This window comes from Salarias fasciatus, chromosome 4 (assembly GCF_902148845.1).
Source record: "Salarias fasciatus chromosome 4, fSalaFa1.1, whole genome shotgun sequence".
NCBI classification, from domain to species: domain Eukaryota; kingdom Metazoa; phylum Chordata; class Actinopteri; order Blenniiformes; family Blenniidae; genus Salarias; species Salarias fasciatus.
The window spans coordinates 26,937,949-26,999,109 of record NC_043748.1 but is presented as its reverse complement, the minus strand read 5'-3'; the positions used below and the strand labels follow the sequence as shown (position 1 = coordinate 26,999,109).

Below are 61,161 nucleotides of genomic sequence, written 5' to 3'. Positions count from 1 at the left end.
AGAAAACACTCTGGACCGCACAGTCATTCCAGTCGCTTCCGGCAGCCAGGGTCTGGAACTCAATGGCTTACTCAGCTACGCTGCGTATCCCCTGTTGGATGAAGGTGAGTTGGTCTCCAGCGTCTCTTCCCTTCACAGGAAGGTCAAAACAGTTGGTAGGACTGGCAGAGCGGTGACTGGCTCTCCCACATGGCTGTTCCCCAGGCTTTCGCCGGTCCAGACAGTAGTCTAATAAGATAAGCGATTCGTGATCTGTCAGAAACATATGCTTGAGGCTGCAACTCAAAAACTTGACCGACTTGTATCAGAAAAGCCCGGCAGGAACCCAGATCACCACTGTATCTCTCTGGAGTGGGTGCAGCGGGTTCGGAGGGACAGACGAGAACTTGAGGGACCGGGTTCTGAGCGGCAGCAGACAGTTGGAATACCTGGTTCAGTAGAACCTGACTTCTCTCCATCAAACTCCTCAGCTGGGCATCATGTTGTTCTAACTTGACGTCTCAACTGGCGAGTATGTGCTGGAAAACAGATCCAGACTCTGCCCCGGGCATGCAGTCCACTGAGCTCATAGTGGCTGGATCGTACTGTTATGATGCAGTTCATAGGCTCAGGAGCGGACAGCAAAAGGCAGAGACGGAGGTGAAGTGAAGAACAGGTTTATTTCCTCTGAAGCTTTAAGGACGGAGATCGAGTCCAAAAGGCGTGAGTCCTGACTGGTGGTGGAGAACTCCAGGAAAGTGCATGCAAGAATCCTCCCTCTGAGGTAGGAAAGCCGTCCAGAGTCAGAGCAGAGCATAGCAGGCAGGCAGGCGGCTGGGAAGGCAGGTCAGAACAGCAGGCTGAGTGGGTCTGAAGATGTTGGTGTGTTACGATCCAGCACTGATTGAAGACTGAGCCCCACTTAAATAGAGGAGCCTCAGATGACGCAGCTGAATCTCATTCAGTGATGAGCGGACCCACACTTCAGGAAACAGTCTTCCCAGCATCGCCCACCTGAGAAAGCAACCAGAACAAACAACAGCGCCCCTAACGGGACGCAGATGTGCAGGAAGTAACAAATAAACATTAAAACTGTCTTCTAAAGGGGTTTAGATCGGAAACTGTGGGCAGGGATGTGGGCTCCACCTGGCGACGGGGTTGTAAGGAGATGGAGCTTTGCGTGAATGAATGAAAGAATGAATGAACAAAGGATAAGATTCATAAGGCCCGCCCACAATGGAGGTCTCACCAATAGTACAGTAGTTTCCGGTGGGTTGTGTGAATACAGCTGAAGAAGAGGTGTGTAACGATCTGTTACACTGTAAGAACGAGGTAAATTGAAGACATGATCTCAGTTGTGGATTTCATTATTATTTTGAACAGCATAGAGAAGGACAGAGAAAATAATAAATAAAAAAGTTATTGTAAGACAGTTCTAGGTTAAGTTAAAAAGGTGAAACAGTTCATGGGGGAATAAGTTAGTTTAAAAAGAAGTTCACTTATTGTAAATACCTTTTTTGTAAATTGTTCTTTACTGGATGTATTGTTGTATGATTATATGCTTGTAATTTGAGTGTTCTTGATTTAGATAAGTTTTACATAGTGAAAGCAGAAGCCGGCCGGTCAGCAGCACAGAAACGTTACTGTTACTGTGTCCTGGGCCTTGGGCCAGCTCCTGCTGGTCTTGGTCCCCAGGGGCCCGGATCCTGTGGCCGCCAGAGATCCCAGCCTGGGGGGGCTTTGATCTGGTCTCTGGGATGGCCGCTGGTTGCCTGGGCCCTGAGGGCCTCTCTGGCCTGCTTCTGGTCTTCTCAGGGGTCAGAGGTCATATGTGCACGACATCTGCGTGATCACGCTGATCTTTCATCACGCTTCACATTCTACATTTGGACTCAGTTACCTTTTGGCGCGTTTCCACCTCCCCTGCTCTACTCGGCTCGACTCGGCTCGACTCGGCTCTACCCCGCTTGCGGGCGTTTCCACCAGCCTGCTTTCACGCAACCCGGGTAGGTTTTCGGCCCTGCTCGACAGCAGGGTCTATTCGGGCTGAGTCGGGCTGGAAATGTGACGTCAACACATACTGGTCGCTGATTGGTCAATCACTGACCAATCAGCGACTAGCTGTGGCTGAAGCGAAACCTGAGTTCTGCCATGTTGCTTTGCTCCGATGCAGAGGAGAAAGAGAAGAGCAATGAACGGTAAATGAACAAAATAACAGTAATTAAAACAATTTCAGCGCAGCGGACAGTAACTCCATGGCCTGTTGGGAGGATTCAGATGCTCGTTTGTTTAGTCGGGGATGAAAAGATCCAGCCGGAGCTTGGTACCGCCCGACGTTTTTTCAAGACCACCTGGAGTTGGTGGCGGACCACGGAGCCCACCGAACCACAACCCAGTGCCAAGAAAAACTGAAACAAGGACCAGAACTCAAAGAGCGGGGCTGAAAAGACCTGGGGATAGTTCCAACAGATGGACAATCTACAGCCACCGACTTGTAAACACCGGGACGGGACCACGACTCTGCCACGGCGCTGCTGGAGTGCTGATGGAGGATAATGGTGAGTTTCTGGTGATCAGAGTTTGTTATAAGGTAGAAAAATGAGTTATCTGGATTTACAGTTTGTGAAAGGATGTGTTCAGACGCTGCTACTCTCAGGAGTTTACAGTCATTGTCCTCGAAGTCACGTAATCACACTCAGAAAGCCAGCAGTAAAGCTGCTGATAGCAGCTTGATATTTAACATAACCACCGGACAAAGTTTTATTTTCTGAGGCACTTTCAATTTCAGCATATGCATAAAGACTCTCTATCTTATTCTTTTCCTTCATGTAGTGAAATGAAACGTGTTTTTCCCTTCATTATTATGTAAAAAACGACTTGAGACAGTCAATATTAAAGCCCTCATGTCGACTGAAAGCTCACACATTTTTTTGAATAGTTTTTTGACAGCATTGCTCTACTAAAGTTATCACACACATTTTAAAGCCCCTCCTAAGGAGGAAGGTGGACTTTCGAAATGAGTAGAACATGTTAGGGCTGAGTTTGAACCACACTGACTTGACTTTATTGTTCTTTGTGTGTGTGTATTCTATTTCATTCAGTGAGGACAGTTTGGTCTCCCCATCCGAACTCCCAGACTCCCTGCCATGACAGCAGCTCCATCTCCTCCTCCTGCACAGGGACCGTCTCCTCCACCTGCTGCTCTGCACCGTAGGTTTCCTTCCAACTGTTTCTACATACATCTTTATAAATACACGGACATATATTTTCTAAATTGCACAGGGGGGAAATCCAGTTGCTGTTCAGCAACAAACACTGATATCAAGACAAAAGCCTCAATCAAAATATGAAGGCTCATCTGAATCTCTCTTTATATTTATATATTTTTTAAGTCACACACCCGTATAAATGCAGTAATGGGAAGTGTAGAAGAGTGTGCAATTTTAAGTAGTTACACAAAACCATCACAACTACAAGATGATGAGGGATTGAACAACATTTAATATCAGTTTCCATCACTCTGTTTAGGCCAGAGAACCAGGACCCTGTTCCAGCCAGACGTCTCTGCTGTCCTGACAGAATCCTTTCTGAGGATCTGGAGCATCAGAGGCAGAACCGGATCCAGCGAGACGAACATCTGAACTGGTCCTCAGCGAGGCTGGAGAATCCAGGGAGCAGGAGGGAAGAGAGTGACGCCAGGCTGCTTTCAGTCCAGCTGTTCTGGGTTCTGACAGGACCTGCTCACCACGGAGGAGGCCGGGAACCATGAGAACCATTAATAACACAACTGCATTTGCTTTTGTTGTGGAGTTGTAATTGATATTAACGATCAATAAAGTTTTTATTTAAGCTCGGTTTACTCTCTGCTGTTGTAAACAATATGACAAAATTGTTACGTGAAATATTTTGAATCATGTATGGAAACAACCGATCTGCAGAAGCACAACAAATTTATTGAACGACAGGTTGAAAAAACACAAAGGGCAATATTGAGTGAACTTAGATCAGCAATCATTATTTTCAACATACTTTTATGCTGCAGTAAAAAGCAGTTTTTATGTCTTTACAATTGATCAACGCTGGTTTAACTGATTACAGTAACAATCTGTTCAAAACTCAGTCGTCCTTAATAGTGATTGATCAGATGGAGCATCAGAACATTCTGGATCCCATTTCCTGCTTCTACATCTTTACCACTCCACCTGTGGGCTCCGGCGCTGCTGAACCAGGAACATCCCTCCACCGCTCAGCTGAGAAGCTGGAACCTTTTCATCCACCACTGCAGCTCAGATGTGGGTCCAGAGACAGGCCTGGTCCAGCCGGTCCTGATAGGACAGAACCTCTGGAAGAAACACAGTATATGCAATGAAATTACATAAAAATAAAGATGTCATTTTGACTTTTCAATAGATATTAATATGAGTTATCATGACTACTGCTGGTACTATTAATAATACAACTAACTTCCATAAAGATCATCTATAATAATTACATTTATAATTATAATCGCCTTAACACCTTAAAACATCACCAGGCAAGACATGACCATTCACCCCAGTGGTTAATTTTTCTCATTTCTTTTTAAATATCTATCGTTACAAAGCTGTTTGTTCCAGCCTGCTTATAGTTTCATGAGGACTTGATGTAGGGAACGGTGTTGAGAACCTGGATCCTCTAATGTCACAGCAACGCTAATCATTGAAGAGGGGCTATTAATTTAATTGTTGAATTCTTATTACTTTTCCTGGGTTTGTTGTGTGCACTAAATGCATGTTCAACCATGCATCTGAAATTTCATCTTAGCATTTAAAAGACTCCTCTGAGCTGCTGACAACAGAACAGAAATGCTCTTTAATTGCTGAAGCTACTGCTAATTGCTAATAAGCTAATGCTAAACGTGACCTGGTGTTAGAATATTGCAAATAATTTAAAGCACAAACTTCTTGATGAGTGTAGTTACATTAGTAACTCACCTGGAGCTGTCGTCTCCTCCCGGCTCCTCACGTCTCATCTTGGGCTTGATTCGACTGCAGGGCCTCCAGACTCTTCCCTACTTATCTTACACATTATTTCTTGCTGTTTGTAACATTTTATGACTCTCTTCTTACAACGAAAAAACGGAAGAAAAAAAAAACAGCCAAAAGAAACATGACGGCCTCTCTGTCCTGCGTTCAGCGTGTTTACATCCACTGAGGGGCGGAGTCTTCACCGTCTGATTTCCCCGCCCACTGGCGGGTTTCCAGGGAGACAAACAGGGCCGGTGGAGACTCAACCAGACCGAGTAGAGTCGAGTCGAGTAGAGTGGGGCGGAGTCGAGCCGAGTACAGTAGGGGAGGTGGAAACGCGCCATAATAACCCCACTTCACAAGAGCGGAGACAAACTGGATCAAATCCTCTGCATGATGATAAACCAGCGGCTGCTCCACCTCCTGACACTAAATAATGCCCTGAGGAAATCCCAAATTGGCTTTTTACCAAATTACCGCACAACGGATCACATTTTTACCCTCAGCACCCTGATAGAAAAACAAACCAGTAAAAAGAAAGGCAAACTATTCTCCTGCTTCGTAGACTTCAAAAATAGCACTTAATTCAATTTGGCACCAGGTTCTGCTGTACAGATTACTACAAAGTGGAACAGGAGGGAAAACTCATGACACTATAAAGTACATGTACACACACAACAAGTGTGCCATCAAGATCGGAAACACACACACAGACTTCTTCCCTCAGAGAAGGGGGGTCAGACAGGGATGCAGTCTGAGCCAGACCCTCTTCAACATCTACACACCAATGAACTGGCAGAAGCTCTGGAACAGTCTGCAGCACTGGGTATCACCCTGGCAGACACAGAGGTCAAAGGGCATCACCCTGGCAGACACAGAGGTCAAAGGGCATCACACTGGCAGACACAGAGGTCAAAAGGCATCACACTGGCAGACACAGAGGTCAAAAGGCATCACACTGGCAGACAGAGGTCAAAGGGCATCACACTGGCAGACACAGGCCATTTCTCAATTCTTAGTCTGCGAGTGCGCACTCGTGGACTTGGAGAGTACACACCTGTTAGTCGGACTTCGAGTCCAGACTTTCGACGAGGCGAGAACACATCGAAGTTAATGCACAATTGGAACATGTGGACTTGATGACTTCGTGTATCTACAGCCAATATCTGATAGTTTTCATTCATTCATACATTAAAACATTGATCAAAGAGCAACATAAGATGAGAGTTTATAGTGGCCAGTGATCAGAAAGTATTAGAGGAAGAGAGGAGTTGTGGAACAAGTTTATAAAGCAAGTCGCTGCATTAAATATTGGAAAAAAGTTAAAATGACAATACAGGATGATGTACACAGAAAAATGTGGCAAAACTGCTTGTGCCTATTCTGTCTCATAAATGCTGTGTGTAATACAGTTACTCTTACTTCTAGCCTCCTGCCCTCCTGAACAGCTTTTCAATTAGTGTTTAACTACTTGGAGCTGAGCTCAGAAGAAAAGCAGCTGATCAGACGTTTCTACAGACACAATTATTTCACTTTGTTTTGCTGCCTGTCATCCCTGTGTGCCTTCTGTCCTCCGTCTGCTCTGGTCTTCATGATGCACTGATTTACATGAGTCTAATATACATTATACAGCTGAACACATCATGATCACCATTCAGTTCTCTCTTCAGTAAAAACACCGATGTGTTGCAAAGACAGATATTAATCATAAACAGATGTCTAACAAATAAAGTCAGGAGTTCAAGGAAAATGTATTAAACTTCAACAGAACCTTCAAGAATAAAAGCAAAAATAAGTGGAAAGATCAGGAAAGTTTAAAAAATTACATGTTTTTAAAAGTTCTACAGTTCTTTCTTTTATTTACCAGGAACAACAACAACATGAACAGGTCAATGATCAGGAGGTCATGTGACTCCAGTCTTCAGGGGTTCCTGGGAGAACAGATTCTACAGATTCTGCTCCAGGAAAAAGCTCCTGGATGGAATCAGGAGCTCCGGTCTGGTTCTGCAGGGTTCTGCTGGAGCGTCCTCAGTGTTGTGGATCAGCTGATGAACCTCATCTCAGTGATCCACTTCCAGACTGGAGCAGGTGGAGGAACCTGGAGCTTTGCTGTCCTGGTCTTCAGGCATTTCTCCATCCTGGTGGAGTCTGTTGATGGAGCCAGATCAAAATTCTTCCTCCTGCAGAACCACAGAAACATCTGTTACATAAACATAGTTTGCCCCTCTATGGTACTGCAGGGTGTTTGTGACGCCAAAGGGAGCTTTACTGATGTCTATATTGACAACCTGGGATGCGATGAGGCCCTGGTCCTGCTCAGATCCACCATGAACCAGCTGGTCCTGTCTCCACCAGCTGGGTTTCTGCTGGGTGGAGGTTCAGACTCAGACCTGCTGCACCCAGGAGCCTTCATGACACCAGACTGACGACCTGCTGGAAGGAAGAAGCTTTATCTCAATAACCAGAAACACAAACATGAACACAGTGAATTCTTACTATAAGATCACAACAGATCAGTCACAGGAAGCCTCTCTGGTGTCATTCAAAGTACAGAACCAGGTCTGACACCTTGGATCAGGCCTTCAGATTATGCCTTTTATATTTATAGCTTGTTTGGCATCACAGCCAACCCTGCAGACGTCCCAAAGTCTCTGAGGAGGACAAAAAAGAAAAGAAAAAAGAATCACACTCTACCAACTCAATATATGATTCATACGTGCATTAATTGAAGCATGGAAAAATAAACCTCCCTCCATCCACATCTGGCTGCAGACCACCTCTGGACCAGGTTCTGGTTCCTCAGTGGTCCCTTGATTGAAACAGTTCATGGTTTTAGTCTGAATGCACAACATTCACCAATATAACGAGTAGAAGACATTTACACACTGAGACTGAACTTTATAGTCAATATTAACATTCACCTCTCATTTATACATTAAAGTTAAATTAAACAGCTTTAAACGTGAACTTTTCCTTCAGCTGAGCAGATTTACTTTTTACTTTTTATTTTTTTCTTTTGGTATCTTTCAGTGTCAATGCTTGTATTATATCATTACTGCTCCTTTTCTTTGTTCTTATTTATTCTTACTGTGAAATGTTGCACTGTCTTGATATGTTTTTATGTAAATGGGACTACGGAGGGAAATTAGCATCAAGCTACAATCCGGCATGTTTACATGTTTCAGCATTTTCATTGATGTGCACTGTCTCATTCAAATAAACAAATAAAATTAAATAAAATTAATAAAATTTACTCTGAAACAGATTAAACTGGACCAAGACACCGTTGGATTCACACAAAACGATCAATATCTCCTGTTTAACCACAGCGGAGAGTCGCAGCCTGCTGCAGCCGACACGCAGCAGCTGAGCGCCGGGTGGCCTCCTGAAGCCGTCCGGTCCCCAGACGTCCGAAATCGTTGGAAAAAAAATTCAGATAAGCTTGATGTGAAAAGACTGACTCCATTTCAACATTCTAAACAGCTACATTCTCGCCTGAAACACCGTTAAAACTACATTCTGCTAAACAATAACAATAATATTTCAGAGTTTTTTTTACTCACCGCTGTGTGTTTACACCTCTGGCATGTCTTGCGAAACGCATTCTGGGTAATTTCGCTTCTCAAGTCTGCACAAGTCTGGTCCGATGCAGACTCGGTAAAGTGGGCGGAGTTAGTCACATCTGGGTATTTTATGCGGACTTGGTGAGATGCGAACTTTGGCTGTGTTCGAAACCGCATACTGCCTACTACATCCTTCCATACTCATACTATCCATCCTGCATCCTGCATACTCAGTCCATCAGACAGTATGCAAAGTGTTTACACTACAGCATACTACATAATAACCCACAATGCATTGCACTCCTCCCCGAGCCGAAATCGACCTGCTAAAGCTGATTTCACTTTAGCTCTAAACTCTTTAAATGTAGAACTTCATCCAGATTTTTTTTTAAATTAGGCGACAAAGTGGTGGTTTAGAGGCTGACTGTGTCGTTTATTTGTCCAAATTCCAGCCGTTTATGATTTTGTTCGGACGAATTCGGCGAAATGTGAGCCAGGCTCCAGCAGGAGGAGTCAGAGAAGCAGAGAAGCAGCAGAGAAGCAGGAGAGAAGCAGAGCACACAGGAACCCCGACCCGCCCCGGGCCCCCCGCCCAGCAGGCACGGCGCTCGGCACCGTGGCAGTCGGGTCCCCCGACCCGGTGGCCCAGCCTCCAGGCCCGGTCGCGCTTTAGTGGCGGGCGACCATGGATCACGCCGCCGGCCGCCCCCGCCCCCGCCACTCCGACCGGCTCCCCGCCGACCCGCTCGGCAGCGGGACTGAGACGGGTGGTCCTACGGAGCGGGCCCGCCCCGGGCGTCGCACCGATTTGGTTCCGGAGGTCCGGTGGCGGACCCCCGGGCCCCCCGGTGCGGCGCGGCACCCCAGCGGTGGCCCGCCGGCGAGCTCAGAGTTTCTCACACCTTCCGGGGCTGGACCCCCCACCACACCCGCCGGCCGCCAGGCGGCACAAGCTCTGTCTGGCGCAACCGCTGTCCGTCGCGTTGCATCTTGGGCAATTTCAGTATGAGTAGTGAACACACGATGTCTACTCAACATTTCTGGCGAATGCAGTATGCATCTGGGAACTTCTCGCATACTCAGAATCGCATACTGCCAGTGTAAACACACTGCATACTCAAGTTAGTATGAGTAGTAGGTAAGTATGCGGTTTCGAACACAGCCGATGAATTGGAACAGTACTTGGTCTCTGGCTGATGACGTTTCACGAGTCTGAGTTCACAAGTACAGAGAAGTACGCGTATTGAGAAATAGCCACAGAGGTCAAAGGGCATCACACTGGCAGACACAGAGGTCAAAGGGCATCACCCTGCAGACACAGAGGTAAAATGCCTGCTGAACCACTGAACAGAATCCATTCATCACCAGAGCAAACTGGAAACATATTTAGGCCTAAACAGAGAATACCTGGCGGCAGAATACCTGAGCACTGAGACCGACCCGCAGCTCAGGAGATCCTGGACCAGGTCCAGGCTCAGCAAGCACAACCTGGCCACCAGACAGACCTGGACCCCCCCAGAGAACAGGCTGTGCCCCCACTACACACAGGGTCAGGTGGAGACCGAGCTACACTTCCTGACCGCCTGCCCTCTATACTAGGACCTCAGGGACCCCGACTTCCCCCTCTTCACTCACACACACACACACACACACACACACAGTCTCATATTTCTATCCTTGTGGGGACCTTCCATTGACTCCCATTCATGTCTAGCCCCTAACCCTGACCCTTACCCTAACCCTAACCCACACCACAACAAAGCCTAACCCTAAAGAAATGTTTTTTGCACTTTTACTTTTTTCAGTAACAACAACATGGTCAAGAAAACACTGTTTCTCCTACTTAGGACCAGAAAAAGGTCCCACAAGGCACGTCGTTCCACGTTTTGCTATCCTTGTGGGGACATTTGGCCCCAACAAGGATAGAAATACGAGAACACACACACACACACACACACACACACACACACACACACACACACACACACACACACACACACTGACTTTCAGAGCAGGCCTGACATGCTCAAACTGCCATACCTGCTGGGGAAGTACAGCAGTGTGAAACACAGCAGCCAGGTTTGTGCACAGCTGTGACAGGAAAAGAACTGAAAAACCAGACCAGACCAGACCAGGACCAGGACCAGAACAAGAACCAAGACCATTTTGATTCTGTGAATGAGGTGATGTGATGTGTAAGCACATGGAACTGGTCCTGCGTTTGTATATAAAAATAATAACACTGTGAACACTTTACAGCCATATTGCACACTGGGACTTTCAGTACGCAGAAAGTACAAAAGAGACAATACGTTTTTATTCTTTTAATTTTATTCTTGTTTTGTGGTATTTGCACTGACTTGCACTGTTTTCACTTCAGTGAAGTATGTAAACTGTTTATATCGTGTGCTTTTTTATGTAACGCTTTGGCAATGTGAATGTGTGTTTGTCATGCCAATAAAGCTTCTTTGAATTGAACTGAATTGAATTGAATTGAACCGAGAGAGAGAGAGAGAGAGAGAGAGAAAGAGAGAGAGAGACAGAGAGACTCTACAACTAGTATTTTGTAGTTCTCTTCTTCCGTATTACTTCTTTCCAGTCCTCTGATTGGCTGCCTCTCTTGAAACTCCTCCCCCTCCACCGTGTAGCGTTGCCCGTCTCTCTCCAAACACAGATGGCTGCTGGACCCGCGTAAACTGGAGATCCCGAAGAGGTATAGCCGTTTTTTCATATAAAGATGCTCTCCCTGTCCTCCGACTGTTTCTATGTGACCCGTGTGTGCTCTCCGGTGGAAGCACCGCCACGAGCGGATCCGATGATTGGTTCGTGACCCCATTCTGGCCCACTGTGGACGACCGCGGCCTAGCACGTATTCACAGCCCCGGTTTTTCCTGAATGCGGTCACCGGCCGGTTGAGGAGCTGCTCGGTGGAAGGGACGGAGGTGGCGCAGCTGATCGATGGAGGGGGTGTGTTCGTGTGTTTTGAGGAGAGGCGGAGAGAGTGTCTGCCTCTTATTTTATCTGTGATCACACTTTGAAAACCCCAAAGAGATCCTACCTGGAAATACTGCTAATATGTCCAGTTATTCAGACAACAAAGTAACTTTATCAACCATGAATTTATTTAAATCTTTACTTTACTGTCAGAAGTGAAAATTCTCAATGAATTTAAATTTAAAGAAAACCAAACAAACAAAACATGAAAGAGAGTTAGCCCAATGTCCTCAGAAATATTTATCTTGGCAAAAATGTAATTAATGGATCAAAATCTAAAACAAATTGTAAAATAGGGGTATTCTTACTTATTTTTGTAATGAACAAAAAAAAGACATCCATTGTTTTTATATTTGGGTTAATTTTATAAATATTGGCTTAAAGAGAAAGAAAATGTTATCAGCATATTCCTCTTTTTTCCTTCAGTCCTCTTAGTCTGTCCATCCGTACTTTGCTCAAGAGCTGATCTTTCCCACTTTTATTAGCCACTGACACATGAGTGGCAGAAGGCACACATTGCTTCCCACAGGTCACCAACACGATGGGAAAAAAAAGTATTATTCCTGAAGTTTGTCTGTAAGAATGCATTTACGCTCCAATATGCAGAGTTGGGAAGACCACGTGACCTACACGCAATGCATGATGGACAGGGGAGGCCGGAAAATGTAAACAATGAAATCAAACTCGATTACCTGCAAGCAGACTACGATGTACTTACAGCGTGCTACTCAATTCAGTGATTTAAAAAACAGAAGGACGTCTGGATGGTAGAAGAAAAAATGTACAAAGTGAGAGAGCACCGCAGGACCCTACGGAGAAACACTATGCGCGTTTATATGACCAGAAATTCAGGTTAGAAAAGGAGTAACCCAGGGGTAATATTCAGGTTTTTAAAAACCGGAATATGAGCATATTCAGGTTTTTGCACGTGTTTACATGGCTGTGCGCAACCGGGTTATTGCGAATATTCTGGTTAAGAAAGGGTTATTGACTGCATGTAAACGCACCCACTGACAGAAAAGGGGAAGAAAAGGAACGAGGTAAAAGTCTGAATGGAGTGGAGCCGTACGAGCACGCCGACTGTATAAAGCACGTCAGCGTGCTGCCGAACTTTCAGCACACACATCTAAACCCTTAATCTGAGTGACTCCTTTGACAAGATCGTTGACCAACTGTTCAGTTTTCCTCTGAACGCTCGCTGCACGGCAACAGGACGGCTGGAACATTTATTCTAGGCTTCCTGAGTGCAGCTTCCTCATCGTACAGGTGGAAATTAGTCCATGGCTAAATCTGGCATATTTACACTACTACTGATTTGATGTTGATGTTGATCAATATGCATTGCCCCTGATAAATAAATAAATAAATAGATAATTAAATAAATAATTAAGTAAATCAATTGCCATGGTAGAAAGTTCCCTCTAACACACCAACAGCTTCTCCACTTCTGTATCTTTTCAGATGGTTAGTCTGCAGCAACTCGCCTGTCTTTTCCAAAGCCAGCGATGAGCAGATAAACACCCAACAGCAGGGTGATTAACAAACAGACCAGAAACATAAAAGTGAGGCCAAACCTGACTTTTATTTTACCAAGAAACCCTACAACAGAAAACCAGACACTCGTCGCTGCAGCGCTCCTCCTAATAACTAACAGAAAATGGTGCATGCATGCCGCGCATCATTCGCTGTGAAAACTGTGTGAAAATATATGTTACATATTATGTATATTTTATTGTACCGTATTGGCCTGAATATTAGACGATGTTTTTTTCCAGAAATTGCATCCTCAAAAGTGGGGTCGTGTTATAATCGCGGACTTACGGTAGATGGTCAATACGCATCCGCACCACTAGATGGAGCCAAAGTATCACTGAGCAGAGAGCGAGTGGAGCGATGAAATGAGATCAAATGATCTGATGAAAAATGGCGGATCATCTGGAACAAAGGGGCTGAACGCTGGACAACTGAGCAACAACAGAGGAGAAGTTATGATACCAACTTTAAACTGATGGTGATCAACGCAGCAGAGTCATCAAACTACTGCCAAGCTGCAGGAGGTCTGGTGGAGCAGAGCCTCGTTCTTATTGGAGAGCACAGAAAAAAACACTCCAGATGCTAACGCTATGAGAAAAGCTTTCCGTGGTCCTGAGAGACGCTTCAGAGAGACTGATAGAAGGGTGAGAGAATACGTCTCTGAAAGACGGACAGACGGAATGTCCACCACCAGAGCCTGATTCAGCTGAAGGACCTGGACAGTTATTTACATCATTTATGCAGTTTGAACCCCTTGAGGTTCTTATTTGTTGCTTATTTTGAGAAAGAGAATATATTTTTTATTCAATACTGTAGTAATATTTTTTCATTTTATATCTCGTTAAATGTTATCTCAGTTGTGAGTTTTTGAGTTTATAATAATTATATAATAAAATCGTTTTATGAGTGACCTTACTGTCTTTAGCATTTTTTTTTTTTTTTTCACAAAATGATCTTTGAAAAATAGGGGTTGTGTTATAATCGGAGTCGTCTTATATTCGGGCCAATACGGTATATACCTTTCTCTTTTCTTTTTGATCACTTGCCTCTGACAACATATTTTGTTTGCTTGTATTTAAAAAAATTAATTAAAAGTTCCCCCCCAAAAAAAGAAAACGCTGCACAATTCGGAAAGTCATGAAATGAACCTCAAATGCTCCTCAATGTCCAAAAAATGTTCCCAGTCCGAAGCGCACGTCTCGACTGAGTGGGCCGATGGCAGATATTTACTTGCATGCTATAAACATTCCCAGTCCTCTGGTCCTCTGGTCCGTCTCCTCTCCAGTCCTCTGGTCCTCTGGTCCGTCTCCTCTCCAGTCCTCTGGTCCTCTGGTCCGTCTCCTCTCCAGTCCTCTGGTCCTCTGGTCCGTCTCCTCTCCAGTCCTCTGGTCCTCTGGTCCGTCTCCTCTCCAGTCCTCTGGTCCTCTGGTCCGTCTCCTCTCCAGTCCAGCAGCTTTGTGGAAATGTAATCCAGCGATTCCAAAAAACACAACAAAGTTCTAATCCCTTAGGCTCAGATCCCACCGGCAAACACTGCAGGCTGTTAGCTGATAGTAGCAGCAAACAGCCCATGCACCTGACAACCCATCCCATGACTCTTTGCAGCAGTGACGTCACACTTCCCATCTCCATTCTGTCTGAGAGCAGGCTGTTGGAGCCTGCTGTTGTTTTGACCTCAGAGAAGAAGTCAGCATGCCATATGCATATACTCAGCATGACAGATACATTGACCAGCTTCATTATAAATATCTTCACAAAACTTTGAGCAAAACTGGCAGATTTTGGGGAATTTGATGAAAAAAATCCTGCTTGACATAATTTTACAACCAAAGGCGGCGACATGTCTGGGCTAAATGGTCATGCCGTTTTATTTGTTTTCTATTTTTCTCATGACCTTTTTCTGCAGGCTAGCTTCCAAGGTATTATTTCTTTGTGACAGTTCAAGTGATGAGCCCATATTTAGTGGGCTTTAAGAGCACTGAGGTTTCCTCCTTGTCCTGACAGTGCCTGACCGTGAACCCCAACCATGAGCCCTAGTCCTGACAATGGAGGATGTAGCTTTGGTAGCTGAAGCAGCATTTTTCAAGATTAAAAATATAGAAACAAAGTGACCAAGTAATGTGGCCTCTGACGTTTTTTTGGCTTTTTACTGCCCGAGTGAATTGTAGTAACGTCCTGTGACTAGGGATGCACATGGTTAACCGTTTAACCGTTAACCGATAACAGGATCTTTGGACCGGTTAATACTATCGGTTTTTTTTTTTTTTCTTTAGCTCCAGCTGGAGGAGCTCTCCACAGAGCCGTGCGTCTTCATGCAGCTGGCATTATTTACAGATATCAATGACGGCGCTGCAGACGACTCCTTCAGTCACTGATTAATTCCAGGGGCCTTCATGTTGTACAGTCGGAGGGTGTGTGTCTTTGTGCGTATTTATACATGTGGCACAAAACCGGCGTTACATTGAATATTATTTTTTATCTCCAGACGCCGCGGGTCGTCCAGATTCACAGTGAAATGGTTCAGTATGAAGCCGCAGCATCCAGATAAATATTAAGCTCCATCAGAACTGTTTAAAAATGGGATTTCAGAAGCTAAAACTTTATTTAGGAAATTAATCAGAACACACAAAGAAATCACCGGCGCGCTCACTCTCCACGTAATTTTAAAAACAACAGGAGATGATTGAAGTGCTGTTAATTACATCTAAATCTTGTAGTTTTTTTTCCCATTTTAGATGAGAATTTGCTGTTATTGTAAATCTTCAGTTCAGCACCGGACAGCGCCGAGTCCGTCACTCAGCTGAGCGCACATTTCCGTGTCGGAATGGTGGGACGTTTGCGTGTCGGAATAGCGGTATTTGGGAATGGTGATGTGTCTAAATGGTGGTGCGTCGGAATGTCGGAGCGGCAGCATGGAGCCGCTCAACAGGGCGTTTAAAGGTCGTCCATGCTTCACGTCGCTTTGGAGCCTCGGCGCTCCACCGATGCCACGCTCTTTCTGTGCACGTTCCATCCAGGCGCAGTGTTCCACACATCCTCCAGAAGCTTTTCCGGCACTACAGACTGTTTATCTGCTCCTTTATTACAGATTATTTAGAGAAAATTAAGCACATACATTGTCAGTACGTTATCATTTAATGTTAAAATTTATTTAGCCTTTTTTTTTTTTTTTTCTGAATCGCGGGGCGGCGCCAGAGCGATTCTGTCGGCAGACCTTCTCCTCCCTCCAGACAGGCTGCTGTCTCCGTCCTCCAGATTTTCACTCTGGTGTGTGGAGCGATCCGGCTGGAGCTCCGGCTGCCTTCACTTTTACCGTCATGTTTTGTTTGCTGTGGCGCTCTGGCGATGCGTATACCGGCGTCACCTGTGCGCATCACGTCCGCGGATCGGTCTGTGCAGACCAATGCACAACGCACAGCCACGCAGACGTGAAGCAGGACGGGCCTTAAATCGTATCGGTTATTAAAGGCGCTATCTGCGATTTTAATTTAACCAGGATGAGAAAAAGGCTTTTTACATCATGTACTAGCAAGTCCATGCTACATTTCTGTGAAAAAAAAAAAAAAATCACACATTGATCAGTGTGTTTTGGATATCTGGCCCCGCAAAGCGCTGCCTGAGGATTCAGCATGACGACCTCTCTGCTCCACTGGCAGCAGCAGCAGCAGCAGGGGGGCGGGGTGGGGCGGGGCGGGGGCGGAGCCAGGCCGTCTGCAGCGTGCACAACACCGGTAAACAGACCAGCATGGAAGCCGAAGGAGCAACAAGCTGCTTTCTGCATTGAACATGTAGTGACAGGGTAACATCTGGTTTACTGAGACGAAGGGGCCGTTTATTTTGAACAAAAAAGAGTCGAAGTGGCTTCTGCTGTTTCCTCCGGAGGGTTGTGCACGTGTACGGGACGTGCATGTAGCGTCGTGCACGCTGAGTGGGAGCAGAGCGGAGGGGGAGGGGGAGGGTTTTCTCAACGTGAGGAACCAGTCAGAGAGCTCGGGGGCGGAGCCAACATTTCACACTGAAGTCAGGGCTCAGAACTGTGCAGAATCACGGAGAGCTCCTTTAACCTGTTAAAGGGCGTTGGTTATCGGTCATAGAAAAAAATATAAAATGTGCATCCCTACCTGTGACATTTCCTTGTTTTTACTCATCAGGTCTCTTTCCAGACTTCACCCTGAAAATAATTGTGTTGTCAAAGGACAAAGCATGGCTTTTGAGGGGGTCAAGAGTAAAGGAGGAATAGGTAACTTGCTGCACAAACTTTTGTTTACAGCAACACAGTAATATTTAACTCCTCTTCACTGCATGGAGCCGTGATGGGAGCCACCTTTCCATTTTCCTAATGTGCATGTTGACGTGTTGTTTCAGACTTGGGGATGGATGGGGACAGAGGTCTGGTGGCCGGTCGGAGCCAAAGAGAGAAGAGGAGGTCCTATAAGGACCTGTTGAGGGAGGAAGAGGAGATCGCTGCACAGGTGCGAAAGTCCTCCAAAAAACGACCAAAGGTAAGGCAAATGTCTTCAGATAGTGCAATTTTACTGAAGACTTCCAGGATATCTTCAAGTGTAATGATTTTTTCGTCATTTCAAACCAGGATCAGGAGCTTTTCATGCTGGGAGGAGACTCGCATAAAAAGAAGAAGAAGCACAGCGATGATTACTATTACAGAGGTGAGACGACTCATTCTGAGCTTGGAAAACCAGAATTCACACACCAGAAGAGAGCGACAGGTTGAACATTTTGGTCACCCATGGTCTGATTGTGTCAAAAACACTCACAAAGAGCTGAGATGGAAACACGTCGACAGAACTGGAGGGGGCTTGTGTTTGTTTGATGTTGGCAGCTCCAGCCACCATGCAGACCTTTCCTTCTTCCTTCACTCGCTGGAGCTTATTTATGCTGAACATTAAATCAGGAAAATGGAGTTTCACTCAAAGTTGATAGACTAGTTTGCTAAATGCAGTTTTCTAGAAGCTCAATCACTAAAAATTATGACAGAAGAAAAAATGGCTAAAAAGTGTAAAAATGGTGTCAAATTGAATTTTTTTGACTCGTTTTTGAGGCGGCAATAGCTCAGATGGTAGAGCGGGTCGTCTCATAACCGGAAGGTTGGTGGTTTGATCCCCGCTCCCGCAGGTGTAAAACTGTCGTTGCGTCCTTGGTAGGGATGTACCAATTTACGATATAATTGCGATTTACGATGTTGCACAGCCGAGATTATCATATCACGTCATTTACAACATGTCGTCTGTTTCATTTGGAGACAAGCCCGTTACTGAAACAAACGGCTATTGATCTTACCCAAGGTGTCAAAGCCTCTGCAGCAAAATGTACTACAAACCACCACAAAAGTCCCACATCCATTGAAAACCCCTAAAGTAAGTAATTTTATGCCAGGATGATAAAAAAAAAGGCAATAACGCGTTCGGCCCGATGGACACTGTACCGCCCCCCTCAGCGCACATCCTGACACAAAACGCAACAGAACCAGAGATCCGTCTGCTCCATCCCAACATATTGGGCCTCATATGAAACTAGAAAAGCTGCTCTGTAAAGGCGCTATCCGCGATTTTAATTTAACCAGGATGAGAAAAATGCTTTTTACATCATGTACTACGAAGTCCATGCTACATTTCTGTGAAAAGAAATCACACATTGTTCAGCGTGTTTTGGATATCTGGCCCCGCAAAGCGCTGCCTGAGGATTCAGCGTGACGACCTCTCTGCTCCACTGGCAGCAGCAGCAGGGGGGCGGGGCGGGGCGGGGCGGGGGCGGAGCCAGGCCGTCTGCAGCGTGCACAACACCGGTAAACAGACCAGCATGGAAGCCGAAGGAGCAACAAGCTGCTTTCTGCATTGAACATGTAGTGACAGGGTAACATCTGGTTTACTGAGACGAAGGGGCCGTTTATTTTGAACAAAAAGAGTTGAAGTGGCTTCTGCTGTGTTTCCTCCGGAGGGTTGTGCACGCGTACGGGACGTGCATGTAGCGTCGTGCACGCTGAGTGGGAGCAGAGCGGAGGGGGAGTGGGAGGGTTTTCTCAACGTGAGGAACCAGTCAGAGAGCTCGGGGGCGGAGCCAACATTTCAAACTGAAGTCAGGGCTCAGAACTGTGCAGAATCACGGAGAGCTCCTTTAAGATGACAGCAGGCAGAATCTTCTCTGAGCCGACTGCCTCCCCTCAGCGGCCAAACAAACCCAAAACCGATCTTTCCATTTCACAGCCAGCACCTCAGATCACACGTTCCTCACACTTTTTCACCAAATATCAAAGCTATTCACACCAAACACAACATATTTTATTTCCTTATCGTTTTGTGGTCATTTTCCATCTATCCACGCTCTCCTCTGACCAAAATTCACTTCATAATCCTCTGCAGTAGTGACAGCGCGTCATGCGCCTGAATGTTGTTGTCGTCATCTTGTGGGCCTGTCGTTAATCTTGGGAGTTTAAATGAAATGTGTTGACGTTCTGCAAGCTTTCATACGACATGTTACACGTGACTGAGGCATCATCCAGCTGGGAGACATCTTTGAGCGTGACGCAGTAGTGCGCACTGCAGAGCGAGACACGCAAATGGCAATCAGTGATTTTTTATTCTGAAACATGCACATTTATCTTCATTGTGTGTTTCTACAGCTCATTGCACATTGTTTTTGTTTTTTTCTTCATGTGTTTACATGTTGCAAAGGGGATTTTTTTTGTTTTCCCTGTCATAATTGGCTATTTTTGTATTGATTATATTATTATAAATATATTTAAGTTGGAAACTAAATGTTATAGCTCAGTCATTTATTAAAAAGTATTTTATACTGTGCACAGTACTGTGCACAATTATAAGTTTCTGCACAAAAACTGTGCAGAAACGTATAATCTAGTGGCTGAATGTCAGAGCCAAAGGCAGCATTGCATATATACAGACTCTTGCAGTGGAAATTAAAAATATTTTAAAGTCAGATTCCTTTCTAAAAAGTTATAAACCCACTTAGTGTAGTTTGGCACAGGTTGGTCTCCAAATGGCCAAATGAAGGGTTCTCCTGGTTCTGTCCAAACTATAAAATCTGTGTGCTTTATGCTGATCTCATGAAACCTGGTCCAGTTGTAGTCCAGGAGCTGCTGAATGCAGTCAGCGGCAGCTTTATGGCTGCTTCATTGTTATCATGGTGTTTTTCAATATGGAATCTGGAAAAAAAAGAAAAAATAGGCGAGAGTAAAAGTTTCATTTTTTCCCTCTACTCTATCAAAATGTGCTCAGGCGTGTTAAAATGCACAGTGTTGTTGATGGATTTCACAGTGTTTTTGGGCATTTTCAATAGTATTAAAAGCAATGCGCGAATATCGTGATAATATCGTGAATCGTGATGTTTTGGGCCGCCAATGTCGTGATACCAAATTTTCATATCGGCACTTCACCCACCTTGCCTAAAGGCCAGTTCACACTACAGGATTTTTTCAATCTTCCCCGATTCAGAGACACACTAGAAGGCAACAGAGGACAGATCGCACCCGAATCTTCCTCTCTTGATCTTCTAGTGTGTGTGTCGCTCTGGAGCAGAACACACAGATTCTTCATCAGAGATTCGGCTCCTCTCTCCTCCAAATCTCGCGTCGTCCAACGTGACTTTGCGCGGTTTCCCTTCATTGCTGCGTTTAACATTCATCTCCACTTTCAATAATAAGTGGAGAACTCATTCATTCCCTCAGTTCATTCATTCACATCAGTATCGCTCTGTCAGCGGGGCGCATGAACACGGACTGTCAGCACCTTGTCAGAAAATTGAAATGTTCCAGTACAGAAGAGGGAAACAGTTTCAGATCATTTTCTTATGATTTACCCTCCACATTTGATAATAATTCAGCCTGTGTGTGTGGGTTTTTTTGTTTTTTGTTTTTTTTACTTTTGACTCCTGAGTGCAGCAGTAGAATAAAGTTATTAGCGGACCGTGACAACTAAAGGCTACTTTTTTAAATCACCAGATATCTTAAATCATTCTTTTTGTCCACAGATTTGATAGTTTACACCAGAATAAAAACACGTTGAGCTTTGATCAGGTCAGTTTCATTACAGTCCGCTCTCTGAAGGCAGGAGTCAGCGGAAAGGTTTTTTTTATTATTATTATTATTTCTTCCCCATTCTTTCGTGATGGTTAATAATTGAGATGAATTAAAACATTGGGATTATTGCAGGACTGGCGGAGATGCAGATATTAGATCGGAGTTTGGGTCTGAATGGAGGAAACAGTTCATCCAGGAGCGACAGGATTAACCTTCACTTCCTGTACAGCTGAGTTTAGGAGCTCTGGCTCTTCTGTTTCACTGACATATAGTGAATATATTTCACAGACATATATTCATCCAGCTCTGACAGCTGAGAGGGGATTTTTTTTTTTTTAAACAGTGGCACCTTGGTGAGACGGAGCTGTTCAGCCAATCAGGGAGCTTTATTCCGAGGGTGTGGACAGCTCTACTCGGAGCTGATCGGCTCCTCTCAGAGCTCCACACACTACAGGATTTGCGATCGGAAATATTAAACATGTTCATTATCTACGATCTCCTCTTCCGACGCCTCCCGAGAGGCTCCGACCGGAAACAATCTCTCTGAACCCCCGGCACACCAGAGGAGGATCGGACCGAACTCATTCCATACTCCCGACAGTCGGACCTTGTCGCCTTTGGTCAGGAGGAGAAGATCGGGGCAAAATTCGGCCTGATCATCCTGTAGTGTGTGGAGGCCTTAAGTATGAAAGTAGTGTGAGATAGGCCTGGGCGATTATATGATCGTGATTAGTGATCGCGATTAATTTCCAGTCGATCACGGTGATCAGCTGTGAGCACATTTACTCGATCAGACATGGCAGAAATGTGCGTGACACAGCCAATCACAGTCGACTTTTTCCTGCTCAGCTTCCGCCTGTAAGCTGTCTGAGAAGTAACCAGAGATGAGCTGAACCGAGGGCAGCGAAGCAGAGGAAGTCAGCCATGGCTCGGCGTTTTCCTCTGAAGATGAGGCTGCTGCTGACAGGACAGGCTGCTCCACCCGCTCCGCTGCTAGCTCACCGCTGCTAGCTCACCGCTGCTAGCTCACCGCTGCTAGCTCACCACTGCTAGCTCACTGCTGCTAGCTCACCGCTGCTAGCTCACTGCTGCTAGCTCACCGCTGCTAGCTCACTGCTGCTAGCTCACTGCTGCTAGCTCACCGCTGCTAGCTCACCACTGCTAGCTCACCGCTGCTAGCTCACCACTGCTAGCTCACTGCTGCTAGCTCACCGCTGCTAGCTCACTGCTGCTAGCTCACTGCTGCTAGCTCACCGCTGCTAGCTCACCGATCCGCAAGGAGTCTGGTCTTTTGAGTCCAGGAACTACTGGTGATCCAGTTTGACTAACGACGGTTCAGTTCTTCTCTTTCACTGAAAAAACGCTGCATCGCATCATTGAACATGTCACCACGTCTTGCCGCCAACGCTCTGTTTCTAACAACATGCAGAGAGCCTGCAGCGCTGCAGCCCTTCTTCTGTGGTGTCTGTGTAAAATAGGGTTGAACATGCAAACAGCACACCTAGTGGCAGGAAGTGTAAATGCATTCGTGTGTGGCCGTGGGTTGATGGGGAGATCCCTGGAGTTGTTCCAAATGTTTCAGAAACCAGAATATTGATCTTAACACGAACATTGACTGCACGTAAACGCAGCCAGTGTCGTCTTTCCAGGCCACTGCGCCGTACGAGCAACATTCTGAGAGGAGAGAAACGATTACTTTTGTCCATATTTTTATATTATTGTAGTTTTCTACTGTTACATTTTAAGTCTAATCTGTTCAATCTAGATTTAAATTTTGTACATTTGATGCAAGCATTAATGATGGCAGCAGCATATTTAGCATCAGAACTTGAAAATAAGCACCTAAAGCACCTTCATTATCCCCACAGGGTTTCTTTAGTTTTTTAATCTTTTATAGCAGCAAAAGTCCTCAGGGCTGTAAACTGTCACACTTTAACTAACGATCGTTCAGTTCTTCTCTTTTACTGAAAAAACGGTGCTTTGCAAGATTTTATTATCTTGGTGCTAGATTTTTTTTTTCTATTTACTGCACTGTTAAGTGAGATTGTTCTTATACTTTTCTATGTTTATATCCTTTAATTTGCATTGCTATTAACCAAGTAGGTTTGTTAATAAAATGTTAAAGGACCTGTATCCTGCTTTTTTAGCTCGTCCAAACCCTAGAAATGGCATTAACATGGTAATAGTTTATGTTTGGCGCTAAGGAAAAGTCATTTTGTGTGAAATAAAAGATTTTCTGGGGCTAATTCTGAAGCCCGGAAGAGAAAACGCTCTGTTTCACTGAAATCCCGCCTCTCCCCCTGTGGACTTTGACTGACAGCTACTTCAACCAATCAGCGCTTCACAACAAATACGCTAGCTAGCTTTAGCGTTTTAGCTCTAGCTTCTCTACACGGAAAGACACGCGAAACGTCTTTTCCTGTTAGAAACTCACCAAGTGCAGACCCTTCAGACCCTCCAGACCCTCCAGACCCTCCAGACCCTCCAGACCCTCCAGACCCTCCAGACCCTTCAGACCCTCCAGACCCTCCAGACCCTCCAGACCCTTCAGACTCTTCAGACCCTCCAGACCCTCCAGACCCTTCAGACCCTTCAGACCCTTCAGACCCTCCAGACCCTCCAGACCCTCCAGACCCTTCAGACCCTTCAGACCCTCCAGACCCTTCAGACCCTCCAGACCCTCCAGACCCTCCAGACCCTCCAGACCCTCCAGACCCTCCAGACCCTTCAGACCCTCCAGACCCTCCAGACCCTCCAGACCCTTCAGACCCTCCAGACCCTCCAGACCCTCCAGACCCTCCAGACCCTTCAGACCCTCCAGACCCTCCAGACCCTCCAGACCCTCCAGACCCTCCAGACCCTCCAGACCCTCCAGACCCTCCAGACCCTTCAGACCCTCCAGACCCTCCAGACCCTCCAGACCCTTCAGACCCTTCAGACCCTTCAGACTCCTGCTTGACTGTTGCTTTCAGACGATGGTTAAAGTTTATCTCCGTAATCAGAGTTAGAAAAAAGCAGCAACGCTGATTGCCGAGGGCCTGCGGGGGGGGGGGGGGGGGGGGGCTCAGGGGAGCCGTCTTCACCGTGTGACGTCAACGTGGGAAAACAGAGCGTTTTCATGGGTGCGGGAGGGGCTGCCTCTCTGAGCAGCACAAACACCAGGAAAGCTCAAACACGCAGGCACAAAGGAAAAAAAAGCTTTGGGGTGTTTTTGGTGAGAACATAACTATATAACAAGGTTAAAACATACAAAAAGTGAATTTTGCATGATACAGCCCCTTTAAACTATTCTATATTTTTAATTTTCATTGCAGATGCTTTAAAACTGGTTTAAAAACAATATAACATATCGTGATTATAATCGAGATTGAATGATATAAAAAAAAAATCGTGATCATTTTTTTTGCCATATCGCCCAGCCCTAGTGTGAGAGTGAATGGTTGGTGGTGGGAGGGGCCGATGGCGTCAGTCTGCCCCAGGGCAGCTGTGGCTACAGCAGCAGCTTACCACCACCCAGTATGGAGAGAATGAAGAATTCAGTGTAAAGCATCTTTGAGTGTCCAGAAAAGCGCTGTATAAAACCAATGCATTATTATTATTTTTTTTTTTCTTTCCTCTTCAGATCATGACAGCTTGGGCCCGCCTCCTCATAAGAAGAAGCACAAGTCTGCAGACCGCTCTCCGACAGTGTCCTCTCCGGCGGCGGCCCACCCCACAGACACGGCCATGGGCCTCCTGCAGGCCATCACCTCCCCTCTCGCCACCGGTTCAGACCCAAACCCTCATCTGCACAAGAAGCCTTCCTACCCCTCCTTCTCGTCACACTCCTCCAAGGACCGCAAACGGGAGAGTGGCAGCGGTGGCAGCGGGTGCAAAGGTGGCCACTCCTTCTCTCATTCACGCCCCGCCTCCTCCTCCTCCTCCTCCTCCTCCTCCAAGAAGCACTCATCCTCCAAATCGTCCCTGTTCCATGGTGGAGCTCCCAAAGAGGAGCCTCTGACTCTCCGTGAGGCCGACGGGCTGAAGATGAAGCTCATCATGTCTCCAGAGAACGAGGAACCCAAGAGCTTCCCGTTCATGCCGCACTCGTCCAAAGGAAGCGTGAAGAAAGAGAAGAGCAGGGAGCGCTCACAACCTTCAAAGTCTCCAAAGAAGAAGCTGCTGCAGAGTCGTGAGCCACTACCTGTGGTGGGCAAGGAGGTGGAAGTGGAAGGTAAGCTCAACACAGCTCTCCAGCCACAGCTGTGTCCACTGTGTTTGGTCTTAAACGCTGCTGGTCTCTCTCAGGTCACTATGGAGGAGGCATGGCAGAAGAGAGTTCCTCCTCTGGAGGAGAGCTGGAGGCAGGCGAACTGGTGATTGATGACTCCTATACACACTTGTCCAAAAAGAAAAAGAAAAGCAAGAAAAGTAAGAAGAAAAAGGACAAAGAAAAAGACAGAGACAAGGAGAAGAGTGGGAAGGACAAGAAGCACAACAAAGCGTTCGGAGGTGAGGAGACAGAAATGCTGTCAGAGGATGATTTTCAAAGTTTCTCCACAGCTCTGACTTCAAATAAGCCAGGAAAAAATGAAAAGGTGCAGTGTGCAAAGTAAAATCCGTCATTTTTGTGCACTAAGTTGCCGTTGTATACAGCTTATCTTCGTATCTCTCTGTCTCTCATGGCAGTTTACAGATTTTCTGCTCACTGAGAGCGCAGGCAATCATTTGGAAACTAAGTAGCTGTGAGTCAGGTTCTATTGACAGATCTGAGGATGTGGTTGGTTGGTCTGTGACCACTTTGGGGAGAGTGCGTTCAATTTTATCTCTAATAGTTATGATTTTGTCATTAAGGAAGTTTATAAATCATTGCTGCTTAAAAGAATACTCTGAAGATTTTGGACCCAAGCCCTATCCCGATCATTTACACAGTGAGATAAGCTCATAAATAGCTTTATTGTGTCTGTTCGTCCAGTGGCTGGATCCCAGCTGTTAGCATCGTAGTTAGCTTAGCTCAACTGCTGGAGATGAAGAGGAAACAGAACCGGACTGACGAAGTGGACAAAATCCTCCTTCCAGTGGTCCAGGGGACGGTGTATTAGCACGTGAAGTAAACCGGAATGGTTATAAAACATTTTAAAAGACGTGTTTTCTTTTCAATCCGTTAAAATAGCGTTTTGATACACACAGATCTGCACAAGCATAGTGCTCCGCGGAAGGATATACTGGCGCACAGCGGCTGAGTCTATGCTGCTACTGCTGTGCTCCGGTGTATCCTTCCGCGGAGCACTGCGCATGCGCAGGGGGGTCCAAAGTCTTCGGAGTATTCCCTTAAAGGACCTGTATCCTGCTTTTTTAGCTCGTCCAAACCCTAGAAATGGCATTAACATGGTAATAGTTTATGTTTGGCGCTAAGGAAAAGTCATTTTGTGTGAAATAAAAGATTTTCTGGGGCTAATTCTGAAGCCCGGAAGAGAAAACGCTCTGTTTCACTGAAATCCCGCCTCTCCCCCTGTGGACTTTGACTGACAGCTACTTCAACCAATCAGAGCTTCACAACAAATACGCTAGCTAGCTTTAGCGTTTTAGCTCTAGCTTCTCTACACGGAAAGACACGCGAAACGTCTTTTCCTGTTAGAAACTCACCAAGTGCAGACCCTTCAGACCCTCCAGACCCTCCAGACCCTCCAGACCCTTCAGACCCTCCAGACCCTCCAGACCCTTCAGACCCTCCAGACCCTCCAGACCCTCCAGACCCTTCAGACTCTTCAGACCCTCCAGACCCTCCAGACCCTTCAGACCCTTCAGACCCTCCAGACCCTCCAGACCCTCCAGACCCTCCAGACCCTCCAGACCCTTCAGACTCTTCAGACCCTCCAGACCCTCCAGACCCTCCAGACCCTCCAGACCCTTCAGACCCTTCAGACCCTCCAGACCCTCCAGACCCTCCAGACCCTTCAGACCCTTCAGACCCTCCAGACCCTTCAGACTCTTCAGACCCTCCAGACCCTCCAGACCCTTCAGACCCTTCAGACCCTTCAGACCCTTCAGACTCTTCAGACCCTCCAGACCCTCCAGACCCTCCAGACCCTTCAGACCCTTCAGACCCTTCAGACCCTTCAGACTCTTCAGACCCTCCAGACCCTTCAGACCCTCCAGACTCTTCAGACCCTCCAGACCCTCCAGACCCTTCAGACCCTCCAGACCCTCCAGACCCTCGAGACCCTCCAGACCCTCCAGACTCTTCAGACCCTCCAGACCCTCCAGACCCTTCAGACCCTTCAGACCCTCCAGACCCTCCAGACCCTTCAGACCCTCCAGACCCTCCAGACCCTTCAGACCCTTCAGACCCTCCAGACCCTTCAGACCCTCCAGACCCTCCAGACCCTCCAGACCCTCCAGACCCTTCAGACCCTTCAGACCCTTCAGACCCTCCAGACCCTCCAGACCCTTCAGACCCTCCAGACCCTCCAGACCCTTCAGACCCTCCAGACCCTCCAGACCCTCCAGACCCTCCAGACCCTCCAGACCCTCCAGACCCTCCAGACCCTTCAGACCCTTCAGACCCTTCAGACTCTTCAGACCCTCCAGACCCTCCAGACCCTTCAGACTTTTCAGACCCTCCAGACCCTCCAGACCCTCCAGACCCTCCAGACCCTTCAGACCCTCCAGACCCTCCAGACCCTCCAGACCCTCCAGACCCTCCAGACCCTTCAGACCCTCCAGACCCTCCAGACCCTCCAGACCCTCCATACCCTTCAGACCCTCCAGACCCTCCAGACCCTCCAGGCCCTCCAGGCCCTCCAGGCCCTCCAGACCCTCCAGACCCTTCAGACCCTCCAGACCCTCCAGACCCTTCAGACCCTTCAGACCCTCCAGACCCTTCAGACCCTTCAGACCCTTCAGACCCTCCAGACCCTCCAGACCCTTCAGACTTTTCAGACCCTCCAGACCCTCCAGACCCTCCAGACCCTCCAGACCCTCCAGACCCTTCAGACCCTTCAGACCCTCCTGACCCTCCAGACCCTCCAGACCCTCCAGGCCCTCCAGGCCCTCCAGACCCTCCAGACCCTTCAGACCCTCCAGACCCTCCAGGCCCTCCAGGCCCTCCAGACCCTCCAGGCCCTCCAGGCCCTCCAGACCCTCCAGACCCTTCAGACCCTTCAGACCCTTCAGACCCTTCAGACTCTTGTTCTTGCTTGACTGTTGCTTTCAGACGATGGTTAAAGTTTATCTCCGTAATCAGAGTTAGAAAAAAGCAGCAACGCTGATTGCCGAGGGCCTGCGGGGCCTGGGGGGGGGGGGGGGGGGGGGGGGGGGGGGGGGCTCAGGGGAGCCATCTTCACCGTGTGACGTCAATGTGGGAAAACAGAGCGTTTTCACGGTGGGAGGGGCTGCCTCTCTGAGCAGCTCAAACACACAGGCACAAAGGAAAAGAACGCTTTGGGGTGTTTTTGGTGTTTTGGTGAGAACATAACTGTATAACAAGGTTAAAACATACAAAAAGTGAATTTTGCGTGATACAGCCCCTCTAAGGCTGAGGGGATCTGAGTTTCAACAGAGCTGTGACTTCCTGTCAGCCTGGCTCTGGTATTAAAGAGGAACCTGGGGCTGTTCTGGTTTTCTTCTATTCAGGATGAATAGTAGGCAGTTCCAGTTTTACGTAAAGTTTTTTTATAAGTTAACAGACTATCTTTCCAGGCAGTACGAAATACTTCTAGTTGGGTTAGATGTCATTTCCTCTCTAGTTTTCCAGCTGATCTTTTTAATGTTTGCAGTTGTTTGTTGTACCATGGAGCTCGTCTCCTGAGGGGTCATGATATTACCTTCAGGGGAGCAGCTGAGTCCAGTGTGGAGCAGAGTGAAGCTGCTGCTTCATCTACAACTAAATCACCCTGAGTGGGGCTGATACTGCTGCTAATGCTAATGCTAATGCTAATGCTAATGCTAATACTGCTGTCCACTGGGCCAACAGATGGGAGTGAGGTTAATATTGATGGATCATTTCCTTGAATTTGGTCACATTATCCTCTGACAGACATCTTCTGAGTTTAAGTTTTTTCCCAGGTACTTTAAAACCAGCTGATGTAAACTCAAGTGATAACAGGAAGTGATCAGACAGTACAGGGTTGTTAGTTGGTCCATGTCAATACCGTCGGTGAGAACAAGGTGGAGGGTGTGATTAAAGTGATGAGTAGGTTTATTCACCTTCTGTGAAAAAACAATTGTATCAAGTAATGAAGTGAAAGCAGTGTTCAAGCTGTCAGTGTCAACATCTACATGAATATTAAAGTCTAAACTACAATGATTTCATCTGAACTTAAGAAAGACACACTTGGTTCACTGTGGCCTGATGCTCCTACTCGTCAAACGCCATCTCGTTATCGTACTGTACTATTACTAACAGGAAAGCTTCTTGGAATGTTGTCGCTCCTCTTCTTGGTAACCGTCTGTTGTACCAGGTACCACAACAGAGGAGTCACTAAAAATGGTTCTTTTGGTACTACCCACAACTTTAGCCAGTGGAAACACACAACCACCCGTCACATAGCCTACTGCCACGAGCTGGAGAATGGAAACAGGCCTTTGGTTTGTGTTATGAGCTGTGACGCTGTGGCACAGGTTATCCATCTGCTTGCTCTCCCATCAGACTCATCACGGAGCCACAGTCACTCCCACCCCACCGTTACCCACAGTGCCGTTGGGCCCATGTACGCCATGGGCACGCCCATCCCCCCACACCACCAGCAAGGCAGCGACACTGTTCCAGAGAAGAAGAAGAAGAAAGAGGAGAAGGACCGGGACAAGCACGACAAGGACAAGGATAAGGTAGGGTGGAGACAGAAGCTGCAGACGTTTCCTCTCATCGGTTCTTACCTGGCTGTTTGTGTTTCAGCCCAAGAAGAAAAACACCACAGCCTATCAGGTGTTCTGCAAGGAGTACAGAGTCAACATCAATGCAGAACAGCCAGGACTGGGTGAGCAACCATTCTTTGTGTGTCTTTATATAGGTTAAAAAAAAAACAAAACAAAAAAACATGCTGAACAGAAGCAGGACTCAGTGGTGAATCAGGTGACAGCAGTTAGATTCTCGGCTCTTTCAGTGTGATTACACACAATTTAATCAGTAACATTCCTCTTCTTCAGCCTCCTCCTCACAGAGCACCTCGCAAGGTTGCCAGTGTAGAAGAGTTTACTTGATTTTGGACAGTCATGGGGCTTCAGACCTGCAGGGCATGGAGCACTGCCTGCGCCTCGTCTCTGCCGGCGTGGTGTGCACGGGCGACGTGTGACGCAGGGCCAGGATCGCGTGCCCGGCATGGTCATAGCTAAGGGGTGAAGGTTTGGGCGCCCATATGGGCACATTTAGTGCCTTATGACATTCACTCGCATAATGCGACAGACAGTTGCCCGTTTGGATCGCTGAGGCGCCGCTGAGGCGCCACTGAGGCGCCGCTGAGGCTCCACAGGCTCACACTGGTGAAGCCAATGGCGCTGTGGCGCTCGGCTAGTGTAAGCATAGAATTTAGCCAACCATGACAAGGTCGGACACAGCTGTATAGATATTTTTCTTTTGCCCCTCATTTTCCAAAATTGGCTGTGCAAATCACGGGTGCACGGACAGCTGCCTGGAACACTGTATTAGCGTCAAGCTGAGGTGACCAGGGTGGGAAGTGTCTCCGGCGGGTTTGTGGGTGTGCTGAGACAGGGGGGACTGGCTAGTTGATACAAGGAGAGCAGAGAGCAGCCAATGATTTCCTTGGCGGTGGTGATCACTCTTTGCAGAGCTCTCCTGTGTGTGGCTGTGCAGTGCCCCCGTTGTACTGCTCAGGGATGCAGATGCCAGGACGCTCTCCATGGTGGTTCTGTAGACGGTCAGCTGCAGCTTTTGCTTCAGGGTGTTTCTCCTGAGCACTACCAGGAAGTGAAGCTGCTGCTGGGCCATCTTCAGCACATCCACCATATCAGAAAAGCAGGAGAGGTTGTTGTTGAGGTGGATTCCTAGGAATTTGTTAGACTGAACTTTTCAAAGGATAAGTTCGGTTTAAACAGTTTTCATGTTTTATTTATATATATTTATATATATTAGGGCTGTCAAAAGATTAAAACTTTTAATCAGATTAATCACAGCTTACAAATTAATTAATGATTAATCACAAATAATTGCAATTTCCAACTGTGTCTTTTTGTCCTGTATTGCATTAACAAAAAAAACGACAGGACATGATTATATATATATTTGTGTTATATTTAAGGCTCCAAATAAAATAAATATTCAAAAAACTAAATCATGCACACCATAACATAATGTCTGTGTGTGTAGTGTACTTGTACGTGCTCCGCGTGTCGCTGCACGTCGCCACGCCGCGCTGCTCCTCGCGTCACCACGCCGTACCGCTACACGCGCTGCACGCTTGCTGCAGGCTCTGCGCGTCACCGCACCGCTCCGCGCGCTGCACGCCGCGCCGCTTGTCATGGCGCGCATGCGTTAAACTGCGTTAAAAAATTTTAATGAGATTGATTATATAAATTAATTAACGCCATTAACGCGTTATTTTTGACAGCCCTAATATATACATATATATATATACATATATATATATATGTATATATATACATATATATATATATATATATATATATATATATATATATATATGTTTGTTTCATATATAAACAGGGGTGAAAGTAAGATAAGATTCTTGCAGGAACTGTGCAACTCAAAAAAATGTTTTAGTTTGTGCGCAAAGCGTGCGAGCGTCATACAAAACAGATATTGATAAAGCCTGCTTTTTTTGACATCCTTGAAAGCATAATGTTTTTTTTTAACTATTTTAATTGTGTTTTGAATGTGTAAATATAATATATATTGTGATGTGGCCTCTTCATGATGAATCGACGAGGACTGCTGCCCTGTTGCTCAACCAAAGCTGTTGTTATTTTAACAACAAATATGTACTGGGAGCATGTTGTTCACACCAAAACAATGTCCGCACAGAGGCCCGGTCACTCTCACACCGACCCCTGTAACTGTTGGTCCAACATAACGTAAATGAAACTTAACATAAAAAGACCGGAAAATCTGCATCAACACATAGAAAAACAATAAGTGAACACACCTACAACAAAACGAAGTACATTTTAACAAATTTTAACACAAAATACATCTTGAAACGGCCCGAACAATCCCCTCCCATGATGCTTTGCGGCACCAAACAGTATGGTGGCCCCCAGCGGCGCCTGCCGCCGCAACAATAATATATATATATATTATATTATTACATGTTGTTTTTAGTTAATTTATTTTTCTTTGCATTTTTGACCTGTCCTGGTTGTCTCTTGAGACGGGGACGGGGGGGAGTGTCCTTACATCACCTAGGCAACCAGCCATCCAATGAAAAGAAGCATTGAGTTTACCTCACTTCACGTGTGCTTGTTTGCGGAAGGAGTGATGCTGCTGCATGACAGAGAGACGGAGAATATTTTACGACGCGTGAACCCTCACAATTTATTACTTGTGGATTTATGTTTTTTTTTATTTTGCAAAAATGACGACCCTGTTGTCTGCAAAAAACACACAACAGTGGACATTGGATTAACGTTACGCTACAGCGAGTGACTGCCGCTACAAGCTGCAACCTGTCATGGTAAGCGAGTGCTCCAGTGCTCGTCAGGCGCATTAACCTTGTTCAACACGTCACAGAAGATGTAGTCTGGAGATGAGTTTTATGTATTCATCAATTTTACACTTATTTCGGTAAAATTTGCTTGGAAAAAGAAAGGGCTCGCTTTGTATGCATGAGGGAAAGTTGCTTTTCAGAGGCGTTCCGGGGCGTTCCTGTAGAAGAGGCCAGGATATTTCTTACCGGCACGGCGTTCCGGTGCGTTCCGGCTTACTTTCACCTATGTATATAAAACTGTGTTCTCTCCACCCCGGCGGTATTGTGTCTGTCTGCTTCAGCTCGGGTCCTCTACCAGAGGCCTGGGAGCTGGAGGGTTCTGCAGGATCTTAGCTGTTCCTGGGATTGCGCTCTTTGCATGACATGTTAACTGTTTGTATCCTGCAGGCAGAGTTCTGAGCTGCAGTCCAATCATTTCTGAGCAGGTAGTGACAGTCCTCTGCAGCCGCTTTCTGTTCTGGATTCTGATAGAGTGGACCCAGCAGGTGAAGGATGAGTAGAATGTCTGGAGATTGTTCTTATTTTAGAGTTGAGCTTGCTTAGAGGCTATTGTCTCTTGTCTTGTCTTGTCTTGTGACTTTTTCTGATCATTTCCTCTGTATTAGAGGAGAACCTCGGCTGGATGTCAAAGAGGTTGCCCAGATATTTTCTCCTCCACCAGCTCAACAGGCAGTCCATGATGGTGGTGGTGACAGCTATAGCCAGCGCCATCTGCCTGTTGGAGAAGGTCACTACCATCTCTTGTCGGGGGTGGGGGCGAGAGTCAGCGACAGTTGTCGAGCGGGGGGGGGGGGGGGCTAGCGAGGGAGCGAAGCCAAGCAGTGTGCTGCTCAAACGGGCCGTCACAGCGTCGCACCCTGGCCGGCGCCCCCTGTGGCTCGGCCCCCTGGCCGGCGCCCCCTGTGGCTCGGCCCCCTGGCCGGCGCCCCCTGTGGCTCGGCCCCCTGGCCGGCGCCCCCTGTGGCTCGGCCCCCTGGCCGGCGCCCCCTGTGGCTCGGCCCCCTGGGCCTAATCGCCGGCCCTGCCCTCGGGGCTGTGGTTTTTACATTATCACAAAGAGATCAAAGGTTTCACTATGGTGACCCTTCACAGGGCACACAAGCAGTCACAAGGCAGAGTAATAAAATCACAGTTTTGGGCATTAAAATGGAACAGAAATATACAACAGACTGAGACGGTCCTGTCAGCAGAGACAGGAGGACTGAGACTGTGTCCTCTGCAGAACTGGGCTGTATGGATCTGCAGTCATCTGTATGGGATGAAGAGTAGGGGAGAGAGGACAGCCCTCAGGAGATCCAGTGAAGCTGTAGATGAGAGAAGGTGTTGCTGACCTGTACGCTCTGATCTGTGGGTTAAAAAGTCTAGTAACCACAGGATGAGCTGATCATGCAGGTGTAAGCAGGAGGGCAGTGTGTAACACCTTTCAGATCCTGAGGACAGAACTCACCATGGAGTCACCATGAGTGACTGGCCCTTCCGCTTTGCTGCTCCCTCTTGAGAAACTCACTTCCTGGTCATATGAGGGCTTTACAGACTATTGAATCTTCTAGAAATGGACTAAACATCTTTATGTTTCACCATTCTGGTTTTTTTTTTTTGCATTATTAATAATAAAGTTGATAATATTGTTGTATGTACCTTTGTATTATAGTCACATACACATACATGTCAAGCCAAGATTTTAAAATCATAAGCACCATTATACATAGTATAATATGCAGTGCAATGCACATGTAGTGCACAGATAAATGTGTGTGTTCTTGTGTCCTGCAGTGTTTGGGGAGCTCAGTAAAAAGCTGGCAGAGGTGTGGAAGGCCATGCCAGAGAAAGACAAGCTGGTGAGTTGTTGACCTCCCGGATGGCCGAGGCTGTGCTAGATGGTGGCCTCTGACGTCATGATGTCTGTTCAAGGTGTTGTCCTGATGCTGGGATGTAGGGTTGGGCGGTATGAACAAAATCTTATATCACGGTATCAGAAATTTCATATCACAGTAACGGTATATATCACGGTATGTATTTTTCCCCTGTAAATTCAAATAATTGCTTAGAAATGACCAAACTGTCACATTTGCTCATTTTCCTCTTTTATTTTTTAAACTCTGGTTTATATAACTTCAGTTATTTAAAAAAAATAATCACAACATGAAAGAAAAAAAGATCTGACTTTTTAGCGTCACTCCTGGAGCCGCTAGTCTCTGCGTCCGCCATTATGGCTCCACCCCTCCTGGATACGCTGGTGTTGTTCACGAGCGCACCCTGTGCTGACCTGACCAATGAAACGCAGCGAACTAACCCCGCACGGCGTCGGGACACGCTGTGAAAATGCACAAACGCACCCAAACAACGTGGCTCCGGCGGTCCTGTTAGCGAGAGCAGACGACTGAACACCGACTCAGAGAGCTGCAGCAGACGTCTGCTCTCTCTCCGGTATAAACGGTGTGGCAAAATTTCAACCGGTATACACTTTTACACCGTCACACGGTGTTATACCGTCATACCGCCCAGCCCTACTGCGATGTCTGCCCTTCACAGGTGTGGAGACAGAAAGCTCAGTACCTGCAGCACAAACAGAACAAGGCAGAAGCCACCACCGTCAAACACAAGAGCAGCAGTGAAAGTAAAAGCAAAGGTAAACACATTCTTTCATCTTTCATCATTAAACACATGATGTCCTCATTCCTTCCTCTTGGATGAAACACAGACTGTCTTCTGGGACTCATCATGTATGTTATTTCAGTCATAACAGCCGGGACAGGAATAGTGTCACCGACCCGAGCACCTGCATCCGTGTCCCTGTCCCCAGCCCGAGTGCCAGATGTTGATCCCATTGATGCGGCTGCTCACCTTCAGCTGCTCGGAGAGTCGCTGTCCCTGATTGGTCACCGTCTCCAGGAGACCGAGGTGAGACCTGAAGTAGATGTCCCTACATCCTGATGTATGTTCGGTCAAGAAAACATGTCGTTCAGCTTGTCCCACCACTCAAGTGATTTCTTTATTAAATAAAAATTGATTGATTTGTGTTGAATTGCTGCCATATCTGCCCACTGAAATCACAGTCATTGCGGCCACTATATTGGAAAAATTATGTATGAAATCTCACTTCTTTACAAATTAAAACTCAGTGCGAGCAGGAGGCAGACACATTTATCTCAGATGAGAATTGGGACATGGTATGTCCTCCAGTGGACATCCACCAACTCTCTGCCATGGAGAGAACATTGTTGGAAAACATTATATATATATTTTTTTAGGTCTCCCTGTTAAAGGTGCTGTAGGCAGGATTCCGCATCTACCTAAGCAAGATGGCGATTTGACCCATCTAAGATGGCGATTTGAAACCCAGCACAGCCAATCCTGTCCTGTTTTCTCTGACATTACGCCCTTACGCAAGTTAAGCCCCTCCCACAAGAACGTGTGGCGAACGCCCCTCGACCAATCACGGTTAGAGCCTCAGGGGCTCTTCTGATTGGTCAAAGATACCTGGAGCTGTGGAGATTCCTTTCAGCTCAGAACAGAGACAGATGGAAACGCTGCGCCCTCGCGGTAGAGCAGTTATGCTACACTCCTAAAGGATTATCAATGGATACTCTAACATTTAATCCAAAGAAAACAGAAAAATTAGCATTGACTAGCAAAATCCTGCCTACAGCAGCTTTAAGGTAATTATAGAAAATGCGTAATGTTGGAGGAAATGTAGATCCTAAGTAGCAAGCCACTTCCATATATTTTGGGGATGTCCTGCAGCTGCTGCACTATTACTGCATGATGATTCCATGATGGCTCATGTAACCCAGAAGTTGAGCTCTCATCTCTGACTGAGTCTTTTAATTAAACCTGTCATGAAACAATATCCAAGAAGTTGAAACTTGAAACACGAGAAATATTCTTGAAGCTGTCCAGTTTCTGATCCCAAAGAGCAGAGAGGCTCAGCCATGTGTGATCCAGGTCAGTGATGGCTGGTCTCTGTGTTTCAGGGGATGGTGGCTGTGTCGGGCAGTCTGTCTGTCCTCCTGGACTCCATCCTCTGTGCGTTGGGACCGCTGACGTGTCTCACGGCTCAGATCCCTCAGTTGAACGGATGTCCTCGAACTGTCCTGGTACTCTCAGCACTCATTGTTGGCTGGTTTTTCTGGAGGTGGCTTCTTCAATACTTCTTTCTCTCTTTTCATTCTCTGCCAGTCAAACACATTGGACAACATAGCCTACATCATGCCTGGACTGTGAATCCTGGACCGGGCCAGGAGCCAGGACCCAGGAGCCAGGAGCTGTCCTCCTGGAGCACCACATGTCAAAACAGCTGTTTTTTTAGTGTCAATATGTTTTTTAAACGTTTAAATGATGTCACCTTTTAGCAGACCTGCTTTTACTGTTACTCGACAAGTCTCTTGCATGAATGAGTGAGTGTTTGAATGAAAAAATGTGTTTAGCGCTGACAGGACTTTGTACAGCACCAACCTGCTCAGCTTCTTCATCAACATACATACGTAGTACTTGTTTTATACTTTGATATGTTACTGCCAACAGTGTGTAGTGTGAAGGAAAAAAATCAAACAAGATGAGAGCAATAAAAGTGAGCTTTCTAAAAATCAACAGAACTCATCACCCTGCCTGGAGCTGAGCAGCTGATCATTACAGTAGGTTCAACATGTACATGTTCGCTATATTCCAGATGTGCAACAGATTCAGCATGTGCAAAAGACTCCAGGTTCTCAGCAGATTCATCATGTTCTCCAGATTTAACATGCACTACATTCCAGATGTGCAGCAAATCCAACATGTGCACCAGATTCCAGATGTGGAAGATTCAATATGTGTGGCAGCCATTCCTCTCAACAAGTATGTTTACAAAGAAGAAATTAACAAAGGGAGGAGAAATTTGCAAAAAAAAAAAAAACATTTGGTAAATGGTAAATGGTCTACACTTACATAGCGCATTCACACTGCATTGACAAAGCCCAAAGCGCTTTAAGGTGCGTTCCCACCGGACGCGTTGCAAGCGTCACGGCGTCGCTTTGACATTGAGTCTCTGGTGGACGAGCTTCGACGGACCGAACGCGCGTCAGGCGCTTTTCGAGCGGCGCTTTCCCAGCTTTTCGAGCGTTGGCGACGCGTGTCACACGCGTCAACGCCTGAAGTGAGAAGGGCCTGTCTGCGGCCTGCAAGACAGAGGCGTGTCGTGTAGTGACGTCACCACACGACACGCCCACTACACGCTTGACAATTTCCACCCCTCAAAGCAGAAGTGAAGTAAAAGAAGAATTTCCGGACCGTATGCACACTGTAAGTGTCAGCGTATTTTATTTATTTATAGTTGTAGCAAGTAAGATTTATCAATTGCATGAAACAGAACGAGGCCAGGCCGTTGGTGAGGAAACTCAGGAAACTTTCAGAGGGGGTTAACGTTATTTGCCTGTTTGATAAGTGACGAAACGTTACATCATATTCGTTTTATGCTACTTAAAAGGGGTGGCCTAAGTAGATGAGTCTAAGCTAACGTTAGTTGGTGGTGTAACATAGCGAGCAGAAACACATTTTTCTCAGTGTGGTCCAGTGCAGCAATTTAAAATGATTAATAGCATCATATTGGTAATTATTCTTACCAGCTGGAGGGTGACGTGAACTGGCCCTATCAGTTAATTGACAGCTTGTCTGCAAGCACAGACATATTTCAATGTGTACTGCAACATCTAATTGAAAAACTTTAATGTTTGTTCTTTTTTGACAGTGAATAGAAAATGATGGAGGAAACAGCGGCGAGGCTCGTATCAGAGGAGGCAGCAGTGAAGCTCCGAGTGTTCAAGAAAACAGTGGAACGAGCCCTGTCCTCTGAGGCTTTTCTCAGCTGGCTGTAATGGCTTCACAGCCAATAATGTGTAAAATAAAATGTGAGAAGCTTTGAAATGTTTTATATTTTTTTCTATTTATTATATATTATGTTTGTGTAGAACATATTCAGTTTCTACATTTCACAGAGCCATTCACATGACATGACATCAAAAAACACATGTACATAAAGTACCAGATTACAAATTCATGTGATAAGATCTCCCTCTTCACTGCAAACACATTTGACAGACCACAAACAGCAGTAATGAACGGCTGCTTGTCACAGAGCGGCCAAGACGAAGGAGGGAGATGCACAAAGTTATCACAGCGTGTGGTCTGCATGATTCGTGATGTGAGTGATGGGTGGAGGAGTGTACGTGGTGTTGCAGGGTGGACTAAAGGAATCAGAATTCCAAACAAAGACCAAGAGGTGTTGCAGGTAAAGAGAGGACCAGTAACTGAGCTCCAGGAGAGGCCCACAGCCTCCCAGAGCCCAGGGTGTGCCGATGCTGCTGATGTCAAGAGGTGAAACATGGGAGCAAGGGGGTGTCACTGCTCTCTCCTCAGGAGCCTACAAAATGGAGAATTCACAAATGAATTCCCCATTAAAGATGAATACAATTACTGTCATCACACATTCTTTTACTTATTTAATTTACTACTTTCACATTCATAATAGTCTAACATGCCCCCCTTTTCAAATAAATCTACACATTATGCTCTTAGCACAAGCGCTGACATTATTATTTAGCTCATTAATTCTTGTCCTGAGTGTTTTTTTCTCGTAGCAGAGACAAAGAAAATTTCCCACTTCAATCACTATTGATTAATGGAAATTAAATTTTTCAGAGTCTGAAGTAATGCAAACTTTTTTAGGCTATTTTGCTGCTTTAATATTCATTAAATCCTGCCTTAAAAAATCTTTCCCCACTTAGATAAAAATAATAACGACATTTGTCCGCTTTTGAATACATTCATTATAGGGCAAAGAATGCACAAGCAAAACCGTAGAATTTTGCTGGAAAACGTTCAAACTGTTTTCTCCAAGTGTTTCTGCCTGCAGGAGAGAGGCGTGTGGTGTAGCGGTGTGGTGGGGGACACGCCTCTGTCCTGCAGGCCGCACACACATACACTTGCCTGAAGTTGGGAAAATTGAACTTCGGAAAATTGAACGGGCGTTTTTTACGGCGTCTTAAGGATCAAACGCGTTGGATTAGTGGCGAACTGTGACTCTTTTGGCTTTCCATGTAGATCAGCACACGCGTCGAATTCCACACTTTACACGCGTCAAGGCCTTCACGCCCGTGACGCTTGCAACGCGTCCGGTGGGAACGCACCATTACACTGCATAATCACATTCACTCATCGAATTCACACACACATTCACACACCAGTGGATGCGGCTGCCATGCAAGGCGCTCAGTCCGTCCACTGACAATGCTGTCCTCCGCCATCATGAGCTGGGATTATCTATGGCGACCTGCACATCATGTTGGATGGTTGATTGATGATTGATGGCTGATGGGTGGATGATTCGTCATAGGTGCATGATTGATGATGGATGGATGTAAAAAAAAAAAAAAAAAAATACTAGAATGATTCATCATGAAGCATTATGATTACACCCCCCCCCCCCCCCCCCCCCCCCCCGAAAATCAATACTTTTGTACAACTGGAGGACCTGTTTATATATTTCAGTTTGGCGTGTGGATCACATGAACACTTCAAAATATTTTAATCTAACGTTTTTTTTTTTCTCTAAAATTATTACAGAAACTGGCTTATCTTCATTCATTCATTCATTTATTTATTTATTTATTTATTTAGTTGCGCAGTAAAGTGTCCGTGAACGCAGCATGACTCAGCCTGCAGGAAGTAGGAAGTCCTCTGACTCTGCCCGGACCTGTCTCTGTGGATCTGGATCCGGACCTGTCTCTGTGGATCTGGATCCGGACCTGTCTCTCTGTGGTTGTGGGTGTGGATCCGGACCCGTCTCTCTCAGACTGGGCACAGACATGGCAGGTAAGGTGGCTCACTCCTCTGAACGTTCACTGCAGGAAGTCCTCTGTCCGTGTCCCAGTCCCTGTCTCTGCAGGCTGGACTGACTGCGGTGATCAGGCTGCTTCTGCTCAGTATTATTAAAACTTCTTTTAAAAGCCTCTTTCAGCTGATTCAGGTTTAAACCGTCTCTGTTAGCATTAGAATCTGTCCTCAGAGGACTTCATGTTTTACTTTGCAGTGCGTTTATTCCTGAATTAGAGTCCAGGTGTTGCTCAGGTCTGATGGTTCCAGATGTCCCAGTTCAGTCTGCACAGGGCGAGTGGACCCAGTGAAGATCAGAGTTCTGATTTCAGGTCTAAACTAATCCAGATTGAGTTTGAAGAATCCTGATGAGCTTAAAAAGTTCAGGTCTCGTGTTGTTTGTAATGTGATTACTGATTACTCCCTCAAAAAGTAATCAAATTATTTATTTAAGTGGTTTGTTTAATGAATAATCAATTACTAATTACTTTAATTAAAAAAAGATAAAGTAACGACTACTCTGTGATTTGGAATAAACTTTGAATAAACATGAAGGATTCAGTAAGACACTATTACTGTAAGCAAATTATTTGTCAGAACACAAAATGGAGAGGAAGTGAGAAGATAAAGGGGCATAATTCACATCATTTAAATGGCATTAACACAGAAAGTGACACAACACAGCATTTTAGTGAAATATGACAACACAGATGTGCACAACAGTAGTATACATGTATTAACCAGACATTATCCATATGGACCTTGACTCAGCCTACACGGCTTTCAGAGAAAAACTGCAGTTTTGTCGAGCTGGCTCTCAGCAGCTTGTGTCCGCCTGCGATCCTCACTTCACTGATCAGCACCGCGGTGCGTTTACAGACGGCTCGGAAAAAAACTATTACCGCATGTGCACGGATTGTATGGTTTTAACAGCTGAAAAAAGTCCGGCGGACCGCGTGTGTGTGTTTGTCTTTATATAAAAGTAAATATGATATAATTGCCACTTTTGTCACAGTAGCACTGTTACATTACTCCATTACTGAACACTCCTTACACCACAACCATATCCTTCAAACCAGAACCAGGCTCTTTAGAGTAGACTAAATTAGTAGGCATGTGGCCTGAACCGTGTTGGCGAGTAATCTATAACTAAATAATCCACCACGTAAGCAAGCAATTAAATTACTTTTTCTCGGTCTTTTCATTTAGAGGAACTCAGTTCTGACCTAAACAGAAAACCACTTAGGAGTTTAAAGGTGCATTAAAGCAGAACTATGCAACTTTTTGCGGAGGACGTTTACAACAGTGAGCTTTCACAGGAGACCAGTAGGGGGAGCGCTAAAGCAAATCCTGCTTAGTTCTCCTTTATGGAGTTTTTCAACTTTAAAAATACTTATTTTCCACCATAAATATGTTAAAAATATTCAGTGATGTGTAGAATGTGCCCTGACATATTCATTGTAAGCACCGCTAACAGCGCTAAATTGTCACTTGAAAGTTGCAGTGCCGGTCCGGCACCAGAATTTTTTTGGGGAGAATTTCAGATGATGCGACGTAATGAATCTGTGTATCATTCGTTGAGTTGATATTCAATTAAGAATCAAAAAACAAAATATTGAAAAATGAGTCATTTTTCCTGTTTTTGTTTTTAAAATAAAAACAAATAAATGAAAAATGGTTTGTTTTTCAGTATCCCGTTAAGACAGATCAAATAAAGGAAAGTTGAAATACGGCCACAGAGCAGACTTTGAAGCGATACTTCAACATTTTGGCAAATTGGCCCATTTAGCGCAATTCCTCAGTCATTAGAACAGCATCCTTACATTTTTTGTGAGGGCGAGCTGTTGTTTATCCAGAGGTGAGTCGGGGAAGGTTTTCAGGACAGACACAATAGAAGTGGATGGTATTTTTGTTCCCCCTCGTCAAACTCATCAAATACACAATCCAACAACCCCAAAACACTTTGGTGGACACGTTATAATCCACACATTCACTACACTGTGGAATATTAATGCAACATGACCAGATTGAGTTGTTTATGTGAAGATTGCTAAGATGGAACTACTTACTAAACATGGTGTCTGGGCGTAGTGATTTCAAAAGAAAAAGTAGTTCCCAGTATTTGCTTCAGTGTCGTAACGCTACAGTATTATTAGTTGGTGTTCCACAGCGTAGTGAATGTGCGGATTATAACGTGTCCACCAAAGTGTTTTGGGGTTGTTGGATTTTGTACGAGGGGGGACCCAAAAGTTCTCGGACGGTGGTTATAAAAAAAAAAAAAAAAACAAGAAAGATTTCAGATTTTTGGCCGTTATATGTCGCTACAGCATAGCCTTGAGCATAACTGTGAAAATGTTCACCTCCCAAAGACACTCAGGCAGCTCACAGGCAGTGTTTATGTTACTACAGTCCCGCTCCTTTCTTCGAAAAATCCGAAAATGGCGGAACATGTTTTTGTTTTCTACTGGGAAAAACAGCAACAGAAGCACTCATCATGATCCACACCGCGTACAAAGATGAGGCTCTGGGGAGAACACAGGTCTATGGGCGCTGTAAGATGGTCAGATGTCCATCGAAGACTCGCCTCGCTCCGGCCGACCCTCCACCTCCCGCACAGAGGACAATGTCCGCAAAATCGAAGCTGATCTGTTTTTTTGACGTCAAAGGGACGGTCCACAGCGAGTTTGTGCCGCCGGGGCAAACCGTCAACCAGGACTTTTACCTGGAAGCGCTGCGGCGCTCCGGGAGGCGGTCAGGCTGAAGCGGCGGCGCTGTGGGGGAGGGGGACTGGAGGCTCCATCATGACAAGGCGCCGGCGCACAGGGCTCTGCGGTAAAACAGTTCCTGGTGAAAAACAGCATGGCCCTGCTGCCCCATCCGCCGTATCCCCTCCATTTAGCATCTTGCGACTTCTGTCTCTTCCCAAGAATGAAAAAGGAACTGAAGGGGTGGAGATTTGATGATGAGGAAGAGGTGCAGAAAAAATCTAAGAACGCTCTTAAAGCGATCATTACGCAGGAGTTTGCCGAGTGCTTTGAGCAGTGGAAATCCTGGCTGCAGCGCTGGATTCAAGCTGAAGGAGAGGACTGTGAAGGTGACAGTGTTGATTAAATGTGAAAATAAAAAAATAAAAAGTTATCACCACAGTCCGGGGACTTTTGGGTTCCCCCTCGTACTTGATGAGTTTGACGAGGGGGAACAAAAATACCATCCACTTCCATTGCGTCCGTCCTGAAAACCTTCCCCGACTCGCCTCTGGATAAACAACAGCTCGCCTCACAGAAACAGTCAGTCTGCTGCTCTGATGACTGAGGAGTTGCGCTAAATGGGCCAATTTGTCAAAATGTTGAAGTATCGCTTTAATGTGATTTTTCCTTTTGTTTGATCTCCATGACCCAAAAATTCTATCGTCTGTGTTTGGTTTTTGCCAGCGGGAAAGTGGGCGGGTCACGTCAACCTGTGGGTCAGTTTAAGGCCAGTTCACACTACAGGAATTTTTCAATCTTCCCCGATTCAGAGACACACGAGAAGACAACAGAGGACAGATCGCACCCGATCTTCCTCTCTTGATCTTCTAGTGTGTGGTGCATAGACTGTGAATAAAAGTGTGTGTGTCGCTCTGGAGCAGAACACACACCAGCAGATTCTTCATCAGAGATTCGGCTCCTCTCTCCTCCAAATCTCGCGTCGTCCAACGTGACTTTGTGCTGCTTCCCTTCATTGCTGTGTTTACATTCATCTCCACTTTCAATAATAAGTGGAGAACTCATTCATTCCTTCAGTTCATTCATTCATTCATGATTTACCCTCCACATTTGATAAGAATTCAGCCTGTGTGTGTGGGTTTTATTGTTTTTTGTTTCTTTTACTTTTGACTCCTGAGTGCAGCAGTAGAATAAAGTTATTAGCGGACCGTGACAACTAAAGGCTACTTTTTTAAATCACCAGATATCTTAAATCATTCTTTTTGTCCACAGATTTGATAGTTTACACCAGAATAAAAACACGTTGAGCTTTGATCAGGTCAGTTTCATTACAGTCCGCTCTGAAGGCACGGAGTCAGCGGAAAGGTTTTTTTTTATTATTATTTTTATTATTATTATTATTATTATTATTATTATTATTATTTCTTCCCCATTCTTTCGTGATGGTTAATAATTGAGATGAATTAAAACATTGGGATTATTGCAGGACTGGCGGCGATGCAGATGAATGCATTAAATCGGAGTTTGGGTCTGAATGGAGGATCCAGTTCATCCGGGAGTGACAGGATTAACCTTCACTTTCTCCAAGGCTGAGTTTAGGAGCTCTGGCTCTTCTGTTTCACTGTCATATATAGTGAATATATTTCACAGACATATATTCATCCAGCTCTGACAGCTGAGAGGGGATATTTTTTTTTTTAAACAGTGGCACCTTGGTGAGACGGAGCTGTTCAGCCAATCAGAGAGCTTTATTCCGAGGGTGTGGACAGCTCTACTCGGAGCTGATCGGCTCCTCTCGGAGCTCCACACACTACAGGATTTGCGATCGGAAATATTAAACATGTTCATTATCTACGATCTCCCCTTCCGACGCCTCCCGAGAGGCTCCGACCGGAAACAATCTCTCTGAACCCCCCCCCCCCGCACACCAGAGGAGGATCGGACCGAACTCATTAGCATACTCCCGACAGTCGGACCTTGTCGCCTTCGGTCAGGAGGAGAAGATCGGGGCAAAATTCGGCCTGATCATCCTGTAGTGTGTGGAGGCCTTAAACTGACCCACAGGTTTGTGACCCGCCCACTTTCCCACCGCAAAAACCAAAACACAGACGATAGAACTTCCGGGTCACGGAGATCGAAGAAATTGAAAAATCACATTTAAGTCTGCTCTGTGGCCGCATTTCAACTTTCCTTTATTTGATCTGTCTTAACAAACAGGATACTGAAAAACAAACCAATTTTCATTTATTTATTTTTATTTTAAAAACAAAAAAAAGGAAAAATGACTCATTTTTCAATATTTTGTTTTTTGATTCTTAATTGAATATCAATTGAACGAATGATACACGGATTGTAATGCGCCTCCCGCTGGCCTGATCCTCTTAGGTTTCGTTTTGTCCGCCATTACTCTGCCAGATGCTCAGCAGCAACAACTGAGCGGTATGAGGATGGAGCTTCCAGAAAGTAAGAAAAGACCGGCTTCTAGCACTGCCACAGCTCCAGCACAGACCCACCAGGTAAAAGAAACTGAAATTTTACTCGAGCGCTGCTAAAAGATCGAGGAAGGAGTTCCCCTCTTCCGTGCACGTACATGGACACAAGCCACAGGCACCAGTGTTTCACTAAGCTGCAGTTACGCTCAAGGCCTGCAGGGGGCGTTGTTTCACATAAAACATGGAAACTCCTTAATGCACCTTTAAAGAGTTGCAGTGTAGAGGAAGGAGCCTGGGTCCCTTGTTTATATTCCAGGTTAGGGTTGGGGTTACGGTCTGACTTTTACAATTTTAAAGAGTAGTAAGCAGATTTAAGTAAGCCGGTGTGGTCCAGCTGGTCTGGTTGGTCCGCAGTACCAGGAAGAAGGGAGAGCGGCTGCCTGTTATGAAGCCTCATTCAGAACCAGGAAATAGACCCACGAGCAAGATGCACTCTTCACAATTACTTTCTTTTAAATTTCTTGTCACTCATTCCGAATAGTTTGTGAACTGACCATACAGTTTCAGTCCATGCTGAGCCTGGAGCAGCTCTCCTCTCCCCCTCCCCTCACAGAGAGCCTCGGCCAGCAGCTCTCCACAGAACCAGGCCTCAACTTTAATAAGGGCTGGTAAATAAGACTGAGACTAAGATGGTGAAAACAAATATTGTAGTTCAGTAGCTATTTATGAAACTTCATTTTAATGGGAAATCCTCTGTGAGACTGCGCCATTTACCCATGCAGTAATGTCAGACCACTTCAGTCTTTTCTGTTTATTACCAACCTTCTTGTGTAGCAGCGACGCTGTTAAAGTTACAGCTACAGTTCAAATGAGGCGCAAAAGTCTTTGTGCAAACAAATATCACTGCAACGATATAAAGTATGATTAGATTGTGCATAAACAAATAACACTGCAAATAAAATGAAGGAAAACAATGTGCACCTTGCAGTCCACCGGAGTCCTCACAACTCAGGCTGTTTTCACATGTATTTGGGTCGAGCCAAAGCAGCCGCACCAGTAAAAAAGATACAATGTTTCAATTGTCAACTAATATGTCCCTTTTCACACAAGCTTTTCATGACCGCGTACAGCAGCCGCTGTAAACACGGGAAGTGTGGGGTTTCCATGACAACCAGGCGGAAGTTGGCGTAAAACCAAAACAGCAGCCTTGCTAATGATAAAAACTGCAGCGCTCACAAGCCTCACGCATTGAGCGTGAAAGTCACGCATTTCGGTCTTTTGTCACGCACTCACACCACACATTGTATTTCTAACGCTGAAAAAAAAATACCGGTATATTTGCCTGGTGCGCCGCTGCTGTGGAACCGCAAGAATCAAACAGGTGTGCAAGCCTGTCACTTACCTGTCAATCAAAAAGGAAAGGGGCGGGGCTAAAATTGCGCAACAACCAGTGGAAAAAAAGCATCGTTGTCCCGCGAGTCTGCCGGAGAGCGAGCGGCAGAGACTTTCTTCTTTCTGCCGTTTTGACATGTGAGCACTTTTCCCGGGACTGAGCTGACTACGGGAGCCTGTGTGGTTCATAAAGGCACAACATCCAGACTTTGAGTCGAGCTAAAGCCGCGGCGCTTTCACACATCTGCCGCGTCGCATCCCAGGTCCACCCAGGACGCTCCCAGACCAGGTCCATCCAGGCCGCTCCCAGACCAGGTCGACCCAGGCCGGTCCGAGACCAGGTCCGAGACCAGGTCAACCCAGGCCGCTCCCAGACCAGGTCCATCCAGGCCGCTCCGAGACCAGGTCGACCCAGGCCGGTCCGAGACCAGGTCCGAGACCAGGTCAACCCAGGACGCTCCCAGACCAGGTCGACCCAGGCCGGTCCGAGACCAGGTCCGAGACCAGGTCAACCCAGGCCGCTCCCAGACCAGGTCCATCCAGGCCGCTCCGAGACCAGGTCGACCCAGGCCGGTCCGAGACCAGGTCCGAGACCAGGTCCACCCAGGACGCTCCCAGACCAGGTCCATCCAGGCCGCTCCGAGACCAGGTCGACCCAGGCCGGTCCGAGACCAGGTCGACCCAGGCCGGTCCGAGACCAGGTCAACCCAGGCCGCTCCCAGACCAGGTCCATCCAGGCCGCTCTGAGACCAGGTCCATCCAGGCCGCTCCAAGACCAGGTCGACCCAGGCCGCTCCCAGACCAGGTCCATCCAGGCCGCTCCGAGACCAGGTCCATCCAGGCCACTCCGAGACCAGGTCGACCCAGGCCGCTCCCAGACCAGGTCCATCCAGGCCATTCCAAGAACAGGTCGACCCAGGCCGCTCCCAGACACCCCCATTCAGCCGCTCCCGGAGCGTGCGAGTTAGAGCGACAACTGGAGCGAGTGGCGCTTTCACACCAACCCAGTCCGCCGTGCTCGGTCCAAAAACTCTGTTAGATCGAGCTAAAGTGGGTAGATGTGGAAACACCCTAAGTCACAAAACTTTGGCGCCGTCACAAAGATTTGAGTCTGCGTCTGGCTGTAGCGTTTGTGTGTCTTCTTCGAGACAAAATGCCGTCACTGAAGTCCAGACAAAAGTTTGTGTCCTGACAAGCCTGTAGCGCCGTGCTGCTGCGATGCTTTGAAGGACATTTCACTTCCAGGCAGCCTTTTCCACAACAGGAGCGGTAAGTGAGCCCATCCGGGGACGACCCAACCGGGTCTGAACCGGGTCTGAACCAGGTCTGAACCGGGTCTGAACCGGGTCCAGCTGGTCTCGGTACGGTCCGTCACCTTTCTGTTGGCTTCGGTCCATTTTTCCTCGTGTGTGATTCTGTCTGTCGCAGCGCTGTACATGATCATACGCTGTAAACGCTGTTTAGGTGTAAACCTAAACGCTGTCCCGTAAGCCCACAATGCATTGTGAGATATCACGTGACCTTTTGAGCCCTATACAGATAACATTATACGTAACTTATCATAACTTATCAGCTCTTTAGCTTCAGGAGGAGCAACAGGAGGAGGAGGGGACGGAGAACCATCACTGATGCTCACCTATTGAATTCAAACAGTGAAACGAGGCTTAGTTGAGGACAGGTGAAGCTGAACAAGCTGTGATTAACAACCTTTGAATTAAAGTGCAGTTTTTAGTTTGAGTTTTAGTTTTAGACGGTCATAGAGAAGCAGCTACACCCTGCTACCAGAAGAATCAGGAAACGCCTTGTCACAGGAAGAGTCTGGGTGTGGCTCAAAGAGTCCTGGTCAGGTCTGGAAACAACCCAGTCAGTGGAGTCCGAACATTTCTGATCCAGGAGAGAGAGTTCTGCTTCCTTATATAATCTAGGCTTTGCTTTAAGAATTTAGGAGTATTTTGAAGAGACAGAAGTCCATTTCAGGGGTCTATTAGAGCATCTCTCACAGTCGGCTTTGAACATCCTGCTTGTTTGCATAAAGGAAAAAAAGTGAAAATGTTCTGTGTTGTCCAGCAGAACTAAGGTTGGTGGTGCTGGGCGGGACCGGGACTGGTACTGGAAAAGAGCTGGTCCACACCATTCTGGGCCTGCGAGACCCTGAGCAGGGTGAAGATGGGCCACCAGATCAGGAGTGCACTAAACACAGAGGGCAGGCGGCGGGCAGACAGGTGAGTCACTGAGAAGATACTGCAAATAACTGATGACCCCCATCTCACCCCAAAGGTGTTTTGACCTTACAAGTACTACTGTGAGACTCAAATTGTCTCCTAGTAATGCCAGCGAATATTTTGGACTTTACTAGAGTACTAGTGCACATCCTTACTGTTACGAGTAGTACTAGTAAGACCAAACACACTACTGGTACCACTGGTTTACATTTGGTGCTTGCTAGCAATATTAGCAACAACAAAAACCCCTACTAGTGCGTCTAGTGGGCATTCTGGAACTGCTGGTAGGATCCAGGAGGCTAGTGAGTAATAATAATGATGCATTGCTTTTATACAGCGCTTTTCAGGACACTCAAAGGACAGGCGTTCTTCATTCTCTCCACACTGGGTGGTGGTGAGCTGCTGCTGTAGCCACAGCTGCCCTGGGGCAGAGTGACGCCAGCGGCCCCTCCCACCCAACCATTCACTCTCACAACTTAAATACTTAGGCAAGGGGGTGAAGTGTCTTGCCCAAGGACACAATGACAGTTTTACGCCTGCAGGAGCGGGGATCGCAACTGAGCTACTGTCTCCCTGAGTGATGCATGGCTGCTCGTCAGGTCTAGTAGTGTTGCTAGTGCAGCACAGTTGCTTACCAGTGAGGTTTAGTAGGATTTTTATCTTTTTCTCCCTTTTTCCTGGTTGAATTACACCGTGCCATTTTAACGAAGTAGTGAATGTGAATCAAGATCAGGGGTGGGGAAGCAGAGAGTGCAGGGGGCAGTGGTGGAGGAAGTACTGAAGCTCAGTACTTACCACCCTTTAAGCCCCAGGCTATTTTTCAGAGCCTCTTCTCAAAAATGACATAACAAAATAAAAAGAGTATAGCACTGCAATAACTCGGCCTATTTGAGTGGTTACTGTCTCATCATAAAGTGAACACTTGTAAGATTTGTTCAGATGTGTAAATATCAGTATATGTGTTACTGGTTAAGTTTGACTGAAGATGGAACACAGCACAAATGAAAAATTTTCAGTCTCGCTTAAAAAAAAAAGCACTTTCAATGTGATCATCTCTTTGGAAAAATCCATCTGCAGCTCTAAACCTCCATCAGATCATAGACAAATATGTGAACACTCTCTCTGCAAAGGCTGACTCTGTGAAAGTGAAGCAGAACAACATTTGATAGGTTTTAGTACAGACAGGTCAGGCGATGGCACACTTTGGCACACTATGGTGCCATTTGTGAAATCAGAATTTTCTAATGTACCAAATAATATATTTTACTTTTATATCACTGCTGATGTTCAATACATCCAAACAGAGCCGTCTATCTATCTATCTATGTCTTTCTGTCTTGTCTTCATTTTAAAACAGTCTGCTTCTATATGACATTATTTAATATTTTGATATGTATATATAAATAGTTAAATAGATATATAAAATTAAACTAAACAAAATAATTAAAAATATTACATTAGCTTATTAAAACCGCCAGTTATTAATAATTATTGAGACATAGCAGGAACCTAGCTCTAAACCGAGATATTCCCTTATTAATTATTATACTATGGCATACAGCTCTGCCAGCATCTTCTAAAATATTATTTGATTCATTATAAACATTTGAAAATGCCAAAAATTGTGGCCTCTATCATGCCTTTTTGAATGACGTTTGCAGATTAAAAAAAAGCGTAGTATTGAGCGAACTATGATTCATTTAATGCGCTGAGACTTCGTGCTCCGGTCAAACAGCGGCGCAGAGCGAGGACGACCGGACCAAGATGGCGGCCGCATTTCTCACAGCGCCCCTTGGTGGCAGCGGCCGATGCGGGGTCTACTCTTTATTATGTCTATGTAACTAGGGGTCAGTTTTACGCCCCGGGTTGACGTCAGAGAATGCTAGGTGGCTATGCTATGCGATCCCGATGGACAATAAACGCATAACTTGGACTCTATACGGCCAAAAGTCCAGGTAAGAGGTGATTTTTTTTTTACCGCAGTTTGAAAAAGCGATCTTGCTGTTGGCTGTTTTAGTGGCATTTTCTGGCGGATTCTGTGGTTTCAGAGGGCTTTGAGTGGTCTGGTTGTAACCAGCGGAGTCTCAGCTCTCATCTGAGAGGCTGTTTGTGTGAATTGCATCATTTTTCATAGCGCTACAATCAATATTTCGGCGAGTGGGTTGACACGGTCACGAATATGGTTCATTATTCATTTAGTTCGTGTTTGAGCTGTGTTTGGGGTGTGTAATAATGGCTGAAATATTCGGTTAGCCCATTCAAAGTAAAACACTGAACTCTGTTGGCTGCAATATAGAAAAAAAAAGGTATCCAGAGTTGACATGCCATAAACTAGGCTAGTAACTGACTATGGCATTAATCAATGACAATTTCTGTACTGGTAATTAGTTTGCAAATTAGTTTCTGACATTTTAAGAACATTACTTAAATTATTCCTCATTAACAATTAAGTAAAGATCTTAGTGCAATAACAAAACAAAGAATTTGAGGACAAAATTTCAAGATTTAGAAAAGACAGATCATGTTACATTTTTCAGTCATTTATCTATTAAAATGGGCAAATTTATCAGCAGAAGAATAAACTGTGAAAAATGAAACTTTAGTTGCCCTTTTATAAACCTCTCGTTTCTTTCGCTTCTGCATGTTCTGACATGAGAATTCAATAATGCTTCAAGGCAAGGTTCATACATAAACACTGTCCTCTTTTCTCTCCGCACAGCGGTCTTAAAGCGACACTAAGGAACTTTCAGTGTTCGTTGATTTTGGCGGCGCCAGTGGACAAAGCGGTAGTGTTTTGCCTGACCGAATACTACAGTTCCCATGAGGCCTAGCGCGTGGCGTGGTAAAATGCTGCTCCCGGTGGCGTGCTGTCGGACTGAACTCGCCTACATTTGTTTTCAGCGGCTGTGTGAAGGACGGATAGCGACGAGGTCATGAATCTAATGGCTAAACAATGTTCTATCATGATGTGACGCATGCTGTAAAACAGTCCACACATGTGGAGTTTTTCAGTGAGCAGGGTTCCTACCACCCTCCTCACAGCTGCTCAGTCCAAGTGAAGCAACACTGACGCCCTCAGGCCGTGACAGAGGGTCATTCAACTAGCTGTAAGTCGATGTATCATCACAAAAGATATTAAAATGTTTTATTAAGGTTGAAAAGTTCCTTAGTGTCGGGTTAACATGGCAGTTTCACTGGCATTTCCATTTACCAGAACTTTTTGTTCAATTTCAACAAGAGTTGGTTTTCAAAGTTTTTTGAGCCTAGTCTGCCTCTTTTTGAAGAAAAAAATCTGCCCGGCTGTGCTAAAAAGTCTTTCACATGCGGCGGAGGCAGGCGGCGGAGTGTTGAGCTTGAGAGACAAGTTGAGGACACTGGGCGCTGACTTGAGGACATTCATGGAGGTTGCTGAACTGGCCAGAAAGGTGTGCAGCTGTCTTGTGGCTTCTTGAACGCTTCCCTTCATGACACCAAAGAAGTCCTCCTCCTCTGACCCTGAATAGCTGCCTGGTGATGGAACTGGGTCCAGATCCATGTGGGCCTTGATGTAGTCCATGCCTATACAAAACAATTTCCTGACAGAATAAAGGAAAAGTGAGAAACCAATAAACATGGGCTGGATATATATACAGTAATTATATAAACATCATGATAAAAAGGCCATTTTACTGTTTCTCCTTCGTGACTATTAACATTTTCGGATCAACTTTTATATCTTACTATGAACAGGATCTGCATTTCACAGGATTTAATAAATTAATAATAATAACCTCCCTATGCCAGAGTACCGTATTGGCCCAATTATAGTACGACTCTGATTATAAGACGACCCCTATTTTTCAAATATCATTTTGTGAAAATAAAAAATATGTTGAATACAATAAGGTTACTCATAAAACAAGTTTTTATTGTAAACAGAGATAACATTTCATGTGACTTAAGATCCAGAAATGTTACTGCAGTATTAAATAAAAAACTATATTCTCTTTCTCAAAATCTGAGGCTGCGACTCAGTGAAGAAGCAACAAATACGAACTTCAAAGGTTCTATAACTGCATTAATGATGTAAATAACTTTATAACCATCAAATTCAAGTTATATTCAACTTCATGAATATTAACAATTCAGTCTAATATATCTTGGCGCCGGCTTGGCAGTGGTTTGTTGACTCTGCTGCGTTGAACCATCAGTTTAAAGTTGGCATCAAAACTTCTGCTCTTTTGTTTGCTCACTTTTCTAGCATTCAAGCTTGTTCCAGATGGTCACGTTCCTCCATTTTTCATCAGATCACTGTGATCATCAGGTCACTGTGATCATCAGATCACTGTGATCATCAGATCACAGATCACATGCTCCATTTGTTTCCCGGTCACCGGTACTTTGGCTCCATCTAGCGGCGCAGATGTGTAACGACAATCTCGTCCTCCATTATAGAACAGCCCCATTTTGGAGAACACAGTTTCTGGAAAAAAAAACATCGTCCTGTATGCAGGCCAATACAGTAATTGAGGATTCATTTCAACGACTTACCCAATTTGAGCACGTCTGCATTGCTTGTCCATGAGGTGCGAAACTTTGGAAGCAAAATGGCAGCAGCAACAAGTTCAGGATCAGAAAGCATGTGTCTGGCTGGCAGAACTTTGATGAGTTTTTCAGGCGGTCCAGCTTCACGTTTAGAAGGGTTAGAGTTGGCACTAGCCATCCCGTGTGGACATCCTCCTCTGCCTGCAATATGCTGAGTGCCGTGGAGATTGGGCCCATGACTGCAGCATATTCAGCTGAACCTGTAACACAGAGACAAAACACCAGAATGCAGAATGTCAATAAAATATCAAAATAGTTGAAAAAGTCTGTATATTAGAACATTCTCTATTTGATATTGCTGAAATTGTGATTTGGCATTTGTAATATCAGAATCAATCAGTCGTTTAATCGTCTATATTGAACATTTCAATGTGTAATCTATAAGCATAAATCTGAAAACAACTTTAATTTCACCAATCATGTTTTTACAAGATTATGTGCTTGGCTGTGCAAAATACTTAAATCATGAAATGTAAGTATCTGAAATTAACATCTCATTCTAGAAACATGAAACAGGTGGTTGATAAAATAATGTTCCAAATGATCTAAATGCTGTTAATAGAACCCCTGTAACTAGGGGTGGATGGTAAGTTCACCACAACATCACGATACCCATACATGTACATATGCTTCCAGCCACACTAAAGGCCCGTCCATGCTTCACATGTCCGCGTGGGTGCGCGTTGCGCGTTGGTCCGCGTGACGTAAAAATCGTCATGAATTCCTGTCCACACAGCTGAGCTCAAAATGTAGCATGGGAGAAAGCGCGTCCGCATCGGTGGTGCGCGGACCTTCCAAAGCGGACGCGGAAACGCGTACATGTGAAGCATGGACCAGCCTTTACATTGGGATTTTAAGAGCAGTGGTCACTGCTCTGATGGCTCCTTCTCCTCTCTAATTATTCGCAGTATCCATTCAACAGAAAGACAAAGAGAGGTCCATCTTGTGTCAATTGGGCGAATGAGTTGCAGTTTGCACTCCCTCTCAATGACTTCTGCAGCTGTAGAGGAGCGAGAGGTCCTATTCCAAAGGGATGAGCATTTTGCAAAAGCTGCACGACTGATTTTCTTGTAGATGTCATTGGAGTTGGCATTTTGGGCATCAGTTGTTGAGATCAAGTTAAAGCAGAACTATGCAACATTTTTACCTCAATAAATGTGTTTCAGAGTCCCTGTGGGGGTAAAAATAGACTTTTCACGGTGATTCGCCAGTCCCTCCACTCCCCCCGGGGTCTGGGTCCTGAAAACAGCGCTTGCAATTTCAGAGGAGCGACCCGACGACATCTGAGAGAACAAACCTGCTTTACGGCGCTCATACGGGAGGACAAGGATAAAAGCTGTTGGAGTGCGAGATCTGTCGTTGTGTTGCAATAGACGATCTTTGCATGATGTGTTGATTGGTTCTAATTTCTGTTTGGTAACTGAAAAATAAAGAGGAGTGGCGCCTCCTCTGGTCGAAGTGAGCGCGAGTGAGTTCGCTGCACTGAGCTGAAAGCAGCAGGTCTGAGTGTGTTTGTTTTCCAATCAGTTTGAGAGTGTGAGGCAGGCATGTCTGCGACAGAGGGAGCAGCCGGAGGAAGTTCCCGGGCAGCGCGAGGAACTGCTGCTGCACAAGATTTAACAAAAGCGCGTAAAACAAACATGAAACCCTCGCTAGCGTTAGCAACGCCACCCTGAGGTGCTCACGGATGGCAGAACCAAAAAGACAGAAAAAAACTTTGTCTGACGAGCGGAAAAAAATAAAACGGGAGTGGGACCATAGATCGTTAATATAGTGGGACGCTCTCTGCACGTGTGGGGGCGGGGGGGCGGGGGGGTGATGCGGAGGACGTTTACGACAGTGAGCTTTCACAGGAGACCAGTAAGGGGAGCGCTAAAGCAAATCTTGCATAGTTCTGCTTTAGGGAGATGGCATGCACAACGGTGATGCTTTGGAAGCTGATATTCGGCGCACTCATCATCTTCTTCATTCATTAAAGATTCCACTTCAACAGCCTGTGTCTCCACTTCAGGATCTTCTTCGGGAGCTTCTTCTTCCTTCTCACCGTCATTCACATCTGCACAGCCCCCTTCAGCAGGACTTTCTTCATCACATCCATGAACCCTGAAGGCCTTGATGAAATTGGAGGCATTGTCAGATGTAGTTCTGACAATCTTTTCCCGAATATTGTATTCAGCGTGGATGTCATTCAGGGCTTCAGCAAGTACATCATAGGTATGTGAACCTTTCAGTCTTCGACACGCCAGGGCAGCAGAACATCTCTTCAGGCTTTGTGGCTCGATCCAGCGGGCAGTAACACCTATGAAGCTTTGACGATGGGCCGTCCAACAGTCTGTGGTTGTTGAGATGTATTTAATGTTCTGCATTGCATTCTTGACTTTGGCTTTCATTTGTACTGTATTTTTTTCTATCTTTTCTCTTAAAGTTGTCCGTGACATCTCTGTGTAATTTGGCTGAATATGCTGCATTAGATATATGAATCCAGGCTGCTCCACTACTCCAAAAGGGTGCAAACCCTGGACAACAAACTTCATGACAGCAACATCTGTGCTCTTCTGAGAAGCTTTCGTGTCTGCCACCGTCAGTTTCTGCTGCTTACTCGTTGAAGGACCTTCGTGGACAGACGAGCTTCCCTTCCTTTTAGTAATCGTTGCTGTCAGGTCGTTGTATTGCTGGAGACATGATCCGTGCCTTCTCTGAAAATAAATCAACAACAGTATAAATTAATTGATCTTAATTCTCGGGGTGGGCGATATTACCTAAAACTTATATCATTGTATAATTTTTTGTGGTAATGGTATCATAGTACTACAAGAATACTACACTGAAAATATGATCCTGCCTCTTTTCACTCCATCAACAATACAGTAGAATATATCCTAACAAACACAAATTAAAAACAAAAAGATACAGATTTCCCAGATTCAATATAAACGCTCTCCACCACATAATTTTTGGAGCTGTGCATCTCACCAGTGCACCGTCAGTGAACAGCTGGCGTTCCGTACAGCTGTCCGTTAGACAGTAGACTGCACTGTGGCTTTCAGTCTGTCTGGAAAACCAACGAAGGAGCTGAGTGGTGCTAAAAGTTGTGGGCTCAAACTGACCACACCTTTCTCTGCTGAAGAGCTCATTAGAAAATGCACAGCAAAGTTTTGCATTAATTGATTGGACAGTGCTGGTCCACAAACTCCCGTCCTGATGCATATTAAACATGAACGTTGTGATTGAGAGACTCATTTTCACCTGCTCTATCGAGGCATTGAGCTGCTGCAAACGTGCACAGTAATACAAATTTCAAAACATAGAAAAGCTAGACCTTGTATTAAATTGTAAATTACATCAAGCTAGCAAGCTAATTTACCTCACATTCATATGGAAGTTAGCTAAACAATGAAAACACCGTTGTACTCATTTCTGGCTATTTCTGTATGTTAATGTGTACTTTGCTAGATTATAGCATTTACAACATGAGGTCAGTAAATAAAATTAATATAACTTTGGCTAACGTGTATAATCCCTTGAAAATAACTTTGCATTTCAACAGTTCTGCTTACCTCAATGTGTTTCTTAAAGCTGGTGTCCGGAGTTTCCCTTCGTTTCCAACATATGAATCATTTTTCAACAGAGCTTCAATGTGTCAGTCTGGTTTGATACTTTACTATAACATGACCATAAAGCAATATAAAAATGTATTTATGAGCTCCGCCTTCGTCTCATAGACCCCCATGTTATCCGAAAAGCGCCGGTCAGCTTCAGCCAATAGACTTCGAGCTTCCGCCTTGTCGTGCTGTCAGTCAAAGTGTGGAGCAGCCAGAGAGCACGGCCGCTCGCCCAGCAGGGGAGAGTTAGCTCTGCAGCAGATATATCCACTGTCTGCTGAACATCCACCGGAAACAGCTCAACATGGAGGATGCTGTAGGACTGGAGGCTCTCATTTTCACCCCATAGATAATGTGAGTGCACAATTAAAGGGGCGTGGCTTGGTCGCTCATGACAGCAGAGGGAGGGCGGAGCCTCCAGACTTTGGATTAAAAAAAAAACTCTCTCTTTCAAAACTCCTGACAGGAGCTTTAAGGTTCGAAGGTGAATTTTTGAAAGCCAGCAATTCTTTCCTTTGCGGCAGACAGCTGAGGCATTGGAATATCCACGAGTCCTTCTTGGAACCGACATATCTAAACAAGTCCTTTAAATAAGGCCAAGGGCGGCTGGAATCGGTCTCAGTCTCCGCGTCCATGTTCGCACTGCCGCTTCCAAATACCCGCTCTGCAGTGCTGCCACCAGGCCGGAGGGATAGCAGAATGTGATTGGTTCAAACTTCCGAGGCGGCGACCATAGTCTATGAATGCATCCAATACTCTTTGTGAAGACATTTGGCGACTAATTATAAAATGTAACGAGGTGCATTTTGAAAATGTAGTGAAGTAGAAAGTATAGATAATAGCTGAAAAATATAGAGGAGTAAAAGTAAAAGTATACTCTATATTTTTTACTTAAGTAAAGTACAGATACGTGAAAAATGTACTCAAGTACAGTAACAAAGTATTTGTACTTTGTTACATTCCACCACTGGCAGGGGGCAAGAGCACCGAGGACATGGGGTGTCGGAGTGGGGTGTGCACCCACTGGGTGCAGGACGTCTTATCTGATCAGTGGATCAGCTGTTGGATTGATGCCCAGCATGTTCTTGTCCGCAAGAACATGCTGCAATGAAAGAAACACAGATGTTGGGGGAAATTCACAAATTACCAGAGGTCAAAGGTCATTGTAGCCTTGTGTGAATAAAATGTAAAGTAAAATATCCATAGATGAACCGGGTCGCAGGGTTTAAAGCCTGGGAGAAAAGCAGCAGCTCATAATCCAGGAAGTCTGGACGCTCGTGTTTTGACGGCGGTGTTCTCCTTCTGCCTGCAGGTGGCGCTGGTCTCCACGCCGGCCTGGTTCAGTTCGTCCTGCCCTCCAGAGCAGCGGAACAGGAACATCTCCTCCTTCATTGCCCTGTCCAGCCCCGGGCCTCACGCCTTCCTGCTGCGTGTGCCGCTGAGCCGGCGTGCGGACGGCGAGGCGGCGGCGCTGGACGTCCTGCAGCAGCTGCTGGGCCCGTCCGCCGTCTCCTCCCACACCGTGGTGCTCTTCACCCACATGGAGGAGCTGCAGCCGGACGAGCCGCTGGAGGAGTACCTCTTCACGTGGCGCAAGGACCTCCTGAATCTGGTGGGCAGATGTGGGGATCGCTACCACACACTGGAGGTGGAGGAGGGGGGGGAGCGGCGGGCCGTGGAAGAGCTGCTGGAGAAGGTGGAGCAGGTGATGGCGGAGCCCCTGAGCTGCCCGCTGTACCAGGAGGCTGAGAGGACGCTCCGTGGAAGGCAGGCAGAGATAGCGAGGCGAAGGAGAGGCGAGGGGCAGGAGGTGACCGAGGAAGACCTGCAAGCCGCTCGGGATGAAGCGGAGAGCGGCGTCGGCGATCTGGACATCAACATCCAGCATCTGTTCCCCTCCGCCTCCCCCCCAGCAGCCCCTGCCGCGCCCCCCTTCCCCTGGGCTTGGCTGCAGTGGTTGGCCCGGCTGGTGAGGAGGGAGGCCCTGCTGGGGGCCCTCGTGGGCCTGTTTGTTGGGGGGCCGTTTGGAGGTGTGGTCGGTGCGTCTGTGGGTGCCGTCGCTACGGAAGTGCAGAGGAGAAAGAGCCAGAAAACTAAATGACTGATATTAGAATTATTATTACATTACGCACCTTAAAGTCAGTTTACCGTTCAGCCACTGAGTGACTGAGCTGTGGGCTCAGTGTTACCGAGGCGCCACTCCCCCAGGAGCCACGCCGCCAGAATACAGCAGGGTCCAGCATTTCAGAGTTCTGCTTACTGTCACTACATTCTGCTCTTACCTAACACTTAAAAGGATGAAAGTCTCTCCTTTCGTTTCTCCCTAACCTCAGCACATTTAGCACCTCAGCCTGCTCACCTTTCAAAGTGAGAGTATATCTGGCCAAGAGAGGGTGCTCAGGTCATGACCCAGAAACATTACAAAACGACTAATAAACTGAATAAACTGATAATAAATAATAAACTAACAATATATGTGCTTTATTTTCTTGATGAAATGTCCAGTCAGAATAGGATTTTGACTTCATGCACACAACGGCACTAAACGCAGCTCCTCCTCCTTCAGTAACATTTAATAACAGTAATAACAGTGAAGTGATAACTTTTCAGTGACACATCACTTCCATACACAGTCCCAGACACCACAGACACTGACTGTACTGATTGTTTTTAAATACAAGCGAATAAAATATGTTGTCAGAGGCAAGTGATCAAAAAGAAAAGAAAAAAGTATATATACATAATATGTAACATATATTTTCAGTTTTCACAGCGTAGAATGATGCGCAGCATGTCTACATTTATACACATATTCTAAAAAAAGAAAGAAAGGACATATTCACCTTGTGTCAGGGCTCATTTTCATCTCTAGCAAGTTATAGTAATAAATCGTAGGGTCAGGGTCAGGGTCAGTGTGGGGGCTCAGGGATCATGATCAGAGGTTAGAGCCTGTATGAAGGCTCAGGGGTCATGGTGAGGGTTCAGGGCTTTTTTAAAGCTTTTTGAAATGCTGTAGTACCAAAATCAATCCACAGGGTGGAGGCATTGAGTTTCATAAAAGAGGTTTTGTTCTTTTTTTTCTTCACGTTTCAAGTTTGAAAAGACTTACTAAAATTGAATTGTTGAAACTGTGATTTTAGATAACAACGACTCCTCCCATTGCTCTTGTTTCTCCTCCACCCCCTGCTTTTCACCTTTCTCCTACTCCTCCTACTTCTCTTCTTTCTTCTCAGTAATACAGTGCAGAGCACCTAGTAATGCTCCTTTTCCTTCTCCTCTTTCCCCTCCTGCTCTTCATCCTGCTTCTCCACCTCTTGCTCCTCCTCCTTACCCTCTTGTTGCCCCCCCTCCTCCTGCTCCTCTTCCAATGGCAGGTTGAATCTTCTGGTGTAATTGGCCCTGTGTTATAACCCTTCCTTACATCTCTTTCTCTCTCGGCCACGGGAAAGGCAAGACATTTCCAAGCGTGGGTGGTCCGGCCAGAGAGAGAAAGAGCGGGAGGAAAGGAGGTAGAAATCGAGGGACTCGAGTAGCAAAAGAGAGTGAGTGTGAAGCAGTGAATGTGAGAAGAAGCCAGAACATGCTCAG

At 46.0% G+C, this 61,161-nt stretch overlaps 2 protein-coding genes across 4 annotated transcripts; both read left to right on the top strand.

The window, feature by feature from the left end:
• Nucleotides 1-11,197: 11,197 nt before the first annotated feature.
• On the top strand, nucleotides 11,198-38,563 carry LOC115387714 (HMG box-containing protein 4-like). Of its 2 annotated transcripts, none has more exons than XM_030090548.1 (13): nucleotides 11,198-11,261; nucleotides 17,227-17,315; nucleotides 17,441-17,577; nucleotides 17,667-17,742; nucleotides 24,751-25,341; nucleotides 25,416-25,619; nucleotides 29,758-29,936; nucleotides 30,004-30,085; nucleotides 34,562-34,626; nucleotides 35,321-35,417; nucleotides 35,526-35,689; nucleotides 36,763-36,885; nucleotides 36,968-38,563. In XM_030090548.1, the coding sequence occupies exons 2-13, from the start codon at nucleotides 17,279-17,281 to the stop codon at nucleotides 37,010-37,012; spliced, it is 1,800 nt and encodes a 599-aa protein (XP_029946408.1). In that variant the 5' UTR covers nucleotides 11,198-11,261; nucleotides 17,227-17,278; the 3' UTR covers nucleotides 37,013-38,563. The 2 variants fall into 2 exon arrangements, with proteins under 2 accessions (XP_029946408.1, XP_029946407.1); XM_030090547.1 differs by lacking the exon at nucleotides 11,198-11,261 and adding an exon at nucleotides 14,520-14,540.
• A 1,922-nt stretch (nucleotides 38,564-40,485) lies between these two features.
• LOC115387368 (GTPase IMAP family member 1-like) lies at nucleotides 40,486-60,127 on the top strand. 2 transcript variants are annotated; one of them, XM_030090064.1, is made up of 3 exons: nucleotides 40,486-40,636; nucleotides 49,233-49,387; nucleotides 58,886-60,127. In XM_030090064.1, exons 1-3 carry the CDS (start codon nucleotides 40,630-40,632, stop codon nucleotides 59,672-59,674), a joined length of 951 nt encoding a protein of 316 aa, XP_029945924.1. In that variant the 5' UTR covers nucleotides 40,486-40,629; the 3' UTR covers nucleotides 59,675-60,127. The 2 variants fall into 2 exon arrangements, with proteins under 2 accessions (XP_029945924.1, XP_029945925.1); XM_030090065.1 differs by having other exon boundaries at nucleotides 49,236-49,387; nucleotides 58,886-60,126.
• The last annotated feature ends 1,034 nt before the right edge of the window (nucleotides 60,128-61,161 follow it).

Excerpts from the sequence above, each read along its gene's own strand:
- LOC115387714 (XM_030090547.1), top strand. Across the intron at positions 17,578-17,666 it reads CCTCCAAAAAACGACCAAAG|GATCAGGAGCTTTTCATGCT; the intron begins GTAAGGCAAATG and ends ATTTCAAACCAG. Across the intron at positions 17,743-24,750 it reads CGATGATTACTATTACAGAG|ATCATGACAGCTTGGGCCCG; the intron begins GTGAGACGACTC and ends TTTCCTCTTCAG.
- LOC115387368 (XM_030090064.1), top strand. Across the intron at positions 49,388-58,885 it reads GGCAGGCGGCGGGCAGACAG|GTGGCGCTGGTCTCCACGCC; the intron begins GTGAGTCACTGA and ends TTCTGCCTGCAG.